Genomic DNA, 62,710 nt, shown 5'->3' with positions numbered 1-62,710 from the left:
TTAGGAGATCAACTAGTGACTTTTGCTCTATCTGGTCTTATTGGCACATAAGGTAAGTTTTAACATAGGCCTTCACATCATCTTTCATCTTGAGCTAGTAGTATCGATCTTCGACAAGGGCTAAGGTGTGGTGCATACCTGGATGGCCTGTCCATCTCGAGTCGTGATACTTCTTCATGATTTTTTTTATAACTTACCGAATTGTGTGACAAAGAGTCAGTTACCTTTAATGTATAACAGATCACCTTCGAGCCAGAATCATCTAGTCTTCATTTATTTTGTGTACTCGATCAAAGTTTTGGCTGTGGGGTTTTGGGTCAACCCTTCTTTGATGCATGCCATCAAGGAACTTTCTGGCCTACTAATTATTGCTAGTTCTGTCTTACGGCTGAGTGCATCAACCACAACATTGGCCCTTCCTGGTTTATACTCAATGGTGAAATCAAACTCGGTTAGAAAGTCTTATCGACGTGTTTGTTTGAGAGTAAGCTTCTTCTGACTTTGGAAGTAGCTAGTTGTCATATTGTTGATCATAATCACAAACTTGCTTCCAACAAGTAATGCCTCCATGTGCGTAAGCAGTGCACCACAGCAGTTATCTCTTTTTCTTGAATCATATATCGACGTTCGATATTAGTGAGCTTTCGACTCTCAAAGGTAATGGGGTGCCAGTCCTACATTAACACATCACCAATAGCAAAGTTGGATGCATCAGTGTGTACCTTAAATGGCTTGGTGTAGTCGAGAAGAGCTAAGACTGGCTCTTCGGTGATAGCTTGCTTTAGGCGATCAAAAGTCTCTTGGCTCTCAAGACTCTATTCTTAAACTCGTTTCTTTTTTAACATCTCAATTAAAGGTGTTGTAATGGTTAAGTACCCCTTTATAAAGCATCAATAGTAGTTTGCCAAGCCAATGAATGATCGTAACTCTGTGATCTTGGTTGGTAGCTTCCACTCTTAAATAGCCCGAACCTTGTCACCGTTCATCTGGATCTAGTCATTGCCCATAATATGGCTTAAGAATGAGATCTTATGCTGGGCGAATAAACATTTCTCCTTCTTTATGTAGAATTCATTCTCCCTTAATACTTGAAACACTTACCACAGGTGCTCCACATGCTCTTCGAACGTTCAGCTATAGACAACAATATCATCAAGGTATACTACAATAAATTGATCTAAAAAAGATTATAGTACCTTGTTCATCATAGTGCAAAATGCTGTGGGCGTATTTGTAAGACCCAAAGGCATGACTAGGAACTCGTACACTCTATAGCAAGTCACATATGCTGTCTTCGGTTCATCATTTTAGGCTATTCTCACTTGGTAATATCCTGATTTTAGATTTAGCTTGGTGAACCATCGTGCTCTTTCTAGCTGGTCGAACAAGTCGACAATAAAGGGAATAAGATACTTGTTCTTCACCATGAGCTTGTTTAGTGCCTAGTAGTCAATGCACATCCGTAAGGATCCATCATGTTTTTGCTGAAACAAGACTGGTACACCATATGGAGCTTTAGAGGGCTCGATGAACCTCACATCTGAAGCTCCTTGAGTTGTCTTTTTAGTTCCTGAAGTTTTAGGGGTGACATCCTATATGGGGCTCGTGCTAGTGGCTTGGCATCGGGCACTGGCTCAATGTTATGGTCTACCTCCCTCTTGAGTGGTAGTTTTTTGGGCAATTCTGATGACATCTTTAAAGGATTCCAACACCTTTAGCACCTTTAAAAGGGTGTTATTATTTTAACTTTCAGACTTATCCTCTGTTAGTACTATTAAAAAGGTAGGCTCTTTCTTACACACGTCCTTGGTAAGTTGGATGGCAGATAGTGCCTTGATTTCGGTCATTTGCTCACGTTTTATCGGGATAATGCATTAGCATCATTGGTCCAAGATGCAAATACAATTGGTAAAGGGAACAAGAAGGGCATTGATACTATCAAAAAAATCCAAACTGATAACAAAGTCATAGTAATCAAGAGGGATTACCTTGATGGATTCTTTATTTTTCCATGCTCCAAGTTGTAATTCGATTCCTTGTGTCGTGCCTACAATTAGAACCTTTTTAGAGTTGACAGTCTTAATCTATCCAATTTTTTTTTGACCTTAAGCCTAAGTCTCTTAGCCACTCTTTTAAACATGAAAAGGTCTGACACACTTGTGTTTATTAGGGCGTTCAAGCGCTTGCCCACAACTAAGATCTCGACGAACATGAGCCCTTTTCTCTTTTACCCTTTCTTTGCTAAGGTAGAACTTAGCATGATTGAACCAAGCTTCATTCTTTTTTTTTCGAGTTGCTCCTTGTGCCCCGTGATAATGGCCACAAGCTTGGCTCTATTGGGATAGTCCCTAGATAGTGTGTGGACCATCACACAGAAAATAAGTTATGGGTTTATTCTCTGGCCACTTGGTCTTTTTCTTGTCCCACTCCTTGGTAGACTTTCATTTGTGTGTTGAAGGCTTGCCACCTCTACTATTGTCCTTGTCTCTCCCATCTTTACCCTTACCCTTGGGCTTGAAAGACTCAGACTTGTCTTCTTTCTTAAATTTCAATAAGGATTTAATGACAGTCATAGCTTGGATGAGATCTTGAACACCCATCTTCCTAAGCTCTTACTTGGCCCATGGCTTAAGCTCATCCAGGAATGTAAAAAGTACCTCATCTTCCTCAAGATTGGGAATTTGGATCATGAGTTTGAAGAATTCTCGAACATATTCTCATACCTCTCCCCATTGAGTGAGCCATCGTAGCTTGGCATGCACTTTTTTTGTGGCATACTGTGGGTAAAATTGTTACCTAAACTCCTTTTAGAACTCTTCCCATGTTCCAACAGTAGCACCCTTACGCTAGTCTTCTCGGACCTACGTCGCCACCATAAGAGAACGATATCCACAAGATACATAAAGACAGTGCTTACCTTAGCAATGTCCTCTTTAATGCCCATTGCACGAAAATATTACTCCATGCCTGATAAAAAATTATCTACGTTCTTTGTAGATCATGTTCCTTTGAACTTCTTTGGCTTGAGAACTTTCACCATCGTCTTGGGAGCTATTGCGAGTATGCCTCCTCCTATGACTAACTCGTATGCAGACAGCCTCTTCTTGAGCTGTTCTATTTCCTTCCTCATGGCCACCACCAAAGCCTACAGGGTGGAATTCTTATGGGTAAGGCTTTCGATATCTTTGGAAAGAGTTTACTTTAACTCTTTTGTGATCTCCCTTCTGGTCGAGACCAACTTTTCCATTTGGTCTTCATGCTTATCTCGTATTTTAGCTAAGGCCAACTCCACCTTGACCAACCGAGCATCAAAGGCCAACATCACATCATCTTTTTTACCCTTTCCAGTAATGCGAGTCTCACAAGTCTCTTGCCTCTCAGCATGCTGGTGACTTACTTATAAAGTAAATATTATCTTGAATTAAAAGTACACCAAACCTTGCTCTGATACCAACTGTCATGTGCTTTGGTCTTGAGCCTAGCAATCATGCGACCTTAGGCTAGAAACTTACGTTCAAGTATGCCTAAGGCAATCTTTAACAAAGTTGAATGAGTATACACATAAAGAAGGCACTTGGAAAAAGAATACAATATCTTTTATTACTGGAAACAGATGTGGCTTTATACAAATATGCTTGAGTATCTTGGGTGGCTTACAAGATTACTAATGCTCATATATATTCCTAAGGGGAGGGGGCACCCTTATTTATACATAAACCCACATAGCCTATGTATGACTCATATTTACATTCGAGAAGGTTCCAAGGCTTTTAGCCACATACTAGGTTGGTTGGGCAATCTCTGGAAGGGAACTAGTTCCAGGCATTCTGTGGTGCACTGGTTCTGAAAGGCTCATGGCTCTCTTGGTAGAGTGACCACACCCTAGGGCTCTCCTGAAGCTTCACCGTTTAGGCACACAGTATTTTCTACCCAGTTGCGCACTTGGCCTTTCTAGAAGGTTTCATGCCCATCTTTTTGGCCTGAGTGATGCTTATCTAGAGCCTTCTTATGTCTACTGCCTACACCACCATTCTGGAGCTCTCTAGAAGCTTTTGGCGCAAGGTCCTTAAGCTCAGCATTAGGTAATTTTGGTAGAGACTTGTTCCTACGGCCTGGTGTTTGGCCGAGGGTCTAGCCTCCTTGCACTAATGTTCAGGCCTTGGCTTTGTTTGAGCTCACACAGGGTGTGACACATTCGCAGGAGAAAAGGTTTGGTCTAATAGCTTGTGCTTCCACTTTGATGGAATTTTCGTAGGGCCAAGATTCCCTAGTGCCTGCTGCATATAGGGATTTGTCTTTCATTTAATACAGCATAAAAACATACATAAATATCCATTAATATTAATAAAAAATCATCTTGCAAAATTACTGCATTATTTTGAGCAATTGGATCATGTATTTTCAAAAGGTGCAAAACTATTCTGCAAATTTTAGTCATGTGATTGTGTCCAAACAGCATATTCCTCATCAACAGTATAATATCAACAAAAAGTACTCTAACATCAAAATCCTCCATGGTCATAATCTTCCCTATAACCATATTCCTCATTTTTTTCATCTCCATAGGAGCATAGATTAGCATTCTTAAGCTGCAATTTCTCACTATAATTGTCCTCATCAAAACCTTCCAAACTCGATGTTCCTTGGGTTGCTGTGTTTCAATTTGATTGCTGCAGTTCGAGTCTATACCACCCATCTTAGCCTTTTTAGTGACTTTCTCCTACAAGGAAATCAATCAAGTATGACTACAAAATTAAGGTGCAGAACTTTCTATATAATTTTGGATTATCTTAAAGAGATTATTGGTCTATAGTTTGATGCTTTACATTTTTACCATTCTTGTCTTTTTGGTATCAATGTAATTTTTGCTTTTAGGAAACTGTCATGGTCTTATGTAGTTATGTCTGTCATTTCCCAATCAAAAGTAAAATGATGGCATATTTAAAATGAAAAGAAGATGAAAATCCAGGTCTTTGTCTGACTAGCTAAGCAAACGTAAGGAGATGAAAAGCCAATGGTAGAAATTAATATGAATCTGATATGTTAATGCCAATCAATAAAGAAACATAAATGCAAATTCTGTTTCAGAGAAATATGTCATCAAATACCAAATCATTCCAACAAATACTTAAACAGACTAGGCACCAATAGATGAATACTTGACATTTTCACTATGAAGCATGTCAAAGAAGTAGGTGGTCGATTTCATGCTAAAGCATCGAAAACTTTGGAAACATAGTGAAAATGTCAAATAGTGTGACATTTGTTTGTATTGTTTTTGGTTTCATCATAATTACTATAAAAGCATCTGCTATATTTAGTACAATGAAACCAAAAACAATACAAACAAATGTCACACGATTTGATATTTTCACTATGTTTCTAAAGTTTTCGATGTTTAGCATGAAACCGACCACTTTCTTCTTTGACATGCTTCATACCACCTAGTATTTGTGTTAACAACCCATAGGTTCACAACATAGTTAAATTCCAAAAAGGTTTACTAACATGTTCTGGTGTGATAACATTTGCTGTACGTGTATATCAATATTTCTACTACTATTTTTTTCCTTCTTAATTTGGGAGTACATGTATGTGAACATTTCTACTACTATTTTTTCCTTCTCAATTAGGGGTTCTCTAGGTTGCATAAAGTTGAACGTCACAAAGCAGAATGATAGTAGAGATGTCAAATCAAACAAGTTGGTCGGTACAACTCATTTAAGCGAGAATCAATTTTTTTAACACATTTCAAAAAATTCAATAATTCAATTTTTTTAATTATAGACACTCGTTTTACGTTTTATTTATTTATTGATTTTTTTATGGATAAGTTAGTGAAAATTTAAGAAAATAAATAAATAAATAAAAGCAGAGTTTTAATCCTAGCAAAATGCTATGATTAAAACTTTAAATTTTGAAGCTGAGATCAATCTGGAAGGGTTTTTGAAAAACAAAGATAAATAGATCAGAAGATAAAGGATTTTTTTTTTTAAATCCTTGTGTAATCTAGTGAATGAAGGCCTATATAAACCCCAACAATCACATAACAAAATACAAAGAAAAATGGGAGAAAACATGAGAATAAGAATCAATACTTTTTTGGTAGAAGGTTCCTGGGGAATTTATGGCATTAATTTTTTTTTTTTGCAGATTTTTCTAAGTTTTTTTAAAATTTTTTTAAAATTTTCAGAATCTGATGAATTTTTTGACGAAAATTCAAGTTTTTCGACGAATTTTCTGACAACAAACCCAGTTTTCGATGATATAACCAAAAATCGATGATTTTTTTTACTACTAGAAATTACCTAGAGAGAATGAGCAAAAGTAGAGACAGAGAAAGGGAAGCATCTGAGGAAAAGAAATTGTTTATGCCTTTTATATTAGCTGAAAATGATGTTGTTTTGAGAAGCTAAAAGTGGATAAGATTTACGTGTCACCTAAAATCCGACCCGACCCATAGCGCATAAACCTTTCAACCCGTTTCATTCAACCCTTGTTGAGCTGCTGAGCCAAGCTTCAAACCGAGCCGTTTCAGCCTTCCTGTTTCTGTAGCCACACCCATTCCAACCAAGCCGAGCCGAGCCGTATCAAGCTTTTTTTTCTTTTTTTATCTATTTATTTATTGTTTATTAATTAAATTAAAATTATTTATTTATTTATTTGGGTAAGCATTCTTTAATTTTTCAATGATTCTCTTAAAATAAAAAATATTTTTGAGAAAAAATTGAAAGTATCAAATTTTCTTTAAAATAAAATTTTCATAAAAATTTAAAAAAATATTTTTGAGTAAAAGTTGAAAGTATCAATTTTTCTTGAAAATAAAATTTTGATAAAAATTTCAAAACATATTTTTTAGAAAAAGTTGAAAGTATCAATTTTCCTTGAAAATTAAAAAAAAAATGTCAAAAAACAGTTTTGAAAAAAACTTAAAAGTATCAATTTTCTTTGAAAATAAAATTTTGATAAAATTTTCAAAAAATATTTTTGAGGAAAAGTTAAAAGTATCAATTTTCTTTGAAAATAAAAATAAAAAAATTTCAAAAAAAATATTTTTGAGAAAAAGTTGAAAGTATTAATTTTTCGTGAAAATAAAAAAATAAAGATTTAAAAAAAAAACCATTTTTGAGAAAAAGTTGAAAGTATCAATTTTCCTTAAGAATAAAAAAATAAAGATTTCAAAAAAAGATTTTTAAAAAAAAGTGAAAATATCAATTTTTCTTCAAAATTAAAACCCTAAAATGCTTTAAGAAAAAGTTAAAAGTATCAATTTTTCTTGTATAAAAGCATGAATTTTTTATAAAACAACAAAAAAAAATCTATATCAAAAGTCGAATTCTTTTTTTTCTTGAAAAATTTTTAATGTTAAATAATCCGACGACGGAACCTCTGCAAGGAAAACAATAGTTTTTTTGCATAATCTTGAGGTGAGGAGATTTTTTTAATTTTCTATCAAAAGAATTGGAGTCAATTAAGAATAATTTCTAATAATTAATTATTTGGTAAAGTCTTTAAGGCTTAATGGATAATATGAAATCGAGCTGGTACCATCTTTTAATGGGCGTTGTGGGGTGCTATAACCTTCCTCACACGTAACAGTACTCTCGGACCTGGTTTTGGTTTCACAAACATTGAATCTACCTTTTAAAGATACCTAAGTTAAGCTTAAAATTTCTCTTTAAAAATGGATAGATTCAGTTGGGTGGTCAGTCGCACCAAAATAAAGTGGTGACTCCTCAAATCAATGTCTAGCGATAGGTCTACGGATATAGACGTTATAACAGTTTGACAACTCTGCTGTAGAAAACTAAGAGTCAGGCTAGCAAATAAATTCGTGTTATCCAGATGCCTAATAAAATTGAACTTTTTGTATAGATTTTTTTATTCATTCATTCTATTTATTTACTTTGTTAACTCTGTCATTCATATGTATGTGCATAATATAAGCTCTATACCCGAGCTCTGTCCCTCTAAGAGATAGTAAAGTACCTATGTTTTCGTGAGGTTTTAATACCTCTCAATGGCTAGCGAAATACTCTCACTCAAATTGAACATTTTTCGCTTGTAGCCTGTAATGGGTAAGGATTGGGGTGCCTTATTAGTTTATGATGGACAATGGTGTAAGAAGCAATTTGAAAACCTTTAGACTTTAACATTGAACCATATATAGTGGACCTCAGAAGTGCCTAACCTATAGATAAAGCTATCTTTTTCCTTTTAGAATTGACCAAAAGCATAGGATTCATTTCTCTTTTTTTTGTGATGCTTAATTTATTTAGTTATTTATTCATTTATTTCTCTTTATTCGATGTACTAACATCTTCTCTTATTCATGTTTGCATGATTCATACTCATATCATAAAGTTGATAAAGAATATTTGCCTGAAAAATGGTCTTCAACAACGAGTTTTTCATGGACTCCACAGAACGACTAGTTTGCTCTTCATCCATATTAATTTCGTGCGAGTAATCCAACGAAGTAAAAGTTCAGTCAGAAAAGATCCAACAAAAAGAAAGGGATTGTCTACCAATCGGCCATGCTTCTACCTTGTCTCAAGAAACATCTATCCTTCTTAAACAAAACAATCTAGAGGATTTAATTGATATATAAAAGAGGATAAGTCCATCAAGACAAGAGGAGTTTTGCCAAAGACATGGGCATATAGCACACCTTCTTACAGTAAATGTCAAGAATCAACTTAGAGCTACATTATAATTCTGGGATCATTCATACAAGTGTTTCATCTTTAATAAAATTGATATGGCACCAACCATCGAAGAATATTCAACTCTGTTAGGTCTGCACCTCAAGGCTCCTAATAAGATATATGTCAAGAAACACAAATCAAGATTTCGTAAGAATCTGGTTTATCTGATGGGGATAAACAAGAAGATTGTGGATTCTCATACAAAAAAGAAACAAGAATAAGTTTGCTTACCTTGAAAGTTTTTTCATGATTTCTTAGTACAACATGCTGACGAAGAGCGAGGGTTAGACGTGTTTGCCTTGGCCATATATAGAATGGTGATCTTTTCAAAGGTTTTGAGGTATATTGAAATAAAGTGGCTAACTTCTTCGAAAGCATGATCAATGGCTGCAACCTTTCAACAGTGATATTGGCAGATACTATTAGATCTTTGAGTTATTATCGTCAAAATGGAGGACGTTTTACAGGCTACATACAACTATTATATTTATGGATGAAAAACCATTTTGAGTGTAAAAGAAGTACATTCTCAAAGCTTTATTTTCTTAATCGAGCTCCAATTAAAGAATTTTGTGAAAGTGAATGGCCAGAACAAAAGTCTAAAAAAGAATGGATAGCTTTCTTACAAAAGCTGATAAGTATCAAAGTGAGATAGTTGGTCTCGTGGATGAATCGTGAACCCATGCTATATCAGTATGGAGATAACATTGTGGTCTTACTTTTAGGTATATGGGGAGTAACAAGTTATATGCCACTTTTAGTGACAAGACAGTTTGGGACTGAATAATTTATTCTCATGACACATAAGCTTTACTAGTCAAATTTTTCTTACAATGAGCCAAAAGCATTTCAAAGGATGAACGATGTGATTAAAGTATGAAAAAATCCTCACAGAGTGAGTCTTAGACCATTCACTGATAAGGTCACCCATGGATACTTAGACTGAAGAGTGAGACGAAGATAAGAAGTGGTATTCACTCTTAAAGGTTTCCAACAACCAATAAGAGAAAAGCTTAGAAAAATACCATCAGAAGTGGAGCTCGCGAAGAAAAAATTCGAGATCGAAAAAGATAGGCTAAAGCAAGAGATTCAGAAGCTTCAAGATGAGAAAGATTAATGGAAAGATAGAGCTGAAAAACATAAGGTCAAAGTTTGCAAGATTGTTAGGGAGCATGATACAGCTGTTAAATACCTAACGGAGCTACACCAAAAACATAAAAGGTTGTGTGTAAAGGTTAAAGCCAAGGATAAGTTATTGAAGTAAGAATATGTTGAATTAGAGCAAGAAAATATCCAAGTGTAAACAGAAAATAATATGCTGAACAGTTACATAAGTAAGTTACGACAAAGGTTGAATGAAAAAGAAGAATATATCGCTGCATTGGCCAAAGAGCATAGAGAATTATCATACCAACTATGGTGTGGTAAAAAGGAAAACTTGAGAAGACAGAGGTATATCGAGCATTTAACAACCTAAATTTGCAAAAAGGTATATAAGGCAAGAGAAATGGTCAAAGAAGCAGAAGCATTGAAGCAAATGGTGGCCCTAGTAGGGAAACATAAACAATGCCTACTGAATTTCATTGAGGAAGCAAGAGACCAGTATGAGTAGATCAAATGATTCTATAGTTATAACTCTATGATGATAAATTTTATGTAAACAAAGTTCTTTGGAATAAATGAAATCTTTTGGTTGAATATTGTCTTAAGGTAAATGTTCTTTGCATGCATGCATTTTCATTCATTGCATTCTCATTTATTACATTTAACAAAATAATCATTTTAGGTTTTCATGAAATAGTTATATAAACGTGTTAATTCTAAGATATAGTATTAAAGGTTCAAGGATAGGTTGACCATCGATGAATTCAAGCCAACCTACACGTCACCCATATAATACTCAATCATGAGCAAGATAAATGAAACAGGAACAAAACACCCATACGGATAAGATCGAGAAAGTTCAAGAAGAGATAAATGAAGAGTTGACAAAGTTGATGGAAATGTTGAAAAAATTGGATAAAGGTAAAATAGTAGAAGAAACCCCTAATTTGAATGAAAGATAAGATATTGTGGATCCTTTATACCCTCTTGGGTTCAGTCCAAACCAAGGTTAATCTTTTCAAGAGACATAGGCTTCACACATACCATTTTCTAAGGCATATGCTTACACATATCCTAAAGTACCATATCGTAGTTACACTAATCGTACCTTTAGGGTAAAGATAATAGACCCAGTTGAAGTCCCTGATTTTGATGACCTTAAGAAAAAAGAGGGGTTGAAAGAAAAAACCTCTAAGGTAATTGAATAGTCAAGCTCCCAACAAAAAATGAATATTTTAGAGGAAAGAGTTCGAGCCATTGAGGGTATAGATTATTTTGGCTCTATAGATGTAGCCTAATTATGTTTAGTTTTAGATGTGGTCATCCCACCAAAGTTTAAAGTCCATGAATTTGAAAAGTTTGAATGGCCATCCATGCTCATAATGAGAAATTATTGATGTACATCTTTCAGGATAGCCTTACAGGCTTCGCAGTAAAATGGTACATGCAATTGGATCGAGCCCATATCCGGTCTTGTAATGACTTGACAAAAGCATTTATAACCCAATATAGACACATTATGGACTTACCACATGGTCGACTCTCCTTACAAAGTATGGAGAAGAAAACCATAAAAAGTTTCAAGCAATATACTCAAAGATTGAGAGATATTGTTTCTCAAGTCCAACTACCTCTCACAGAAAAAGAGGTAACTGTGTTTTTTATCAGTTCTCTTAGGTCTCCCTATTATGAAAGATTAATAGGAAATGCTACAAAGAATTTTACCGACATGGTTATATTAGGCGAGATGATTGTAAATGCCATTAAGAACAGTAAATTAGATGGAAGAGAGACAATCAGTGCAAAAAAGAGTGGCCCATCTAAGAAAAAAAAAGGATAAACTCATGCTGTGAGTTATAAAGGTCAATAATTCAGAGGTTATGCTCTTTTTTATAACCCATATATGTATCTAGCCCAAATAGCCACTAGCCACTACCCATATCACATACCAGCAAGTTTATCAACTAACCCTTCAACCACAACCACCTGCACATATACACAATTCATTCACCATACCTCAAGCAAGATTTGCCCCTAAACAGAATACCCAGCCAAGTAATTCAAGAGGGCTATAAAATAACCAAGAGAAGGTCACATTTGACCCAATCCCCATGCCTTATGTAGACCTACTCTCACAACTAATAGAGAAAAATTTAGTAGCTTGTGTCTCTGTAGATCCTGTGAAACCATCTTTCCCTAAATGATATGACCCAAATGCTCATTGTGATTATCACTATAGGGTTGTAAGCCATTCCATGAAGAACTGTATCTCTTTGAATCACAAGGTGCAAAACTTGATAAAAAAAAGTTTGATAAGCTTTGAAGAATAAGGGCACTTAATGTCAATGGTAAACCTCTACCAACCCATCTTAGGTTAACAATTAATGTCATACATAAGGATCAAACCAACAGGATCAAAAGAAGGGTAGATGAGATTAAGACCCCTTTAGATGAGGTGTTTAATGCCTTGTTGAGAGTAAAGATACTATATCCAGTGGACCCATATACTAACCGTAGATAGTACATCTGACCTAAAGGTGTAACTACCATAAGGGAGTTGTGAGGCATTCAATTGAAAACTATGATCATTTTTGCCAAATTCTGTAACAATTGATGGATTCATTCCAAATTAAATTTTACAAAGATGCAAAAAGCTCAAAAAATACAGAGGTATCCATTATCGAGCAGGTTTCAAAGCCTGTCCTAAAACCAGTGATAATATATTACAAGAGGCCAAAGCCAATAGAGAGTCAACCCATCTCTAAACTAGTTATAACTTTTAAGATCCCTAGTCTTTTCTCGTACCAAAATAATAAGGTAGTACCATAGAAATACAACTGTGAGGTTATAACAATAGGGTCAAATGAAAGAGATATATCAAGCAATTTTGATATGGCAAATATAACTGAAGTGGGTGGTATGACTATGAGTGAAAGGTGTTACTCTTCAAAAATGGTAGAGAAAGCTAGGAATGAGAAAACAAAAGTTGAAAAAGAAGAAAGGAATAAAAAAGATTCTGAGGCAGTGCCAAGTCAAGAGTACCAAAAACCCATTTTAAAAAAAAAAAACTTGTGAGTTCCTAAGGTTAATCAAGCATAGCGAGTATAGTGTTATGGAATAGTTGAACAAAATACCAGTTAGAATCTCATTTTTATCCCTATTACTGAATTCAGAGCCTCACCGTAATGATTTATTAAAGGTTTTAAATCAGGTGTACATATCCCATAATGTATCTGTGGAATACGTAGATAACCTTATGGGAAATCTAGTAGCCTCAAACTACATTACTTTCAATGATGATAAAATTCTTTCTGAAAGAAGAGAAAGCATTAAAGCTCTTCATATTATAGTCAGATGTAAGAGCCATACAATGGTGAAAGTTTTTATTGACAATGGCTCTGCGATTAATGTGATGCCTATGTCCACCCTGACTAGGTTTCTCATTGACATGTCTCACATAAGAACTAGCCATATGGTCGTTAGAGCTTTTAATTAAGCTAGACGAGAGGTGGTAGGTGACATTGAACTACAACTACAAATCGGGCCACGTAATTTCAACGTTAAGTTTCAAGTGATAGATATTTCACCATCGTATAGCTATTTGTTATGGAGGTCATGAATTCACATGACAGGTGCTATCACATCCTTGCTGCACCAGAAAATAAAGTTCATTGTCAAGGGGAAGTTGGTGAATGTATCATGAGAAAAAGATTTACTAGTGACCTAGTCAATAAATACCCCATATGTGAAAGCTATATATAAGGCTGTATAGTATTTTTATAGATCTTTTGAGTCGGTTAATGCAACTATATCGGTGAAAGAACTAAGCTATATACACCATAATTGTCAGCCACTACCAAGATGGTTGTTAAGCATACGATTGGAAAAAAATAGCATCTCGAAAGATTAAGAAAGAAACAACAAAGAATTCAGAAGCTACCAGCTGTGGTCAACAATCAAGAAAGATTTGGTTTGGGGTATAAGCCTACCAAGAAAGATAAGGAGAAGTTGATTAAAAGCAAAAAAGAGAAAAAGATGGCTAAGCTTAAAAGACAAGAGCTAGAGTAAAAAAAATGATTATTCCTTATCTTTATGACACTTTTCGATTAGGGGGATGTATCTATCCTGGAGATGATAACTGGGATATGGGGCTAGAAAAACCCTTTTTTGAACTTACCATTCAAATGGTAAATGAGAAGGCATTTGTTGGGCAGGATAAAGAGGTGTTGGTGTATCCAACCCTGTAAGGTTCAGAGTTAAAGAATTGGGAGATCATTGAGCTACCTGTTATCCTTGAATCTTTCCAAAAGTAATGTAGTGAATAAAATTTCTATACTTCTGCCTAAAAGTACTAGGATTATTTTATTTTATATAGGCCATTCATTCATTTCAATAAAAAGATTGATATGATGCATTTTCATTTTTTTTTTCATTCTTTAATTTTCATTTCATACATATTGCCGACATTTCTCTTTTCTTACTTACTCTCAGGTACCCTGATAATAAATATGAAGATAATCATGATAGTAACCCAGGGTTTAATTTTAAAAATCCAATATATACTGGTAAATTTGATCATGATGAGAACTCAAATGATGACACTTTACCTCCTGACTTAGTGAAATTGGTAGAACAAGAGAAGAAACCAATTGAACTTCACCAAAAAAAATATTGAATTAAAATGGGAGATGATATTAGAAGCAGTGACAATTGACAAATTCTTAATACCAACCACTTTAAATAAGTGTCCTAGTAACATCTTACATTTTAAAGCAGTGACATTTGCATTCAATCCCATACACATCAAATCATCCCAATTTCTCCCCATTCATACCATTAGCAAACACCACGATTCAGGCAAACATGTCATCATATTCAACTCCTAAAAAAAAAAAATTAAAATATACTTAGAACCTTACAAAAACAAAAGCCAACAATATCTTTTAAAATATGAGAAACCAAATAAAAGAAATAATTTTTGAAGTGAACACTCAAAAAGCATAACACAATTCTTGAAGTGATTTACCTGGTTCATCATTAATGCCACGAAAACCATGAAAATGAGTGGAATGGATTTGATCAAGTGAGTGAAATGGATGTTTACAACTTTCTGTACATGGTCACTAGTGTTAGTGGTGAAACCAATTCTGCTTGCCTAGGATAAGAAGTTGATGACCTAATGAAAGTGGGTGAAGCTAGTTTCTAAAAAATAACACTAGTTTGGACAAGCTCCACTTTACTACTTTATCCACTTCCACTAGGCATCAACTTCTTCTCTTAGACAAAGTAGTACCAGGCTTCAAGGAACCACCGACACTAGTGATCATGTGAAGAAGTTGTAGTCACCTACAATGAACAATTCTTGGGACATGGATTTGCATGAGTAAGGAAACTATGTTAAATTAGATACTCTTACATTTGTTCGGCAATTTTTTTGGAAAACTTCTTCAATGTACCAAAAATCTATTGCTAGAAGTTTTCAAAAGCTTTTAGAAAGGGATGTCTAGAAGCCTTTAAAACTTCTAGAAATGAATTGATAGTCGAAAGTTCTCAAAGGCTTTTGGACATCTATTTTCAGAAACCTTTAAAATCTTTCGATAATGGATTTCCAAAAATTCTTAAAATCTTTCGGATATAAATTTTCGAAAATATTTAAGAACTTTCGGAAATCCATTTTCGAAAGTTTCGAAACCCGAAACCTAAACATTTCAACATTAAAAAACATATGAAATAAACACCAAATCAAATGAAAAAGCAAAAAGAACAAACGATTTACCTTTGATTTTATACTTTTCAATTTCAAATGAATGAAATTTAACTTGATTTGGGGCTTCAAATCCTAGGTTTAGGATTTAGGTTTGGGGTGTGGGGGAAAGGAAAGTGTGAGGGAAAAGAGATGAAATGTTTGAGTTTTAGATAAATTTGTGTTTTGGGTGGGTTGAGTAAATAATGAGATGTTAAAAGCAAAGGATGTGAAGTAAAAGATAAGGTGCAAATAGTCTTCATTCTCATTTAAATATTAGCTTTTATATTAATGGATCATGTAAGTTCAATATTATTTTTTAATTTGTCGTACTGACACAACCTATAAATGTTAGAATATGATCCTGCATGGTACATAACTTATAATTCTCATGGGTTGTGCCGTATCGAATATAACACTACTTTTCATACTAAGTTGAATCAAACATAATCCATTAATATATTTTAAATTTTAATTATTTTTTAAAAAATTTTCATCTATTATTATTAAAAATAATATGCAAGAGATAAATAAACACATAATAAAATTTTAAAAAAAAAAACACATAATTTACGTAGTTTGGCAAAATATTTACACCTACAATGATAGATAATAAAATCTACTAAATAAAAATATTGAAATTATAATCCTAATATTTAAAAAAAACACACACACACACACATCATTTATCCAATGTCAAGTAATATACATATAAGTAACTAAGGCTTAAATAATTGGTCCATATATCATAAGTAAAATTCTAAAGGAAACTTTTGATTATTTGATATTAAATTTTCTTTATAAGAAAAAATTATTTTAAAAGCATATGATCTAACAATATTTCTTGAAATTGTTTTATAATTGGATGGTATATCATTACTAATTGAATCATTTAAACGTTCATCATTTATAAAAATAAATTATTGCTCAAATAGTACTATAAATTTAACTAATTGATTATGCTAATTATCTTATGATAAATAAAATGCACCTAAAAACCATAAGAATACTGACTAAATATAATTTGTACAAGATCATTAGAACCGACAGATACAACTTTGTGTTTTTTCTTATGCCATTTGCAAACAATCAATCCATCCTTTTATATTAAAACTAAAATCTTTATATAATATATATATATATATGTTATAAGTTTGAAGATTTTGATACCTTTTAAAAGAATGTTAATTTTTTTTCACATAAATTTAAATGAATAAAAATAATTTATGCATTGAACGGTTTGGAAACTAATTAAATATAATTTATCCATCAATAATTTTAAATATTTAATAAGTAAATTTATTTAATATAATTTTATTTTATAAATTATCAAAAAATAAATATAATTTTATTAAAATATAAAAACTAACATGAATACAATTAAAGGTCAACAAGTCTATTTTTAACAATTCTGAATCAACATGACACAACACATTATAAGTTTATATATCATGCTGTGTTAGCTCACGTATCATATATTGACATTAGATCATAATGGACCGTGCCACGTTTATTCATGAATTTAAAAACTTTTAACTCAACACGACACTCAAATATATTGTGTTTGACCTAATTTAATTATTTAATGGCGAATCATACCAAATACGACTTATATTGTATCATATCGTATCATAACTTGTCTAACTCATTTGACACTTTTAAATGACAGTGATAATGTGAATTTTCTTTTGCTTTAAAAAGTACTATTCCCTTATATTCATGGCATATACATTACATTCCAATGACCGCAAAGTCTTTGTGGTCTGAATTTCAAAATTTTGCCCAAGTATATTAATTACAAGATCATAACAATATATATGAACAGAAAGGATAGTTTCTAGAACTTCAAAGTAGGCAGCCGAAGAAACAGCATAAGAAAAGTACCAAAATTCTGTGTTCCAACATAATGACATGGTATAAGTAGCAGCATGGAACAAACAACTTTTACCTTCCTTCTCCAATAATGTCACTTAATTCAGTAACGTTTACTGGGGAGACAATTGGTTCTGTCCCTGAAACAGTCTTGCTCTTACTCTTGTTGATGTCGCTGCTATCTGATGCAATGGATGTTTGTGTTTCTTCACTCATTAAGGTGCTTGTTATATCCTTGAAATCTCAGTCAGTTAAATAACTTGGTTTTGATGTAACATTGCTCACTTCAATATCTCCAGCAAGCATAGCTACCACACGAGACATGGACGGCCGCATTGCTGGTGATGCCTGAGTGCATAAAAGTGCCACTCCTATCACTCGCGGAGCTTCATTTTCATCGAACTCTACTACAGTTGGATCCAACAGACTCAAGCTTTGGTTATTTTCATGCAGGTTCCATGCCTAGAGATATTGTAGAAAATAGAAATAAATAATCACGAGCAAGTCCTTCAAATTTTAACAGGTACTTGAACAAATAGTACATCAAAAAAGGGTTAAAGATTTCCTTTTCATTACCCATTCAAGAAGATAAATTCTTTTATTTTCTAAGGTATTGTCTGAGTTTGGTCTACCACTGAGAATCTCCAAAGCAACAACACCAAAGCTGATAACATCAGCTTTCTCAGTGAGATGCCCTCGCATTGCATACTCCGGTGCCAGGTAGCCACTTCAAGAGAATTAAACTACATGGTGAATAATGTTTATTGTGAAGATTACTGAATCTAGCTACTTGGGTACAGAAATCACATGCATGCCATTCAGGAAGGACTCCTGAACAAGAGGTCGAAAGGGCTTACATGGTTCCTGCAACCCGAGTGCTGATGTGCGTTTTGTTGTCATCATACAGCTTTGCCAATCCAAAATCAGATATCTTCGGGAACAGCTCCGCATCAAGCAAAATATTGCTTGCCTTGACATCTCTATGGACAATCCTTGGCCTAGACTCCTCGTGCAGATAAGCTAGCCCTCTTGCTGTTGACAAGCAGATATTGAAGCGGGTTGGCCAATCAAGATGTAAGTCATTATGTCCTGTTTATAGAGGAAGAAGTCTCATAAGCATGTTCATTAATCAGCAACTCTTGCTGTTGACAAGCAGATATTGAAGCGGGTTGGCCAATCAAGATGTAAGTCATTATGTCCTGTTTATAGAGGAAGAAGTCTCATAAGCATGTTCATTAATCAGCAAAGGAATAAATTGTACTGCATATATAATGCGTTCATGTCAAAAGATTGAACAAGAGAAAATAAATCTTGCACATGTTTATCATACCATTCAAATCCATTCTTTTACCTTTTGTTTGCAAAATAAAAGTTGTACAATTATAGTTAGATCCATTTTGATAATTTTGGTAACAGAGAAAGACTTTGGGTTCCAGATTCCAAAGAGTAGAAAGCATGAAAGGATTATAGAATGTTCTCATACCAAAGAGTGCCTGATCAAGGCTTTTGTTTTCAAGATACTCGTAAACAAGGAGGCGCCTATTTCCTTCAATGCAGCACCCGTATAGTTTGACAAGATTACGGTGTTGCACTGCTGATATGGTAGCTATCTCAGTAACAAATTCATTCTTCCCTTGGTGTGATGCTACTGAAAGTTGCTTCACAGCCACAACTCTCCCATCAGAAAGCGTACCCTAAAATGTAGTACTATAATTCAGTAACATTGTAATAAATCGTCCTATCCAAGTAATTTTCATCATCACATGCCAAGCTGTTACCATAGTTACACGCTAAAATAGTTTACCTTGAATACAGGTCCAAACCCCCCTTCTCCTAATTTGTTTGAAGAACTGAAGTCTTCTGTGGCGGCTTTCAACTCAGAATAACTAAATGTGTCTGGTCTGGGGCCAATACCAAGAAGCACTGCAGAGTCAAGTAAGGCAATTAGTAGGCTGTAAATTGTAGGGATGAAATGCAAAAAATATTATACTGAACAGAGATCTAAAGGTTAGAACAGCTGCATTGAACCTTGACCACAGCTTTTAAGGCCTTTGAAAAATTATGTTTGTCTATTGCAATAAACTAAACCATTCTCCATTACCGTCGCAAGAGTGTAGATGATTATTATACACATAGTATCCACCACCTCTAGGCCTAGCTGAAAAGTGAAAAGTGACTCAAATTTCGTCACAAAATCTTCAATGAGATGATTCATTTTTCTATGTCAAGATGCACCTAATTCTGATATACAATGTCTTATTACCATATAACTGTATAATATATATATATATATATATATATTATGATACACTGAGTCTCTTACCTTCCTCATCAGCATCTTCTTTTCTTCTCATAACAAAAATAATTGGAAATATGAGTATCAAAGCCACGACAATAACAGGAATTGAAATACCAACAATCAATCCTGTATGGTTCTTCTCTTTAGTAGTGCCCGGTGGTATCCCACTGACAGTTGGTATGAAATCTAAGCAATAATATAGCGGTATTAGAAACAGAAAATATATGATACTCACATGAAGCCTATATTGCATTAAGATTCATAAGTGTTGAGGTGTCTTACCTGAAACAACATTAATAGCTGAAATGGATGGACCATAATAACCTCGTTCAGGTGTACAGCAGGTACCCTTACTGGCCCAAAACAGGTGAATTTCAAGATGGTTTAGCAGTGAAATTCCTAGTTATTGCTCTCTCAGCACCACCTGCCTCCTTTGATGTATCAAAATCCCTTAATTGGCGGGTTCCCTGATGAAGTATTGATGAGATATTATAGCTGTAAAATTTCTAAATGTAAAATTAAGTGAACATAATTGTGACATAGAAATACCGCAAAAAGAAGGCATGAATTGTATGATCTGCAACTGAGAATGGTACGAATTTCTACATGAAACGAAATATTACCTGAATATAAACATCGAACACACGCCTCCCCAGACTCTTCCAAGACTGTGTGGTTCTGTCTGGGAAAGCTGTTTCTGCAAAGAACAACGTTATCCTATAAGGTCCATTCTCAAGGCCTAGGCCATAGTATCTGAGCGATCCAGGGGATAGCCTTGAAGTCTGATACAGCTCCGGAGTGTTGGTACTTCTCACTTGTGCCAAGCTGTTCTGCACATACTGTTGATTTTATCTGTCTGCAAACAAACCTACATTGCTAACTGCCCATTTCTGTGTACCGGTTACATTAAATGCTGCCGCCCCAAGAGTTCTGTTTTCAGCCTCATAAACTATTCCATTAGAAATCATCTGTGGGCCACCACACTTGATCGAGAAGTTTGCATCTGCCAATGTCAACAGAGTACTAAGCATTTGTCATGATTAATCTACATATAATTAAATATTAACTTATATGTTAGTGGATCGTGTAAATTTAGTATTATTTTTTTAGTTGTCGTACTAACACAACCTATAAAAGCATCAAACATAATACTACTTTTTGTATTGAGTTGGATCAAACACAATTTATTAATATTTTTTAAATTTTAATTACTTTTAATAAAAATTTCATCTATTGTTATTAAAAATAATATGCGATAGATAAATAAACACATAATAAAATAAAATAAAAACACATAATTTATGTGATTTAACAAAATGTTTACATCTACATGGATAAATAATAAAATCTACTAAATAAAAAAATATTGAAATTACAATTCTAATATTTAATAAAAAAATACGCACACATCATTTATCCAATGCCAAGTAATATACATATAAGTAATTAAGGTTTAAATAACTGGTCCATATATCATAAGTAAAATTCTAAAGGAAATTTTTGATAATTTAGATAATAAATTTTTTTTATAAGAAAAAATATATATTTTAAAAGTGTATGATCTAACGGTATTTTTTGAAATTGTTTTATAATTGGAAGGTATGTCCTTACTAATTGAATCATTTAAATTTTCATCATCTATAAAAACAAATGATTACTCAAATCGCATTATAAGTTTAACAAATTAATTGCATCAATTATCTTATGATAAATGAAATGCACCTAAAAACCATTAGGATACTGACTAAATATAATTTGTATGAGATCATTAGAATCGATAGATACAACTTCGTGTTTTTTCTTATAACTTTTGCAAACAATTAATCCCTCTTTTTATTTTAAAACTAAAATTTTATATATTTCTATATATATATATAATTTGTATGAGATTATTAGAATCGACAGACACAACTTTGTGTCTTTTCTTATGCATTTTGCAAACAATCAATCCCTCCTTTTATTTTAAAACTAAAATCTTTATATATACATATATATATATATATATATATTACAAGTTTGAAGATTTTGATAACTTTGAAAAGAATATTAATTTTTTTTCACATAAATTTAAATAAATAAAAATAATCTATGCATTAAATAGTTCGTAAACTAATTAAATATAATTTATCTATCAATAATTTTAAATATTTAATAAGTAAATTTATTTAATATAATTTTATTTTATAAATTATAAAAAATAAATATAATTTTATTAAAATATAAAAAATAACATGAATACAATAAAAGGTCAAAAAGTCTATAACAATTATAAATCAACATGACACAACACATTTAAATTTGTATATCATACTGTGCTAACCTACGTGTCACGTATTGACATTAACCTTTAGCATACCATGCTACGTCAATCTATAGATTTAAAAACTTTTAACTCAACACGACACCTAAATATATCGTGTTTTGCCCAATTTAATTATTTAATAGTGAATTGTACTAAACACAACTCATCCTATACCGAATTGTATCATGACCTACTTAACTCATTTAATAATTTTATATGATAGTGATAATGTGATTTTTTTTTGCTTTGAAAAGTAGCGTTCCCTTGTATTTATGCCATATACATTACATTCCAACGATCGCAACTCTTTGTGGGCTGAATTTCAAAATATTGCCTTAAGTATATTAATTACAAGATCATAACTACATATATGAACAGAAAGGATAGTTTCTAGAACTTCAAAGTAGGCAGCCGAAGAAACAGCATAAGAAAAGTACCAAAATTCTGTGTTCCAACATAATGACATGGTATAAGTAGCAGCATGGAACAAACAACTCTTACCTTCCTTCTCCAAAAATGTCACTTAATTCAGTAAGGTTTACTGGAGAGACAATTGGTTCTGTCCCTGAAACAGTCTTGTTCTTACTCTTGTTGATGTCGCTGCTATCGGATGCAATGGATGCTTGTGTTTCTTCACTCATTAAGGTGCTTGTTATATCCTTGAAATGCCAGTCAGTTAAATAACTTGGTTTTGATGTAACATTGCTCACTTCAATATCTCCAGCAAGCATAGCCACCACACGAGATGTGGATGGCCGCATTGCTGGTGATGCCTGAGTGCATAAAAGTGCCACTCCTATCACTCGCAGAGCTTCATTTTCATCTAACTCTACTAAAGTTGGATCCAACAGACTCAAGCTTTGGTTATTTTCATGCAGGTTCCATGCCTAGAGATATTGTAGAAAATAGAAATAAATAACCATGAGCAAGTCCTTCAAATTTTAACAGGTACTTGAACAAATAGTACTACAAAAAAGGGTTAAAGATTTCCTTTTCATTACCCATTCAAGAAGATAAATTCTGTCATTTTCTAAGGTTTTGTCTGAGTTTGGTCTACCACTGAGAATCTCCAAAGCAACAACACCAAAGCTGAAAACATCAGCTTTCTCAGTGAGATGCCCTGTCATTGCATACTCCGGTGCCAGGTAGCCACTTCAAGATAATTAAATTACATGGTGAATAATGTTTATTGTGAAGATTACCGAATCTAGCTACTTGGGTACAGAAATCACAGGCATGCCATTAAGGAAGGACTCCTGAAGAAGAGGTCGAAAGGGCTTACATGGTTCCTGCAACCCGAGTGCTGATGTGTGTTTTGTTGTCATCATACAACTTTGCCAATCCAAAATCAGATATCTTCGGGCACAGCTCCGCATCAAGCAAAATATTGCTTGCCTTGACATCTCTATGGACAATCCTTGGCCTTGACTCCTCGTGCAGATAAGCTAGCCCTCTTGCTGTTGACAAGCAGATATTGAAGCGGGTTGGCCAATCAAGATGCAAGTCATTATGTCCTGTTTATAGAGCAAGAAGTCACATAAGCATGTTCATTAATCATTAAAGGAATAAATTGTACTGCACATATACTGCATTCATGTCAAAAGATTGAACAAGAGAAAATAAATCTTGCACATGTTTATCATACCATTCAAATCCATTCTTTTACTTTTTGTTAGTAAAATAAAGTTGTACAATTATAGTTAGATCCATTTTGATAATTTTGGTAACAGAAAAAGACTTGGGTTCCAGATTCCAAAGAGTGGAAAGCATGAAAAGATTATAGAATGTTCTCGTACCAAAAAGTGCCTGATCAAGGCTTTTGTTTTCAAGATACTCGTAAACAAGGAGGCGCCTATTTCCTTCAATGCAGCACCCATGTAGTTTGACAAGATTACGGTGTTGCACTGCTGATATGGTAGCTATCTCAGTAACAAATTGATTCTTCCCTTGGTGTGATGCTACTGAAAGTTGCTTCACAGCCACAACTCTCCCATCAGAAAGCGTACCCTAAAATGTAGTACTATAATTCAGTAACATTGTAATAAATCATCCTCTCCCAGTAATTTTCATCATCACATGCCAAGCTGTTACCAGAGTTATACGCTAAAATAGTTTACCTTGTATACAGGCCCAAATCCCCCTTCTCCTAATTTATTTGAAGAACTGAAGTCTTCTGTGGCGGCTTTCAACTCAGAATAACTAAATGTGTTTGGTCTGGGGCCAATACCAAGAAGCACTGCAGAGTCAAGGAAGGCAATTAGTAGGCTGTAAGTTGTGGGGATGAAATGCAAAAAAAATTATACTGAACAGAGATCTGAAGGTGAGAACAGCTGCATTGAACCTTGACCACAGCCCTTAAGGCCTTTGAAAAATTATGTTTGTCTATTGCAATAAACTAAACCATTCTCCATTACCATCAAGAGAGTGTAGATGATTATTATACACATAGAATCCACTACCTCTAGGCCTAGCTGAAAAGTGAAAAGCGACTCAAATTTAGTCACAAAATCTTCAATGAGATGATTCATTTTTCATTATTATACACATAGTATCCACTACCTCTAGGCCTAGCTGAAAAGTGAAAAGTGACTCAAATTTCGTCACAAAATCTTCAAGGAGATGATTCATTTTTCTGTGTCAGATGCACCTTTTTCTGATATACAATGACTACTATTACTATATAACTGTAAAATATATATTATGATACGCTGAATCTCTTACCATCCTCATCAGCATCTTCTTTTCTTCTCATAACATAAATAATTGCAAATATGAGTATCAAAGCCACGAAAACAACAGGAACTGAAATACCAACAATCAATCCAGTATGGTTCTTCTCTTTTCTAGTGCCCGGTGGTATCCCACTGACAGTTGGTATGAAATCTAAGCAACAATACGGAGGTATTAGAAACAGAAAATATATGATGCACACATGAAGCATCTGTTACATTAAGATTCATAAGTGTTAAGGTGTCTTACCTGAAACAACATTAATAGCTGAAATGGATGGACCATAATAACCTAGTTCAGGTGTACAGCAGGTACCCTTACCGGCCCAAAACAGGTGAATTTCAAGATAGTTCTCCGTTACATTAGCAGTGAAATTCCTAGTTATTGCTCTCTCAGCACCACCGGCCTCCTTTGATATATCAAAATCCCTTAATTGGCGGGTTCCCTGATGAAGTATTGATGAGATATTGCAGCAGTAAGATTTCTAAATGTAAAATTAAGTGAACATAATTGTGACATAGAAATACTGCAAATAGAGGGCATGAATTGTATGATCTGCAACTGAGAATGGCACGAATTTCTACTTGAAACGAAATATTACCTGAATATAAACATCGAACACACGCCTCCCCAGACTCTTCCAAGACTGTGTGGTTCTGTCTGGGAAAGCTGTTTCTGCAAAGAACAACGTTATCCTATAAGGTCCATTCTCAAGGCCTAGGCCATAGTATCTAAGTGATCCAGGGGATAGCCTTGAAGTCTGATACAACTCCGGAGTGTTGGTACTTCTCACTTGTGCCAAGGTGTTCTGCACATACTGTTGATCTTGTCTATCTGCAAACAAACCTACATTGCTAACTGCCCATTTCTGTGTAGTGGTTACATTAAATGCTGCCGCCCCAAGAGTTCTGTTTTCAGCCTCATAAACTATTCCATTAGAAATCATCTGTTGGCCACCACACTTGATCGAGAAGTTTGCATCTGCCAATGTCAACAGAGTACTAAGCATTTGTCATGATTAATCTATATATAATTAAAACCTCAATAACAGATGCTGATTCCAAAGTTTTAGCCAAGCTTACATCGTGGAGAATTTCTATTGCATGGGAAGCTTCTTTGAAGGCATTCCAATCCTGGTAAAAGCCTGCGGAATTTCAAAACACTTTCTGGATTAGGAACTTTAAAAGAATCCATTGCATGGTAGAGATAATAGGGAACATTTGGTTTCATAGACGTACAAGGACTCTTTCCAGAAAGTTTTACACTTTTATTCTGAGGGAAAATGTATACGAGGAGTGTAAAACAAGGTGCTGGCAATGATAACTTACCCTGAGTTTGAGCTGTTAAATGTTAAGTTGTTGCCCACAAAATTCCTTCATAAAATACCATGAAACAATCTGTTATCAATGTCTTGAATAATATGTCCTGTGTCTCCTAAGACAATGTGCTAACAGATTAGATGTTGAATATTGGCATTGATTTCCAATTGATTCCTTTTTGCATTATGATATCAACTATAAGAAATTAAGCTCCATATGAGCATCAAAAAAGTCTTAAGCGTCAAAGCAAAGTGTTAAAATTAGAAAATAAAAGTAAAGGAAGCCATCATGATTTGAGATACATACAGTTGTAAGCCTAAGTTTACCCATGAGGGCAAGTTTCCTGATAGCAAATTGTACGATAAATCTCTGCACAGAGAAGTAAATTAGCAGAACGTAAGTAGGAAGTATGAACATATTACCAGAATCAGGAGAATTTAACTGCTTTTACAATTTCATGCAGGTTCACTAGATGGAAGATGCTGACTGATGGCTTCACAACTATAGTGAATATCAGATAGTGAACGTTTAAAAGTAACAGTACATGAAAATTTTTGCGTCATATGAGAATTCACAACATTACTTGTCAGAATAGTGCCCAACTGATTCAACGAATGAGTTAGTGTGATAGCATGACTTACATAGTCTGAAGAGTTTCACTCTTTTGGCTGGGAATTGAACCTGAAAGACTATTATTTCCAAGAAACCTGGCCATTTCAATAGCACGGAGGAGAATAATGTCAAGTGAAAAGCATCATAAGGCCAGACCCAAAAGTCCAACATAAAACTGTCATAACATGAGATTTTCAGCCATTGAAGGGGATGGTTTTCATTTTGTAGCTTACAAGTAGCTAAGAGAATTCATATTGAACAAAGCACTAGGTATTTGGCCTGTTAAGTTGTTGAAACTCAAATCCCTGGAAGAGAAAAGAAATTAAAAACATAAAGCAGAAGCAAATATCATAAATTACTGAAGCAGTTAATTTGTAAATAAAACTTACAGCTTTTGTAAAGATTGTAATTCTGTTATATAAGATGGCATAATACCAAAGAGTAAGACATTTCTTAGTACTCTACAGGAAATAAAAAGAAACAAAAAAAAAGGGAATGAGATAAGTCCGTTAGTCAATAAATTTAGACAAAAATATTCACTTTCTTTTCCACAGATGAGTACAAGAAGTCAAGAGTATGCTTAACTCACAAGTCAGTCAAGTTCTTTAGATTTCTTATAAAATCAAGAGAAGAGCTCCCATTGTAAATACCACCAATTCGCCTGCATGAATGTATAAAAGCATCAAATACAAGTACATATATACATACATGTATGAACATGCAGATAAAGCAAGGAACTCCTTCGGTGTGTGGGAGTATCAGGACAAACAATATATCTACTCACAAAGATGTCAATGAGGTTAAGTTTGCAAAACTGGACGGTATAGGCCCTTCAAAGGAGTTCCCTTCAAATCTCCTGTATTATTTTACAGATTAGTTCAACTGATGAAGAATCTAGGCAAAGCTATCCTTCTTGATGCTGATTCAGATAGAATTTATTTGAAAATTAACCAAGATGCTTCAATAACTTACAATAATGTAAGCTTTGTCCAGTTATTGCCAATAAAGTCAGGTATTTTGCCAGTGAAAGCATTGTCAGATGCCGCCCTAAAATTCACAAAAGCTCACTGTTAATATGATAAGGTAAGGCAATTTGCAGGTCAAGAAGACAGAAATGGCCATAAACATATAGAAGGATTGCAATCCCTAGGTCTTTCTTACACAATTTGCAGGTTTTCAAGGTTCGCAAAAGTTGAGGGAATCTCACCACCCAATCCACAACTTCTAATGTAACTGTCAAATTCATAAACCAATGTTGTTAAAATTTCATATAGTAAACCTGTAAACACATTCATGTTCCAGAGAACTTACAGTTGTTCTAGGTTGACTAAATTACCAAGCTCCGGAGGAAGTGTCCCAGAGAAACTATTAACACTAAAAGACCTGCATGACATAGATCCACAAAAAATATTATTTGCAAAAACATTAAAAAACCCATTTGGATTTATACCATACAATGTATATACCTACATAAGCATGCAAATCAAGCAATTTTAACATAGAATAGAAGGAATAGAAAAGACTCTTTCAAGAAATTTTGCAGCTAACCCTTTCGGGGAGTCTCACAGGAAAATCTAGTATAAATAAGGTGTATTAAAAAATATATTTGAGTGTTACCAAATTTTCTGTTGTAATGTGGTTCTCTTTATGTTTTGTTGTTTTGATTATACCTCAAAGATTTTAAATCATCATCATTGCAATTAGTAAAAATTTAATGAAGAGAAGAACAGATTTCGTCTAATTTAGATCCATATGATATTAAAGCAACAGCATAATAGTAGAGTATGTACAAGGCAACTGCAACTATAAGCAGCAGTATCCTTCCGATCAAAAGCTAGACTAACTGAACTAATTGACAAGACATCATCAACTAATTTATCCTTTCATGGGAATATGATAGCATTTAAGAGGAAATGTTTGCTTAAAAACAGAACTATTTGATGCTTTAGATGGTGAGAGAAGGACTCATTGAGAGTTTCTTCAAGTCTTACAGCAGATGTAGCTCCTTAAGATTTCCAAGCTGCATTGGAATGGGTCCAGTGAAATCATTGTGGGCAATTGACCTATACAAATGAAAATAAAAATAAATAAACAATCCAAAGAATAGTGTTTTTTAATAAATAATCCAAAAAATGTTATTGGAAACTTGTTGTTAGGGCCTGAAAACCATTAAAAAGCTAGATAGATTTTGAAAATTTTCAAAGAAATAATGTATACAAAAATTGAAATGCTTTTATAAGACCAGCTGTCAGTTCTCACAGTAAGGTTAGTCTAGACATATTTCCAATAAATGCGGGCAAAGGACCAGAGAAGAAGTTTCGATCAATCTTCCTGCATCACCAAACAATGAATGATTATAATCAGTTACTGTTAATGTAAAACTCTGTCATTATAATGAACATGATTAACCATTTTCCATGACTAAAAGACATAACCTTACTGATATGTAAATGTTATGATGAAAAATAATCTGTAATCATGTGGAAAATCTTAAAAATCAATGTAGGTTTATACAGATCAAACTTGAGAAAAAAAAGAGGGAAAAGAACATTCTTACAAGAACGTCAGAAAAGGCAAATCCAAAAGCTCCTCTGGTATCACTCCTCGTTTATCTAGTTCATATACCCGCCTGACAAAAGTGTATAAACATGTAAACTATTACTATAAATGATTTAGAAAAGGACTCAAAAAACTTCCACCAGTTCCCTGCTTCATTAAACCTCCCAAAAGGCTATTGATTCAATTCTAGTCATAATCTGGCAAGACTGTAGCGTGTAAGTGGCAGGATTACTTGCAACACAATGTGATTCAAAAGAATTCCACAACATGGGAAGCAAATCTCTCCACATCATCTGACAAACACTAATGAAATCTGTGCTGCCTATTAATATGAAAACCATAGCTCAAATTTTGCCTGAAAACTTATTTTCAACTTATTACCAGTCAATTCAATGAACTAGCTTTGGAATTGGACCTAATTGGCCTTATTTTAACTGTTACTATACTGTGATAATAATGGCTTAAAAATATGTAGAGTAAAACAAGAAAAGAAGAAGAGTGAGAGTGCAAGTATATACAGTCTAGTGATGTGGCAGAGAGTGTTATTGTTGAAAGAACAATCACAACTGATAGCTGGGTTATTATCAGGATCCTCAAAGACAGAGTCGCTTGGACTAAGAGCAAGTCCAGTGCATGGCTCTCCACTGATGTTCCATGAATCCTTTGCCTGTGTATCCCATTGTTGGAAGATTGTGTTCAATGCCCTCACTGGTTCGCATTAATAATAATTCCGAATAAAAAACATGTTAGGCGATTTATTACCAACAAAATAACCATGGCTAAGAATGTATAACCCATAAATATATAAAAATCAAAACTAAGACAAAAATGAAAACTATTCAACGTGAATGATTTAGTTTTTGACATCATGTGTCTTACATTTAATTATTATAATTTGATTTAATTTAAATTTTAAAATATTTTATATAATAAATTATATTTATCTTTTATATTTCTAATTGATTTACATTTTACATAAATGTGAATATATAAAAGATTAATTTTCTTTTCATATCTCAGCTTCAAAATATATAGAAGGTTACAACTTACAATTGATCTAGATTAATAGAAATTATCAAGCTAACAGTCAAATTTTTAAACTTTATACTTAAATTAATAATTAAAGTTCAATACTCAATTCACAATAAGCTTATTAATTACAAAGTAGAGACGGATTTTCATGTGTGGTTAACTTGTGAATCACAACAAGAACAAAAAAAAAAAAATTATGCTTTAACGTTTTTAGTAGGTGATATCAAGATTTCAACCCATAGGTAACCCATTAGCACTATTATTAATTAGACTAGAGAATTTTCAAAGATGAAAAATATTTCCATCGACATTAAGAACCAAGTAAAGTGATGGTTCATAAAGCAAAAGCTCAACGAACTCACATTTGATGATGAAAACGACACTTTTAAATTCTCAAGCTTGACTGAGGGAGACGTTAATCTATAAAATACTAATTAAAATCTTTTTTTTTTAATATAATGTTGAAACGCAATTGAATTATTAACTTTGGAAGATTATATTAACTGTCAACAACCTGTAATAAAATATTTGACAAAGAAATCAATGAGAGATAACTTAAGTATTGCCAAATGGATTAACTTCTTTGATGATATGTCAAAGAAGAAAGTGTCATCTAAATATTAGTTCTGAACAGATACTTTTAAGTTACGGATTCGAACAGATTTAGACCTTTATCCTCCTCGTATGAATTAGGCAGATAAAGGATTTGGTTAGATAAAAAATTAAAAAGAAGAAAAAAAAATCAATGGAAGCCTTCAAAATTTCAGCATGCTTACCCACTCCGATGAAAAATAGATATCAATCATTCAATCCCCAGATGAGATGATGTCATAGAAGAAGACTTAACTGGCCGATAGAATTAAATACTTATATATATATATATATATATTAAAAAATCAATTAATCTTTTTGCAGCACCATAGATGGGGGGGTCTGTTCTATATAATTTTTTTTTGGCCAAACTGTTCTACATAATTAAATAACTATGAGTTACCGAGTACTATTGCTTTTTCTTCTTTAATCAATATATAAGTGCATGACAGATTCCTTTCGAAAATAGCAATCTTTGAACCAGTTTTAAGTTGATGAACTTCAAATAAAAGCACGCCTACATTTATGGATTTGTCAGGATGAGAAAAAATGGATGATTGATATGGACAAACTGACAATTTCAATGTAAAGGTCTGAATGTTGCTTTGCATTCAAATAACAAACATATAATGATTCAGATAATGTTTTATAAGATGACTATTAAGTACTGTATAAAATGTTGACAGAAAGCCACCACTTCCAAAATAAAAACAGAACTTGTCTGTAACTTTTGTCGGAGAGCTAGGCAGAGAAGAGAGAGAGGGTTTTACAAAGATTAATCATCAAAAGACAACTGATTTCTACACTGACATGCTTGAAGATGCATGGCTTTGGACTTTGCAAAGAAAGAAATGTAAAGGGGGAGAGAGAGACAGACAGGCAGAAAGAATACCTTCAGAGGGGTCAGTGGTGGCATTCTGGGCATTGGATTTGCTGCACCAAAAGAAGACAACGAAGAAGAAGAAGCAGAGCAAGCATGTGGAAGAAGCCGGTGGCTTCAGCCTCAAAATCATCTTTTCTCTCTTCACAAACAGGATATTGGAATTGGATGACTGCTTCTCACTCAGCACATATATTAACATCTAATTGTACGGAGTCACCGCAGGAATGACTAGGACGCCTTTTGTCCAATACAAAGAAACAAAAAACTCTTATTTTATGGTAATTTATTATATTTTATCTATTGATTTTTGGCACGACTCTACGTACGTACCATTGTTATTTGTCCCTATGTTCCCAATTATACCTGGAAACTTGGCAACATGATGAAATACTACCACCATAGGCAAAAAAAAACTCAACTCTCTGCCGTGCCTGGCTTAGAGCTTTATCCAAGTTCAGTTTATCATTATTATAATTATTATTTAGATTTATATTTGATACTCTATATATATTTCAAAATTTTCTTCCATAAACAAATTTTTTTGATAGATTTCAAAATCTCATATTTGTGCCGAGTTTCAACTTCAAGAGCTAAGTCCTGAAATCACAAAAAATAATAATAATAATAACGCTCAAGTCAAATATCAGTACAAAAAATTAAAATAAAAAAAATTTAAAAATAGTATGAGAATGAAATAATAATACCTGAATATATTTATTTATAAACATAATATAAAAAATATGCGAGATATAAAGTGATGTAATTATGTTAATGTAACACTGAACATATTAAATCGATTTAATATATTAAATTAATTTAAAATTTTAAAATATTTTTAAATATCTACTAACAATCTTTAATAAAAAAATTTAATCAAAATACTCTTTAAATCTTAAAATATCCTTAACAATGATAAACAATTTTAAAATTTCAAGTGAATTTGTTGTAAGTGTTCATTTTTTTTCCTAAATTTATCGAATTTTTTAGAATTGATCAGAGTATATCAGATTCAAGCGAATGACAAATAAACCGAAAGTTGTACAGTTTGGCAATGAACTTGAAGACACTTGGTTGCATTCAATCCATCCTTCCCTTCAAGATTCTTCACTTCTTTAGGTGTGACAACATGGACATGTCCTCCCCACCCACTGAGACAGACACGATGTACTGATGAAAGGAGAGCTTGGGAAACCGTTTCAAACAATTCCTTATGTTTCATGTCCTTACATACACAGTAAACAATCCATGGGACTTCAAAACCACCTGAACCTTTAATCCAAGGCTAACCTTTTATAACTTTGAAAACTTGAACCCTTTCTGGACGGTCAGCAGACGGCGGCTGCACACAAAATTTATGTTTATTTAATTTTAAGGATTTAAAATTTATTTATTAATGAAGTGTAACTGAGGTGCAACCAAGGCGAGAATGAAATGAGGTCTCAATCTGCAAGGATAAAACCCCATTAAATGAAATGGGTCCGGTCGGGGAATATGACTGGCTACCTAAGCAGATGAGGATATGGAAGAGAACACAAGTTGCAACAGTATCCCACGAGCCACAGACACTATTTGGGTGGCTGGCCTTAGACTTGTCCACGACTCTTTTACTTGAAACTGAGGTCCAACCAAGGCGAGAATGAAATGAGGTCTCAATCTGCAAGGCTAAAACCCCATTAAATGAAATGGGTCCGGTCGGGGAATATGACTGGCTACCTAAGCAGATGAGGATATGGAAGAGAACACAAGTTGCAACAGTATCCCAAGAGCCACAAACAGTATTTGGGTGGCTGGCGTTAGACTTGTCCACGACTCTTTTACTTGAACTAACTTTTTTTTTTCTTTTTATTGTCTTTCTAGGCCAAACGATGGCATTAATTGGACAATTCAAACTCTGAACAGCGTTAACCTGCCACCAACGACCGTGTCGAACTCAAATTTTGACAAACTGCCTCCACGTGGCACCAATCGCCTTCTTCGGTTTTTTTTTTTTTTTTGACAAAATGGGAAATATACTTTTTTCACATTTTCCACCAAAACCACTTGAAAAAGGGTTCCCAAAGGGTAATGTTTTTTATTTTTTATTGAATTTCGTAGTTAAGGTTAGATGTGATTATTTCGTATACAACACAATAATATAATATAAAATAATATAAAAATATATATTTTAAAAAATATGTTTTATGTTTATTTGTATCGATATAAATTTTAATATGACATAATTTATATTTTATATATGTTGATACATTTAAATACATGACATGACATAAATAATATATTTAATTTAATCTTATCATATGAATATATATTTAACATATTTAAAATATTTTATATTTATTTTAATTTAATATAAATATTAAAGATTATTTTTATTTTTAATATTTTAATTATAATACTTTATTAGTTTTTAATATCATATAAAAATTATTTTGAACATTTAATTATGATACTCATTTAATAATATTATAAAATTATTTTTTTATATTAACAATATAAATACAATAAAAATATTAATATTAGTCTTATACATTATTATTTTATTTTTTAATCTTTAATAGTTTATCATTTTAAATTTAATACTTAAAATTAATATAGTTATGTAATATATATTAAAGTTTAAATATATATTAAATAGGTATTAAAAATTTTTAATATGTGAGTATTTTTTTATATTATTAATATACCAACTTTATTAAGTTATAAATTATACATAGTTTATAGTTATTTACTATTTTTGTTGTATTCTTATATATATTTATGTTAATTGTATATATTCATATATATTTGTGTTAGTCGTATCTATTCGTATATATTTGTATTATTTGTATTTATTTATGTCATATTTAAATAGATTAATTATATATGTATTAATCATATTATGTCACGTATAACGTATATAATCAATGTGTCATATTTATATTTAAAATTTAAATATATTTTATAATTTATGTTGTGTTTCTGTTTTAATAATTCGTTTTATTATAAGTATCAAACACAATTCAAAATACAACACAAAAATACAAATTATCAGATCTAGCCAACGTCCCGAGTGAAAGCAGACAATTTGGCAACTTTTATAAGGGAGAGCAGCTTTCTAGCAGCCCGGTTCAAAGAACACACTTTTAGAGTGGGGCAACAGATCAAGGACTTCATGCCAAATATGGCGCAAGCAATGGATCCGGGGTTGCTTGTTTTAATTTTCGGCTGCCACCGCAAGAAGAGCATTCCTTTCTTCGTAAATTGTTAATTCAGTTACAAAGTGGCTGATTCGTGCAAGCCTTTGAGATGAGCCGGTAAAACCAGAAAGGTAGACAAAGTTAGAATAGAGAGCACCAAGGCCAACTCGATACTCATATCATGGCAGGGGCAGGAGAGGAAACGTCACATCCGGACCATGAGATCATGGTCCTTCTAGTCACAAAGTTGAGCCGAAGGGGGAGGTTGACCAGGGTGGCCTGGTTTGACTCACTTCCAAATTATGAATATATGATTCCATTTCCATCCATCAAATACGCAGAACCAAAATAATTCATCGTCACATTCAAATTTTCCTGGACCACTATTTGAAATAGATCTGCAACTGCAACCCTAACACAGATTTTCCATCCTTGCATTGGACAACGTAATTTTCAAAATTAGTCAATTTTATTTTTAGAATTTTTTAGTGTTTGCTAATTACTTTAAATTTTGATTAATTTAAAATCGAATTTAATCAAATTTATAAGAGAAACAAATTCTTTTATCATTTATTTTTTTTTTTTATAAAATTTAAAATTAAAATTTTGTTTAAAAAAAATCGAATTAATCATTCGAATCACCAAGCATCGGTAATAATCATTTTTTTTTAAACTAGGATCCAATGATTATCATTGGATTGTCACAGCACATCGTGCTCACGTACCTGAGCACTAAAGAGTAAAAAAGTCAAAGCACATGCGTTTACGGGAGCCACGGGGTTTGGTCTAATAGCTCGTGCTTCCACTTTGATGTAATTTCCACAGGGGCAGGATTCCCTCGTGCCTGCTGGATATAGGGATTTGTCCTCCATTTAATAAAGCATAAAAACATACACAAATATCCGCTAATATTAATCAAAAATCATCTTGCAAAATTACTCCATTATTTTGAGCTATTGCATCATGTATTTTCAAAAGGTGCAAAACTATTCTTCAATAGCAGCCGACTATGCAAGTTTTAGTCACATGATTGTGTCCAAACAGCATATTCCTCATCAACAGTATAATATCAGCAAAAAGTGCTTTAGCATCAAAATCCTTCATGGTCATAATCTACCCTATAACCATATTCCTCCTCTTCCTCATCTCCATAGGAGCATAGATTAGCATTCTCAGGCTGTAATTCCGCACTATAATTGTCTTCGTCCAAACCTTCCAAACTCGATGTTCCTTGGGTTGCTGTGTTTCAATTTGATTGCTGCAGTTCGAGTCTATACCACCCATCTTAGCCTTTTCAGTGACTTCCTCCTACAAGGAAATCAATCAAGTATGACTAAAAAATTTAGGTGTAGAACTTTCTATATAATTTTGGATTATCTCAAAGAGATTGTTGGTCTATAGTTTGATGCTTTAGATTTCTACCACTTTTGTCTTTTTGTTTCTCAGTGTAATTTTGCTCTTAGGGAAACTGTCATGGTCTTATGTAGTTATGCCTGTCATTTCCAAATCAAATGTAAAATAAATGATGGCATATTTAAAATGAAAAGAAGATGAAAATCCAGGTCTTTGTCTGACTAGCTAAGCAAACGCAAGGAGATCAAAAGCCAATGGTCATTGACGGTGGAAATTAAAATGAATCTGATATGTTAATGCCAATCAATAAAGGAACTTAAAAGCAAATTCTGTTTCAGAGAAATATGTCATCAAACACCAAATCATTCCAACAAATACTTAAACAGGCCAGGCACAAATAGAAATGCAAGAGCCACTGCAAAAAAGCCATCTTAACCTATGCATTGTATTAGAATTGTCAAGTATTGATATACGTATTGTAAAGCTTCTCGTACTAAATATAGCAGATGCTTTTGTAGTAATTATGGTGAAACCAAAAACAATACAAACAAATATCACACTATTTGACATTTTCTTTGCACTATGTTTCCAAAGTTTCTCATGCTTTAGTATGAAACGTACCACCTACTTCTTTGACATGCTTCATACCACCTAGTATTTGTGTTAACAAACCATAGGTTCACAACATAGTTAAATTCCAAAAAGGTCTGGTGTGAGAACATTTGCATAAGTACATGTATGTGAATATTTCTACAACTATATTTTTCCTTTTTAATGAGGGGTTCTCTAGGCTGCGTAAAGTTGAATGTCACAAAGCAGAATGACAGTAGAGATTTCAAATTAAACGTGTTGGCCGATGCAACTCATTTAAGAGGAAATCAATTTTTTTTAATACATTTCAAAAAATTTAATTTTTTAATGAAATTATTTAAATATTTATTATTATTTTTTTTCATCTTTCACTTTTTATTTTCTTTTTTTTAACAAGTTTTATCGAAAATAAATTTTTAGAAGAATGTGAAAGTAATTAAACATATATATCCAAAATAGTTCAATAAATTTTGAAAATTCATTTTCAGTAAAAAAAACAAATTATTTATCAAAAACTTATTTTTGAAAGTGAACAAAAGTTATCAAAAATTTATTTCTAAAAAGTTTTTTAATATATCATAAATTTATTTTCAAAAAACAATACAATAATTCAAAAATGTATTTTTAAAAATAATTTTTTTTTTTAAATTATAATTTTGTTTGATTTTCAAAAGTAAAGCAATTATTGATTTTAACTTCTAGTAGCTATTCTCTCTGTTAGTCCATTTGGGCTCGATAAAATCAAATGGTTAGATAGTAGTAGAGAATTTTTTTTTATATATACACTTTTACCATTACTGATAGTGATTTTCTGATTGTTGGGAAATATTGCTTTTTGATTGTTATAACCATGTTATAGGTTTGTGCTCAGTGTGAAACTGAGGGACAAATTATCCAGAGCTAAATTATTTTCACTCAACCACCATGATTTTAAAAACCTGAGAAACATGAATTCTTTTATTAGTGAAATCAACTAAGTAAATTCCAAGACAAATAGCTCAGATTGAAAATGATATGCAGATCTATGTGCTTTCCTCTACGGAGTTATGACATTCAATATTCTTTAAAGATTTACATTACAATTATAAGGAGAAGAGGTTTTTTTCCAAAAGAATACATTAACACTTTTTTCTCAGGCCACTTAACTAGTTAAGGAAAGAAAAATAACTGAATGATTGAAAAAAAGAAAACCGTAAACCCCGACGAGAGTCCCTCCTATAGGGTGTATTACAGTAAGAAAAATGATCAAATCAGATCTTATGATCCATGGGGCTCCTGCTGTCTGAACTCATGTTTAAACTTTTGTTTATCAACACTTGCCACCACTGTTTAGCAAAAACACCACTTTAACCAACACACTAATTGCTGATGCCTCTTCCTCGTCCATAGCACAACCACACACCCATCATCATCCATAACCATAAGCCCTTCAAACCTCTCACTATTCCCTCCAAAACATAAACACCAAATCCCAAAAGTAAAACACAAATAACAGTCAACAAATAATCCATCTTATATTGATTAAAACCAACTCAATTCAACACCATGTATTGAAACAATATAATTGAAAAGCGATACAACAAATTAAGAATTTTCAGGGGATAATTGGAACCTCTAGGTGGTTGGGACGCAAAAAAAAAAAAGAGTCAGTAAATTAGTTTGCATAGGAAGATATATTCTATATTGAAACCATGTTACAAACTACTAAATGCATTTAGTAACCTCAGCTGAACACCTCCTCGTTTACCTCATCTTGTGAAATTGTTTCTCACCTGGAGTCCTGGACTCCTTTTCCTTCCCCGGAAAGACTTCAAACCCAGCAACAAATGCCTTCTTCTCAAATCTCAATATACAATATAAGAAGTCTAAAACCTCTTTTTTTTTTTTTTTAGAAAAGTTGGAAGCAGTGACAATTGACAAATTCTTAATATCAACCACTTTAAGTAAGTACCCTAGTAACATCCTACATTTTAAAGCAGTGACATTTGCATTCAATCGCATACACATCAAATCACCCTCATTTCCCCTCATTCATACCATTAGCCAACACTACGATTCAGGCATACATGTCATCATATTCAACTCCCCAAAAAAAATTCAAATATACATAGAACCTTACAAAAACAAAAGCCAACAAAATCTTTAAAAATATAAGAAACCAAATAAAAGAAACAATTCTTGAAGTGAACACTCGAAAAACATAACACAATTCTTGAAGTGATTTACCTGGTTCGTCATTAGCACCACGAAAAGCCCGAAAAAGAGTGGAATGGATGTTTACAATTTTCTGCACATGGTCACTAGTGTTAGTGGTGAAACCAATTCTGCTTGTCTGGGATAAGAAGTTGATGACCTAATGGAAGTGGGTGAAGCTAGTCTCCAGAAAATAACACTGGTTTGGACAAGCTCCATTTTACTACTTTATCCACTTCCACTAGGCATCAACTTCTTCTCTTAGACAAAGCGGTACCAGACTTTAAGGAACCACCAACACTAGTGACCATGTGAAGAAGTTGTGGTCACCTACAATGAACAATTCTTGGGACATGGATTTGCATGAGTAAGGAAACTATGTTAAATTAGATACCCTTACATTTGCTCGGCAGTTTTTATGAAAAACTACTTCAATGTACCAAAAATCTATTGCTGGAAGTTTATAAGGTTTTCCAAAAATGGATGTTCAAAAGCCTTTGAGAACTTCCAGAAATGAATTAGTTGCCGAAAGTTTTCAAAGGCTTCAAGACAACCAATTTCGAAAACCTTTAAAAACTTTCGACAATGGATTTTCGAAAATTTTTAAAATCTTTTAGATATAAATTTTTAAAAATATTTAAAAACTTTTAGAAATCTATTTTGAAAATCTCAAAACCCTAAACCAAAATATTTTAACGTTAAAAAAACATATGAAATAAACACCAAATCAAACAAAAAGGTAAAAAGAACAAACGATTTATATTTGATTTTATACTTTTTAATTTCAAATGAATGAAATTTGGCTTGATTTGGGACTTCAAATCTTAATAAACACCAAATCAAACAAAAAAGTAAAAAGAACAAATGATTTATCTTTGATTTTATACTTTTTAATTTCAAATGAATGAAATTTGGTTTAATTTAGGACTTCAAATCTTAGATTTAGGATTTAGATTTGGGGTACGAGGGAAAGAAGAATGTGAGGGAAAGGAGATGGGGTGTTTGAGTTTTAGATAAATTTGTGTTTTTGTACTAAATAAATAATGAGATGTTAAAAGTAAGGAATGTGTTGAGTAAAAGATAAGGTGCAAATAATTCTCATTCTCATTTAAATATTAGCTTATATGTTAGTGGATCGAGTAAGTTCAGTATTACTCTTTTAGTTGTCGTACTAATACAACTTATAAAAGTTAAGAGTATGATCCCACATGCCACATAACTTATAATTCTCATGGGTTGTGTCGTATCAAATATAATATTATTTTTCGTATTGAGTTGGATTAAACATAATCTATTAATGTTTTTTAAATTTTAATTATTTTTTAAAAAAATTTCATCTATTGTTATTAAAAATAATATGCAAGAGATAAATAAACACATAATAAAATAAAATAAAAACACATAATTTATGTGATTTCACAAAATGTCTACATCTACAGGGATAAAAAAATATTGAAATTACAATTCTAATATTTAATAAAAACACACATACACATCATCTATCTAATGCCAAGTAATATACATATAAGTAACTAAGGTTTAAACAATTGGTCCATATATCATAAGTAAAATTCTAAAGGAAACTTTTGATAATTTGAGAAAAAATTATTTTAAAAGCATTTGATCTAATGGTATTTTTTGAAATTGTTTTATAATTGGATGGTATATCATTATTAATTGAATCATTTAAACGTTAATCATCTATAAAAACAAATGATTGCTCAAACTACACTATAAATTTAAATAATTAATTATGTTAATTATTTTGTGATAAATAAAATATACTTAAAAACCATTAGAATACTGACTAAATATAATTTGTATGAGATCATTAGAATCAACAGATAAAACTTTGTGATTTTTCTTATGCCTTTTGCAAACAATTAATCCGTCCTTTTATTTTAAAACCAAAATCTTTATATATAATATATATATGTAATAAGTTTGAAGATTTTGATAACTTTTGAAGGAATGTTATTTTTTTTTCACATAAATTTAAATAACTAAAAATAATCGATGTATTGAATGGTTCGCAAACTAATTAAATATAATTTATCTATCAATAATTTTAAATATTTAATAAGTAAATTTATTTAATATAATTTTATTTTATAAATTATAAAAAAATAAATATAGTTTTATTAAAATATAAAAAATAACATGAATACAATTAAAAGTCAAAGTCAATTTATAACAATTACGAACCAACATGACACAATACATCTAAACTTATATATCATGTCGTGCTAGTCCACGTATCACGTGTGGATATTAGGCTTTAACGGACTGTGTCACACCTATCCATGAACTTAATAACTTTTAACTCAACATGACACTCAAATATATTGTGTTTGACTCAATTTAATTATTTAATAACCACTCGTATCAAACACGACTTATATTATATCGAATCGCATCATAATTTGTCTAATTCATTTGACATTTTTAAATGACAGTGATAATATGAATTTTTTTTTTTTTTTTGCTTTGAAAAGTAGTGTTCCCTTATATTTATGGCATATACATTACATTCCAACAACCGCAAGTCTTTGTGGTCTGAATTTCAAAATATTGCCAAAGTATATTAATTACAAGATCATAACTATATATATGAACAGAAAGGATAGTTTCTAGAACTTCAAAGTAGGCAGCCGAAGAAACAGCATAAGAAAAGTACCAAAATTGTGTTCCAACATAATGACATGGTATAAGTAGCAGTATGGAATAAACAACTCTTACCTTCCTTCTCCACTAATGTCACTTAATTCAGTAACGTTTACTGGGGAGACAATTGGTTCTGTCCCTGAAACAGTCTTGTTCTTACTCTTGTTGATGCCGCTGCTATCGGATACAATGGATGTTTGTGTTTCTTCACTCATGAAGGTGCTTGTTATATCCTTGAAATCCCAGTCTGTTAAATAACTTGGTTTTGATGTAACATTGCTCACTTCAATATCTCCAGCAAGCATAGCCACCACACGAGACATGGATGGCCGCATTGCTGGTGATGCCTGAGTGCATAAAAGTGCCACTCCTATCACTCGCAGAGCTTCATTTTCATCGAACTCTACTAAAGTTGGATCCAACAGACTCAAGCTTTGGTTATTTTCATGCAGGTTCCATGTCTAGAGATATTGTAGAAAATAGAAATAAATAACCATGAGCAAGTCCTTCAAATTTTAACAGGTACTTGAACAACTAGTACTACAAAAAAGGGTTAAAGATTTCCTTTTCATTACCCATTCAAGAAGATAAATTCTGTCATTTTCAAAGGTATTGTCTGAGTTTGGTCTACCACTGAGAACCTCCAAAGCAACAACACCAAAGCTGAAAACATCAGCTTTCTCAGTGAGATGCCCTCGCATTGCATACTCCGGTGCCAGGTAGCCACTTCAAGATAATTAAATTACATGGTGAATAATGTTTATTGTGAAGATTATTGAATCTAGCTACTTGGGTACAGAAATCACATGCATGACATTAAGGAAGGACTCCTGAACAAGAGGTCGAAAGGGCTTACATGGTTCCTGCAACCCGAGTGCTGATGTGAGTTTTGTTGTCATCATACAGCTTTGCCAATCCAAAATCAGATATCTTCGGGCACAGCTCTGCATCAAGCAAAATATTGCTTGCCTTGACATCTCTATGGACAATCCTTGGCCTAGACTCCTCATGCAGATAAGCTAGCCCTCTTGCTGTTGACAAGCAGATATTGAAGCGGGTTGGCCAATCAAGATGTAAGTCATTATGTCCTGTTTATAGAGCAAGAAGTCTCATAAGCATGTTCATTAATCAGCAAAGGAATAAATTGTACTACACATATACTGCATTCATGTCAAAAGATTGAAGAGAAAATAAATCTTGCACATGTTTATCATACCATTCAAATCCATTCTTTTACTTTTTGTTTGTAAAATAAAGTTGTACAATTATAGTTAGATCCATTTTGATAATTTTGGTAACAGAAAAAGACTTGGGTTCCAGATTCCAAAGAGTGGAAAGCATGAAAAGATTATAGAATGTTCTCGTACCAAAAAGTGCCTGATCAAGGCTTTTGTTTTCAAGATACTCGTAAACAAGGAGGCGCCTATTTCCTTCAATGCAGCACCCATGTAGTTTGACAAGATTACGGTGTTGCACTGCTGAAATGGTAGCTATCTCAGTAACAAATTGATTCTTCCCTTGGTGTGATGCTACTGAAAGTTGCTTCACAGCCACAACTCTCCCATCAGAAAGCGTACCCTAAAATGTAGTACTATAATTCAGTAACATTGTAATAAATCATCCTCTCCCAGTAATTTTCATCATCACATGCCAAGCTGTTACCATAGTTACACGCTAAAATAGTTTACCTTGTATACAGGCCCAAATCCCCCTTCTCCTAATTTATTTGAAGAACTGAAGTCTTCTGTGGCGACTTTCAACTCAGAATAACTAAATGTGTTTGGTCTGGGGCCAATACCAAGAAGCACTGCAGAGTCAAGGAAGGCAATTAGTAGGCTGTAAATTGTGGGGATGACATGCAAAAAAATTATACTGAACAGAGATCTGAAGGTTAGAACAGCTGCATTGAACTTTGACCACAGCCCTTAAGGCCTTTGAAAAATTATGTTTGTCTATTGCAATAAACTAAACCATTCTCCATGACCGTCAAGAGAGTGTAGATGATTATTATACACATAGTATCCACTACCTCTAGGCCTTGCTGAAAAGTGAAAAGCGACTCAAATTTCATCACAAAATCTTTGATGAGATGATTCATTTTTCATTATTATACACTTAGTATCCACTACCTCTAGGCCTAGCTGAAAAGTGAAAAGTGACTCAAATTTCGTCACAAAATCTTCAAGGAGATGATTCATTTTTCTATGTCAAGATGCATTTTTTTCTGATATACAATGACTACTATTACTATATAACTGTAAAATATATATTATGATACACTGAGTCTCTTACCTTCCTCATCAGCATCTTCTTTTCTTCTCATAACATAAATAATTGCAAATATGAGCATCAAAGCCACGAAAATAACAGGAACTGAAATACCAACAATCAATCCAGTATGGTTCTTCTCTTTACTAGTGCCCGGTGGTATCCCACTGACAGTTGGTATGAAATCTAAGCAACAATACACAGGTATTAGAAACAGAAAATATATGATGCGCACATGAAGCACCTATTACATTAAGATTCATAAGTGTTAAGGTGTCTTACCTGAAACAACATTAATAGCTGAAATGGATGGACCATAATAACCTTGTTCAGGTGTACAGCAGGTACCCTTACCGGCCCAAAACAGGTGAATTTCAAGATGGTTCTCCGTTACATTAGCAGTGAAATTCCTAGTTATTGCTCTCTCAGCACCACCTGCCTCCTTTGATATATCAAAATCCCTTAATTGGCGGGTTCCCTGATGAAGTATTGATGAGATATTATAGCAGTAAGATTTCTAAATGTAAAATTAAGTGAACATTAAAATTAAGTGAACATAATTGTGACATAGAAATACTGTAAATAGAGGGCATGAATTGTATGATCTGCAACTGAGAATGGTACGATTTTCTACTTGAAACGAAATATTACCTGAATATAAACATCGAACACTCGCCTCCCCAGACTCTTCCAAGACTGTGTGGTTCTGTCTGGGAAAGCTGTTTCTGCAAAGAACAAGGTTATCCTATAAGGTCCATTCTCAAGGCCTAGGCCATAGTATCTGATTGATCCAGGGGATAGCCTTGAAGTCTGATACAACTCCGGAGTGTTGGTACTTCTCACCTGTGCCAAGCTGTTCTGCACATACTGTTGATTTTGTCTGTCTGCAAACAAACCTACATTGCTAACTGCCCATTTCTGTGTAGTGGTTACATTAAATGCTGCCGCCCCAAGAGTTCTGTTTTCAGCCTCAAAAACTATTCCATTAGAAATCATCTGTGGGCCACCACACTTGATCGAGAAGTTTGCATCTGCCAATGTCAACAGAGTACTAAGCATTTGTCATGATTAATCTATATATAATTAAAACCTCAATAACAGATGCTGATTCCAAAGTTTTAGCCAAGCTTACATCGTGGAGAATTTCTATTGCATGGGAAGCTTCTTTGAAGGCATTCCAATCCTGGTAAAAGCCTGCGGAATTTCAAAACAATTTCTGGATTAGGAACTTTAAAAGAATGCATTGCATGGTAGAGATAATAGGGAACATTTGGTTTCATAGACGTACAAGGACTCTTTCCAGAAAGTTTTACACTTTTATTCTTAGGGAAAATGTATACGAGGAGTGTAAAACAAGGTGCTGGGAATGATAACTTACCCTGAGTTTGAGCTGTTAAATGTTAAGTTGTTGCCCACAAAATTCCTACATAAAATACCATGAAACAATCTATTATCAATGTCTTTAATAATATGTCTTGTGTCTCCTAAGACAATGTGCTAACAGATTAGATGTTGAATATTGGCATTGATTTCCAATTGATTCCTTTTTGCATTATGATATCAACTATAAGAAATTAAGCTCCATATGAGCACCAAAAAAGTCTTGAGCGTCAAAGCAAAGTGTTAAAATTAGAAAATAAAAGTAAAGGAAGCCATCATGGTTTGAGATACATACAGTTGTAAGCCTAAGTTTACCCATGAGGGCAAGTTTCCTGATAGCAAATTGTACGATAAATCTCTGCACAGAGAAGTAAATTAGCAGAACGTAAGTAGGAAGTATGAACATATTACCAGAATCAGGAGAATTTAACTGCTTTTACAATTTCATGCAGGTTCACTAGATGGAAGATGCTGACTGATGGCTTCACAACTATAGTGAATATCAGACAGTGAAAGTTGAAAAGTAACAGTACATGAAAATTTTTGCGTCATATGAGAATTCACAACATTACTAGTCAGAATAGTGCCCAACTGATTCAACGAATGAGTTAGTGTGATAGCATGACTTACATAGTCTGAAGAGTTTCACTCTTTTGGCTGGGAATTGAACCTGAAAGACTATTATTTCCAAGAAACCTGGCCATTTCAATAGCACGGAGGAGAATAATGTCAAGTGAAAAGCATCATAAGGCCAGACCCAAAAGTCCAACATAAAACTGTCATAACATGAGATTTTCAGCCATTGAAGGGGATGGTTTTCATTTTGTAGCTTACAAGTAGCTAAGAGAATTCATAATGAACAAAGCACTAGGTATTTGGCCTGTTAAGTTGTTGAAACTCAAATCCCTGGAAGAGAAAAGAAATTAAAAACATAAAGCAGAAGCAAATATCATAAATTACTGAAGCAGTTAATTTGTAAATAAAACTTACAGCTTTTGTAAAGATTGTAATTCTGTTATATAAGATGGCATAATACCAGTGAGTAACACATTTCTTAGTACTCTACAGGAAATAAGAAGAAACAAAAAAAAAGGGAATGAGATAAGTCCATTAGTCAATAAATTTAGACAAAAATATTCACTTTCTTTTCCACAGATGAGTACAAGAAGTCGAGAGTATGCTTAACTCACAAGTCAGTCAAGTTCTTTAGATTTCTTATAAAATCAAGAGAAGAGCTCCCATTGTAAATGCCACCAATTCGCCTGCATGAAAGTATAAAAGCATCAAATACAAGTACATATATACATACATGTATGAACATGCAGATAAAGCAAGAAAGTCCTTCGGTGTGTGGGAGTATCAGGACAAACAATATATCTACTCACAAAGATGTCAATGAGGTTAAGTTTGCAAAACTGGACGGTATAGGCCCTTCAAAGGAGTTCCCTTCAAATCTCCTGTATTATTTTACAGATTAGTCAAACTGATGAAGAATCTAGGCAAAGCTATCCTTCTTGATGCTGATTCAGATAGAATTTATTTGAAAATTAACCAAGATGCTTCAATAACTTACAATGATGTAAGCTTTGTCCAGTTATTGCCAATAAAGTCAGGTATTTTGCCAGTGAAAGCATTGTCAGATGCCCACCTAAAATTCACGAAAGCTCACCGTTAATATGATAAGGTAAGGCAATTTGCAGGTCAAGAAGACAGAAAAGGCCATAAACATATAGAAGGATTGCAATCCCTAGGTCTTTCTTACACAATTTGCAGGTTTTCAAGGTTCGCAAAAGTTGAGGGAATCTCACCACCCAATCCACAACTGTTAATGTAACTGTCAAATTCATAAACCAATGTTGTTAAAATTTCATATAGTAAACCTGTAAACACATTCATGTTCCAGAGAACTTACAGTTGTTCTAGGTTGACTAAATTACCAAGCTCCGGAGGGAGTGTCCCAGAGAAACTATTAACACCAAAAGACCTGCATGACATAGATCCACAAAAAATATTATTTGCAAAAACATTAAAAAACCCATTTGGATTTATACCATACAATGTATATACCTACATATGCATGCAAATCAAGCAATTTTAACATAGAATAGAAGGAATAGAAAAGACCCTTTCAAGAAATTTTGCAGCTAACCCTTTCGGGGAGTCTCACAGGAAAATCTAGTATAAATAAGGTGTATTAAAAAATATATTTGAGTGTTACCAAATTTTCTGTTGTAATGTGGTTCTCTTTATGTTTTGTTGTTTTGATTATACCTCAAAGATTTTAAATCATCATCATTGCAATTAGTAAAAATTTAATGAAGAGAAGAACAGATTTCGTCTAATTTAGATCCATATGATATTAAAGCAACAGCATAATAGTAGAATATGTACAAGGCAACTGCAACTATAAGCAGCAGTATCCTTCCGATCAAAAGCTAGACTAACTGAACTAATTGACAAGACATCATCAACTAATTTATCCTTTCATGGGAATATGATAGCATTTAAGAGGAAATGTTTGCTTAAAAACAGAATTATTTGATGATTTAGATGGTGAGAAAAGGACTCATTGAGAGTTTCTTCAAGTCTTACAGCATATATAGCTCCTTAAGATTTCCAAGCTCCATTGGAATGGGTCCAGTGAAATCATTGTGGGCAATTGACCTATACAAATGAAAATAAAAATAAATAAACAATCCAAAGAATAGTGTTTTTTAATAAATAATCCAAAAAATGTTATTGGAAACTTGTTGTTAAGGCCTGAAAACCATTAAAAAGCTAGATAGATTTTGAAAATTTTCAAAGAAATAATGTATACAAAAATTGAAATGCTTTTATAAGACCATCAGTCAGTTCTCACAGTAAGGTTAGTCTAGACATATTTCCCATAAATGCGGGCAAAGGACCAGAGAAGAAGTTTTGATCAATCTTCCTGCATCACCAAACAATGAATGATTATAATCAGTTACTGTTAATGTAAAACTCTGTCATTATAATGAACATGATTAACCATTTTCCATGACTAAAAGACATAACCTTACTGATATGTAAATGTTATGATGAAAAATAATCTGTAATCATGTGGAAAATCTTAAAAATCAATGTAGGTTTATACAGATCAAACTTGAGAAAGAAAAGAGGGAAAAGAACATTCTTACAAGAACGTCAGAAAAGGCAAATCCAAAAGCTCCTCTGGTATCACTCCTCGTCTATCTAGAGCATATACCCGCCTGACAAAAGTGTATAAACATGTAAACTATTACTATAATTGATTTAGAAAAGGACTCAAAAAACTTCCACCAGTTCCCTGCTTCATTAAACCTCCCAAAAGGCTATTGATTCAATTCTAGTCATAATCTGGCAAGACTGTAGCGTGTAAGTGGCAGGATTACCTGCAAAACAATGTGATTCAAAAGAATTCCACAACATGGGAAGCAAATCTCTCCACATCATCTGACAAACACTAATGAAATCTGTTCTGCCTATTACTAGTCAATTCAATGAACTAGCTTTGGAATTGGACCTAATTGGCCTTATTTTAACTGTTACTATACTGTGATAATAATGGCTTAAAAATATGTAGAGTAAAACAGGAAAAAAAGAAGAGTGAGAGTGCAAGTATATACAGTCTAGTGATGTGGCAGAGAGTGTTATTGTTGAAAGAACAATCACATCTGATAGCTGGGTTATTAGCAGGATCCTCAAAGACAGAGTCGCTTTGACTAAGAGCAAGTCCACTGCATGGCTCTCCACTGATGTTCCATGAATCCACTGCTTGTGTATCCCACTGTTGGAAGATTGTGTTCAATGCCCCCACTGGTTCGCATTAATAATAATTCCGAATAAAAAACATGTTAGGCGATTTATTACCAACAAAATAACCATGGCTAAGAATGCATAACCCATAAATATATAAAAATCAAAACTAAGACAAAAATGAAAAATATTCAACGTGAATGATTTAGTTTTTGACATCATGTGTCTTACATTTAATTATTATAATTTGATTTAATTTAAATTTTAAAATATTTTATATAATAAATTATATTTATTTTTTATATTTCTAATTGATTTACATTTTACATAAATGTGAATATATAAAAGATTAATTTTCTTTTCATATCTCAGCTTCAAAATATATAGAAGGTTACAACTTACAATTGATCTAGATTAATAGAAATTATCAAGCTAACAGTCAAATTTTTAAACTTTATACTTAAATTAATAATTAAAGTTCAATACTCAATTCACAATAAGTTTATTAGTTACAAAGTAGAGATGCGTTTTCATGTGTGGTTAACTTGTGAATCACAACAAGAACAAAAAAAAAAATTATGATTTAACGTTTTTAGTAGGTGATATCAAGATTTCAACCCATACGTAACCCATTAGCACTATTATTAATTAGACTAGAGAATTTTCAAAGATGAAAAATATTTCCATTGACATTAAGAACCAAGTAAAGTGATGGTTCATAAAGCAAAAGCTCAAAGAATTCACATTTGGTGATGAAAACGACACTTTTAAATTCTCAAGCTTGACTGAGGGAAACGTTAATCGATAAAATACTAATTAAAATCTTTTTTTTTTAATATAATGTTGAAACGCAATTGAATTATTAACTTTGGAAGATTATATTAACTGTCAACAACCTGTAATAAAATATTTGACAAAGAAATCAATGAGAGATAACTTAAGTATTGCCAAATGGATTAACTTCTTTGATGATATGTCAAAGAAGAAAGTGTCATCTAAGTATTAGTTCTGAACAGATACTTTTAAGTTACGGATTCGAACAGATTTAGACCTTTACCTCCTCGCATGAATTAGGTAGATAAAGGATTTGGTTAGATAAAAAATTAATAAGAAGAAAAAAAAATCAATGGAAGCCTTCAAAATTTCAGCATGCTTACCCACTCCGATGAAAAATAGATATCGATCATTCAATCCCCAGATGAGATGATGTCATAGAAGAAGACTTAACTGGCCGATAGAATTAAATACTTATATATATATATATATATATTAAAAAATCAATTAATCTTTTTGCACCACCTGAGATAGGGGGGTCTGTTCTATATAATTTTTTTTGGCCAAACTGTTCTACATAATTAAATAACTATGAGTTACTGAGTACTATTGCTTTTTCTTCTTTAATCAATATATAAGTGTATGACAGATTCCTTTCGAAAATAGTAATCTTTGAACCAGTTTTAAGTTGATGAACTTCAAATAAAAGCACGCCTACATCTATGGATTTGTCAGGATGAGAAAAAATGGATGATTGATATGGACAAACTGACAATTTCAATGTAAAGGTCTGAATGTTGCTTTGCATTCAAATAACAAACATATAATGATTCAGATAATGTTTTAAAAGATGACTATTAAGTACTGTATAAAATGTTGACAGAAAGCCACCACTTCCAAAATAAAAACAGAACTTGTCTGTAACTTTTGCCGGAGAGCTAGGCAGAGAAGAGAGAGAGGGTTTTACAAAGATTAATCATCAAAAGACAACTGATTTCTACACTGACATGCTTGAAGATGCATGGCTTTGTACTTTGCAAAGAAAGAAATGTAAAGGGGGAGAGAGAGACAGACAGACAGAAAGAATACCTTCAGAGGGGTCAGTGGTGGCATTCTGGGCATTGGATTTGCTGCACCAAAAGAAGACAACGAAGAAGAAGAAGCAGAGCAAGCATGTGGAAGAAGACGGTGGCTTCAGTCTCAAAATCATCTTTTCTCTCTTCACAAACAGGATATTGGAATTGGATGACTGCTTCTCACTCACCACATATATTGACATCTAATTGTACGGAGTCACCGCAGGAATGACTAGGACGCCTTTTGTCCAATACAAAGAAACAAAAAACTCTTATTTTATGATAATTTATTCTATTTTATCTATTGATTTTTGGCACGACTATACGTAACTACCATTGTTATTTGTCCCTACGTTCCCAATTATACATGGACAGTTGGCAACATGACGAAATACTACCACCATAGGCAAAAAATAACTCAACTCTGTGCCGTGCCTGGCTTGGAGCTTTATCCAAGTTCAGTTTATCATTATTATAATTATTATTTAGATTTATATTTGATACTCTATATATATTTCAAAATTTTCTTCCATGAAACAAATTTTTTTGATTGATTTCAAAATCTCATATTTGTGCCGAGTTTCAACTTCAAGAGATAAGTCTTGAAATCACAAAAAAAAAAAAATGACGCTCAAGTCAAATATTAGTACAAAAAATTGAAATAAAAAAAATTTAAAAATAATACGAGAATGAAATAATAATAACTGAATATATTTATTTATAGGCATAATATAAAAGGTATGTGAGATATAAAGTGATGTAGTTAAGTTAACGTAACATGTAACTTTAAATATATCAAATTGATTTAATAAATTAAATTAATTTAAAATTTTAAAATATTTTTGAATATCTACTAACAATTTTTAATAAAAAAATTTAATCAAAATATTCTTTAAATCCTAAAATATCCTTAACAATGATAAACAATTTTAAAATTTCAAGTGAATTTGTTGTGAGTGTTCATTTTTTTTCCTAAATTTATCGATTTTTTTAGAATTAATCAGAGTATATCAGATTCAAGCGAATGACAAATAAAGCGAAAGTTGTATAGTTTGGCAATGAACTTGAAGATACTTGGTTGCATTCAATCCATCCTTCCCTTCAAGATTCTTCACTTCTATAGGTGTGACAACATGGACATGTCCTCCCCACCCACTGAGACAGACACGATCTACTGATGAAAGGAGAGCTTGGGAAACCGTTTCAAACAACTCCTTAGGTTTCATGTCCTTACATACACAGTAAACAATCCATGGGACTTCAAAACCACCTGAACCTTTAGTCCAAGGCTAACCTTTTATAACTTTGAAAACTTGAACCCTTTCTGGATGGTCAGCAGACGGCGGCTGCACACAAAATTTATGTTTATTTAATTTTAAGGACTTTTACTATTTAAAATTTATTTATTAATGAAGTGTAACTGAGGTGCAACCAAGGCGAGAATGAAATGCGGTCTCAATCTGCAAGGCTAAAACCCCATCAAATGAAATGGGTCCGGTCAGGGGATATGACTGGCTACCTAAGCAGATGAGGATATGGAAGAGAACACAAGTTGCAACAGTGTGCCAGGAGCCACCAACACTATTTTGGTGGCTGGCCTTAGACTTGTCCACGACTCTTTTACTTTAACTAACTTTTTTTTTTCTTTTTTTCGTCTTTCTAGGCCAAACGATGGCATTAATTGGACAATTCAAACTCTGAACAGCGCCACCTACGACCGTGTCGAACTCAAATTTTGACAAACTGCCTCCACGTGGCACAATACGCCTTCTTCGGTTTTTTTTTTTTTTTGACAAAATGGGAAAGATCCTTTTTTCACATTTTCCATCAACAGGGTTCCCAGTGGGAAATGTTTTTGATTTTTTATTGAATTTCGTAGTTAAGGTTAGATGTGATTATTTCGTATACAACACACAATAATATAATATAAAATAATACCAAAATATATATATTTTAAAAAATATATTTTATGTTTATTTAAATCGATATGAATTTTAACATAACATAATTTATATTCTATATATGTTAATACGTTTAAATACATGATATGACATGAATAATATATTTAATTTAATCTTATAATATGAATATATATTTAACATATTTAAAATATTTTTATATTTTTTTAATTTAATATAAATATTAAAGATTATTTTTATTTTTAAAATTTTAATTATAATACTTTATTAATTTTTAATATCATATAAAAATTATTTTGAACATTTAATTATGCTACTCATTTAATAATATTATAAAATTATTTTTTTATATTAATAATATAAATACAATACAAATATTAATATTAGTCTTATACGTTATTATTTTATTCTTTAATCTTTAATAGTTTATCATTTTAAATTTAATACTTAAAATTAATATAGTTATGTAATATATATTAAAATTTAAATATATATTAAATACATATTAAATAGGTATTAAATTTTTTTAATATGTGAGTATTTTTTTTATATTATTAATATACCAACTTTATTAAGTTATAAATTATATATAGTTTATAGTTATTTACTATTTTTATTATATTTTTATATATATTTATGTTAATCGATATATTCGTGTATATTGATGTTAATCGTATCTATTTATATATATTTGTATTATTTGTATTTATTTATATTATATTTAAATAGATTAACTATACACGTATTAATCATATTATGTTACATATAATATATATAATCAATGTGTCATATTTATATTTAAAATTTAAATATATTTTATAATTTATGTTGTGTTTCTGTTTTAATAATTCGTTTTATTACAAGTATCAAACACAATTCAAAATACAACACAAAAATACAAATTATCAGATCTAGCCAAGGTCCCGAGTGAAAGCAGACAACTTGGCAACTTTTATAAGGTAGAGCAGTTTTCTAGCAGTCCGGTTGAAAGAACACACTTTTAGAGAGGGGCAACAGATGAAGGACTTCATGGCAAATATGGCGCAACCAATGGCCCTTGGGTTGCTTGGTTTAATTTTCGGCTGCCAGCGCAAGAAGAGCATTCCTTTCTTCGTAAATTGTTAATTCATTTACAAAGTGGCTGATTCGTGCAAGCCTTTGAGATGAGCCACTAAAACTAGGAAGGTAGACAAAGTTAGATTTGTGAGCACCAAGGCCAACTCGATACTCATGTCATGTCAGGGGCAGGCGAGGAAACGTCACATCTGAATCATGAGATCACGGTCCCTTCTGGTCACAAAGTTGAGCCGCTGGGTTAGTTTGCCCAGTTGGCCTGGTTTGACTCACTCCCAAAATATGAATATCTGATTCCATTTCCATCCATCAAATAGGCAAAACCTAAATAATTCATCTTCACATTCAAAGTTTCTTGGACCACCATTTGGAATAGATCTACAACCACAATCATAACACAGATTTTCCATCCTTTCATTGGACAACGTAATTTTCAGAAATAGTCATTTTTTTAAACTAGGATCCCATGATTATCACTGGATCATCACAGCACATCATGCTCACGCACCTGAGCACTAAAAAATAAAAAAGTCCAAGCACATGCGTTCACAGGAGCGCCGGGGCTTTGGTCTAATAGCTCGTGCTTTCACTTTGATGGGAATTTCCGCAGGGCCAGGATTCCCTAGTTACTGCAGCATTTACGGATTTATCCTCCATTTAAACATTTCTTTCTATTGACTTCTTGATATGTGGTTATTATAATTAATTAGCTAATATAAGAGAAATAAAAATGAGAACAAAATTTAGATGAAATTATTTAAGTGAAATTCATGAAATTTCGTGTTAAAATGATCCAATAAAAATTTAAATTAAATAAATTGACAGAGCTTAATTAAAAAATTAATAATATATAAAAGTACTGAAAACATCACTTATAATTCAAATTTAATTAATATTTTTTCAATTGTAAAATTTTCTGTAAGCAATTTTAGTAAAAATATTTATATAAAAAATATATAAAAAAATTTTAACTTTTAAAATTGTGCACACTTAATCTATATAAAAAAATCTCTTAATTTATCAATTAAAATTTTTTATTTTAACTTTTATTTAATCACTTTAATAAAAAATTTTTATAAATTTCACCCAAAAATTTTATTTAAGTATTTTCTTTAAAAACGATAATTATAAGTTTTAACATGACAAAAATGATTTATTTTATTCATGGAGACTAAATATTGGTTTCACAAAATACAACCAATGGCATAACTTTTAATCCAATAAAATATTAGTAGCATGCTTTGCCTTTTAAGTTCATATATTGATTTTTACAAAGTTTAAGAAAAAATTTTGATTTTAATATATTTAATATTAAATTTTTAAAAAAATTTTAAACTGAAAGTTTTATAATTTTTAATGTCAAAAAGTGAAAAAAAAAGTAAAAATAAATTTAAAATATAAAAAATATTATTTTTAGATATTTTAAAAAATAAAACATAATTTTTGGGATATAAAAAAATGAAATATAAAGAATATAATGCAATGATAATATGTACTTTCAACTTTTATTGGTAATTTTCAATTATTACAAATTAAATTTAAATCATTAAAATTAAAATTTTAATATTTTACAAAATTTGCTAGCGGTGGACTATATATTTCATTCTTATTATCTTTTCCTTTTTTTTTTTCTTCATGGTTTCAATCTCTTTACATAGAAATTAGGTATTTATTCTTGAGAGTCAATTTTGTGAACATGAATTGTTGGTTACTCAATGGAAAAGTCTCTCTTCTTTTTTAATTTTTTAAAGTCTGAAAATGCTCTCACATTGCTCATGATCTGCCCCTTGCTAATTGATTTGGACACCATTCTTGCATCCCATGTGGAAAATCACACTCAATTAATAGTTAGGAAAATAAACAAATAATAAGAAAAAAAAATGCGTCTTTCTTGGAAGTAAAAAGAGGCGGAAAGTAAGCAAAGCAAAATGACGAGTGATGATGAGAAAAATAGAACCGATATAGCTAATCCTGTTTTGAAATTTCCTGGAAATATATAAACCCTCATAATCCTCAACCAAAGACATGATTAGGATTAAAAGAAGAGATTAGCCATGAATCTCAAATGAGCAACAGATATAATAAAAAATGTAAAAAGCAAAACTTGTGACAATAGTTCCCAGTGTTTGATGAAGTGTCAATGAAGTGATTGAAAGTTCCAGCTAAAACCACTGCATAGATTCTTTAACCTAGGCTACAAATTTCGATGGAAGAAAAACCAAATGCATGGTCTAGTAGCACTCTGAGAAAGTGAAAAATGATAAAAGTATAGGTAAATGCAAGTTCTAACATCAATACAGACGAGAAAAATGCATGAACAAATAAAACTAGACAGATGGTGAATAAAAGCATGTGCAAGTTGTTACATGAATGTCAAAACAAATATGATATCACCACAAACAAGAAGTTGGCTCAATTGGCATCATTAATAGTTCACCTCATCGAAAAAGTCTTGAGTTCAAGTCCAGCCGGTGGCCTCTTGTTGGGGTCGTCTCAATGCATGACCTCTGGCCATTATTCTTACGCTGACGAGTACGGCATATGTTGGGCACATGTTGCTCTGACCTACGAACAACTTATTTACCTTGGATTTCTCTTAAAAAATATGACATCACCAGCAATTAAGCAATTCTAACATTGGACTCCATTGGTAGACATGAAGCATTAGCAGGTAGCACATACAACAACATTCTATTTTCCCCAATGACAATATGCAAGTGCAAAGATAGAGAGAACAGAGAACTTCCCCTTCTCATTCATTCCTCATTATATCTCTTCCGGTCCTTTCTTAATCTTAATCTTTATTTGTATATCTTGTGTTAAAGCGAGAATTACCTTTTAAAGGTTAGAAGGTTAGAAAGGGCATAGAAAAAATCACATTATAGTTCCGATAGACCCTCTTCTAGTAATCTACAATGCATTGAGTATTGAAATTAAAATTCAAGAAAAAAAACGAAAAAAAGAAAAAAATTTCGTGAGAAACGTACCTTGGCGTCGTCGATGTCAGATAGATCATCATCAGATTCAGAATGCGACTTACGTTTACACAACACTCCATTTTTGCCTACATTGGAAGACAGAGCTCCCCTGTCTTTCTCCACCTGAGAATTAATCAACCAACAATCAAAACTTAACAGTTTTTTTGACAAAAAAAAAAAAAACAAAACCAAAAATAACAGATAAGATTATCGCACCATGTTTTGACAGCGAAAGCAGCAACGCCGCCTCTGGGGTTTTTGGAGAAATAGGCGAGAGTTAACACTTAAGTATTGACATGTCCATTATAAAGACGGAAAATCTTTGGCTCTGTGATTTTTTTCTTTTTTTGAATCGTTGAATTCACGCTTCTTTTTTTGTTTATATAGTAGGGGCTTTTGGTTATTTAAAATTACGAAAATGACCTAAGACCGCAACACCGCCTCATGGATCGTGGGCTATTACAGGTTGATTTTGGGATGGTAATGTACTTGTAATTGGTGGTCCGGTAAGTAAAGCCCAATCAAATGGATGCTCATTGTAAACAAATTTTTTATAATCTTTTTATTTTTGGAAATACATATTTCGTGTTCAAATCAAAAGTTTCATTAATTTTTTTTTCAAATAAAAAAGTAATGATCTTTCAAAATTAATTATAATAGTAAATTAATATTCATGCAATATCATTTTTTTTTATTTAAAATCAAATTTTAAATTAATTAGTTCATGATTTCATATAATCATATGTATCTTTAAAAGGTATATTCATAAATTTAAAATTCAAATCTTAATTCTTATAATTTTTTTTATCTCAAATTGTCACTTCATTAAAAAAACATACAATTTTCTTTTTGATATGGCCTACTAAATTGTTCGAAGTACTCATTTTGGTTAATGAGTTATAAGTTTTTGGTTTTAAAATGTATTCAAAATTAAGTTTTTGTTTATTATTAACGTACTTGGACTTATGGCTTACTTGCCCGTAAGGACGGGAAAAAAATTAAAAAGAATTCAAAATTAATTCAAAATTTTAATATTTGATTTTATCGGAATTATTTTTTTATTCGATTTAAATTAAATTTAAATATTAAATATATATATTATGTTCATATAAGACTTTGATCGAAAAAATTAAAAATTAAAAAAAAATTAAACCAAGTTATATATTTTTATTAACTTTTATTTATATTTTAAATTTTTATAAAATAAATATAATTATTTTATATTTCAATCTATTTAAATATATTAAAAATTATATAAAAATAATATATAAAAATTTTAAAAAAAATTAAATTTCATGAATTAAAACTGATAGAATTCGGTTTGAATCAAATTAGTTTTAAAGAATGATTTGAATTTTGGTCAAATTTTATAAATTTATAATACTTTACATTATTCTAAAAAGACCGAATCAAATGTGATTAATTCGGAATCATTATCATCCCTACTTACATGTATCATATATATATATATATATATAATGGAAAAAATGGAAGGTGATTCAAAAATAAAATATTTTACCATTTATTTTATGGGTACCTTAGATAAATATTCTATTCTTTACGTCCTTGGTATAAATCAATTATTTATGTAATTTGTCTATGTCAATCAATGTATTTGTTAAAATTAATTTTCTCTAGATTTTTAGAGTTAATGTCTAAAAATTTTAGTAGTTCGTTATTTGTATTTAATGAATAAATTTTATAAATGAAATTAAAAAATTGACAAATATTCTCTTATATTATAATAAGCTTTTTAATATACCCATTAATGTGTTACTCTTGTTGGTTTTCTCATTTAGTAGTAGTAGTTTTGAACATTCTTTCTAGTCTCCAATACCATATGAAGAATTTTAAAGTATTACACAATTTTTATTGAAATGTCTAAAAGTTTTTATACAAAAAATTTAGATTTTATTTGACAAATGCTTTTACTTTTTGTTTCTTTTTTTTTTTAAACTTTAATTTATTTAAGTCAAGTACTTTCAATTAAAGAAAATGATCCTCTCAATTCATTATTTGATGTGAGAAATATATTTTCAATTAAATTTATAGTTAAATTTTAATAATTTTAAATTAAATATAAAAATAATTTAAATAAATATTTTTCATAAATTTAATTGAAAATGCATTTAGCATTTTTAGAGGAAATAATGAAAATTTTCACTGATTTTTAAATTAAAAAAATCATTTTCTTACAATTAAAGCTATGTTGTACTTGGTTGTTGTGTCCAATCCCTTTACTATTTGATCTTTTAATGTGAATTAATTTCTTCACGTACTAATACAGGAAATGGTATCTTCAAACTTTATGACTAATAAATTGGCATTAAATGCTTTAGGAAGTTTCATTGCACTATATATTTGCAACAAATTAAGCCTTCTATGTATTCCTAACCTCCCCAAAGTTTCAGATATTGTAGTCTTGGCTAAAAACTTTTCTTAAATAGTTATTAGGTCCTCTTTACCTTAAAGTTTTATTGATTTTTTTAAAAATATTTTCAAATTTTATTTAAGTTTAATTTCTTCTTTAAACTATTTACATGTTTGAGTTTGGCTTTCTTTCCCTTTCTTTACTAATTTTTTTTCTGATATATTTTTAATTTGCTTATATATAAATGACATTAACATAACTAGGTGAGAAATTAGTATTTAACTATTAAAAAAAGTTGAGAACAATATCTTAATTAGATAACTAAATGAGATTAAAAATTTGAATTCGAGTTCAAATAATCATAATCTTCGATCCAAAATTATTAAAAAGTATTGATGGGTTAATTTAATTGAAAGGAAAGCAACAATAAATACTAATAATTAATAAGACATAATGTAATATACTTTTGTGTAGAAAAAGACACGGCCACATAAGCATCAAAAGGACAAGCTGTATTCACGGAATTTGTACTGAAGCGACTACGGAAGAAAGGGACCGACGATCACGGAATCCACGTTCCCTCCTTCTCCTAATTGCATTTTTATTTATTTTTTGATGATTCTCAATTTCTCATCCATCAATCATCACAATTGCACATTTTTCTTGAGCCAAGCATTACATTTTTGTTATTAATTCAATATATAGTAATTACTCGATTTAGGGGCAAAAGACAAAACCACAAAGCACAAGGATGAGATCAATTGTAAGAAGTTTCAAAAAAAAAAAATCAATTGTAAGAAAAGTTCTAATTTATAATTAGCCTAATTTGTCAAATAATCATTGTTCTTTGTACATGTTCCTTGTTATGAATACCATTACCATAAATATGTACTGTTTGATAATTAAGCTTTATTTTTTTCTTCATTTAAGGTCATATACGTTATGATCTATGTCATGCATACGTTGATTTAAAAAAAAATTAATATATTGATAGTAAAAATTAAAAATAATATTTTATTATCATTTATAGAATTTAAAATTTTCATCGACAATGCATAAAAATCATTTTGTACAAGACAAATACTTAAAAAATTTTAGTATATATATTTAAGGGTTTTATCTTAAAAGCATTCGCATTGATTCCCAAATGCAAGTTTCAATAGTGTTTTAAAAATTTACTATTTAAGTTAGGTTTGGATTTCATTACATTGAATTCATCGCATCATTAATTAAATTTAAATATTAATTTCAGTTAAATTCATTTAATATAAATTTTTCATTGAATTTTTTTATCGCAAATAGTAATTTTTATTATTATTTTCAATTTTATTATAACCAATCTCAATGCGCATTTAATTCAAACCTTAATCAACAACTATATGTCATATCAAGCTGAGAAAATTATGGAAACATATAAAAATGAGAAATGATTCTCTTGTCAAATTAGATGATTGAACAAGTAAGAGTGTTAGTTTCATAAATCAGATCATGATAAAGATTCTATTAAAAAAAATATCATGGAGTCATTTTTCCTTTAAATAATAGAATTCTAGTTGGAATCACTCAAAACAATTACAAGAAAAAGATTCCAATCTTATCAGATTGAAAAAGCTAAGTTAAGCTGGCCCATTATGGATGGGCACTTAGGCATACGTTCATTTTCATTCAAACATGAAGAAAAAATGCAGCTCAAATTAAGTTTGTTTTTCAAAATTTCGGATAGATACAAGAACTTTCAACATAGTGTCTTTGAATTTTGAACCGAATGAAACTGAAAAAGAGGGTGGTTGAACTTGTAATAAATAAGACATAGACATGATGTTTTGCACTTAAAAACAGAATCATATACTATGATTAATTGTAACAAATCCCAACATCTTACGAAACCAATTGGGTTATCCTTTAAACCAATCAAAGTCTTTAAATAATACATTGAATGGATTAAGTTACATTTTGGCATGTAATATATATGCACCTAATCAAGATATTAATAGGATCAATAATTAATGCTTATGCTCTTAATTACATTCTTTTAGTGGCTAAATGCATAAAAACCTTCACATTCCCTTACCAAATATTAACTTGCAAACTTGGAATAAAAACATGAAACTTATTAAGAACCCCACATGCAATTAACCCTTTTTAAAAAAAAGTTATTAGCATTGTTATCAACCATTTGATTCAATAATTATTACATGATTCCTCTTTCATTTAATGTTCAAATCTTTTTTTTAATATATATATATATATTAATAAATTAAATATTACTTCTTAAAAATAATAGTACCATTGAAATGAACTAAGCCCCAAATTAATTACTAGTATATGGTTTCATTGACATGAGATCATGCATGTGGGATATGTGGCAATCCATCACTTTCTCTTAAAAATAACGCATAGAACAAACCTAAAAATATTGATTCGTTGCTCTTTCTTTTATGTACTTTTCAAGTACTGTTCTTTGTACCATAAGACTCTTTTATTGTTTATCTCTCTATTGAAAGCATTCTCTTTTTCGGTCTCAGCTTTCTTCTTCCTCCATTCATGCTAGTCCTTTTTTTTTAAGGGTTATGAAGAAACTGATGCGGAGACTGTCACCAGTTAGGGTGACTCACTCGACCCAATACTCAATGCTTCGATCTCAGCCTCCTGATCCGGCCACCAAGCAAAGATCGGACGTACCGCATGGGCATTTCCCGGTTTACGCGGGGATTAATCAGACGTCGACGCGGAGATTCATCGTCAGTGCAGAGATGCTCCGGCACCCGATCTTCGTGGAGTTGCTCAACAGATCAGCCCAAGAGTACGGATACGAGCAAAGGGGAGTGTTGAGGATCCCCATTAACGACGTTGTCTTCGAACGTGTTCTTGAATCTCTCAGGCGAGGCCAAGAACCTTCAAGTCTGGATGAACTGATCTAGTTATTGAAAAGAAGAATGTTTCTTTTTTTCACTTCTTTTCACCATTGTTCTTGTCGGAGAGATATCTTCTTGTCGTTTGTATATATTTATGATGTGATGAAAGCATAATAGGTTTTGTTGCTGTAAAATACCAGTTGTTTGAAAAAAAAACCCAGCAAAATGAAAGTTAGGACTTTGTATTTTTTTTTTAATTTTAATTATTATAAATAAAAATTGCTTTTATTAATTAATTAAACTTAAATAAACTTATTAATATTTATTTTTTATTTTTAAAAGCCTAATTACTTTTAATTTTATTTATTAAAGAGATATTATTGTATGATTAATTAATGAGGTATAATAATTTTTTTTTTAAGTTTTTATTTTATTATTTGAATTAAAAAAGATATTATACATAAATTATTTCGAATCTGTAATTTTCAAATGTTAACTTTAATAATGTATTAATTGATTCAAAAAATAATC

At 31.9% G+C, this 62,710-nt stretch overlaps 2 protein-coding genes, 1 long non-coding RNA gene and 2 pseudogenes across 6 annotated transcripts; 1 reads left to right on the top strand and 4 right to left on the bottom strand.

Moving 5' to 3' along the window:
* Positions 1-17,224: 17,224 nt before the first annotated feature.
* LOC149517645 (putative LRR receptor-like serine/threonine-protein kinase At1g56140) lies at positions 17,225-20,721 on the bottom strand (annotated as a pseudogene). Its single transcript, XR_016344079.1, has 8 exons — positions 20,350-20,721; positions 20,009-20,193; positions 19,751-19,912; positions 19,232-19,350; positions 18,911-19,121; positions 18,285-18,516; positions 18,004-18,154; positions 17,225-17,889 (listed from the first exon to the last, which is right to left on the bottom strand). The product of XR_016344079.1 is annotated as a putative LRR receptor-like serine/threonine-protein kinase At1g56140 (transcript).
* A 1,614-nt stretch (positions 20,722-22,335) lies between these two features.
* Positions 22,336-31,917, bottom strand: LOC111279054 (putative LRR receptor-like serine/threonine-protein kinase At1g56140). The gene is made up of 24 exons (XM_089764799.1): positions 31,764-31,917; positions 29,767-29,956; positions 29,247-29,318; positions 28,949-29,020; positions 28,681-28,752; positions 28,001-28,072; positions 27,851-27,922; positions 27,662-27,736; positions 27,474-27,545; positions 27,279-27,350; positions 27,079-27,150; positions 26,923-26,994; positions 26,719-26,784; positions 26,384-26,446; positions 26,087-26,131; positions 25,841-25,902; positions 25,360-25,739; positions 25,008-25,203; positions 24,750-24,911; positions 24,146-24,264; positions 23,825-24,035; positions 23,311-23,542; positions 23,030-23,180; positions 22,336-22,915 (listed from the first exon to the last, which is right to left on the bottom strand). The coding sequence occupies exons 1-24, from the start codon at positions 31,882-31,884 to the stop codon at positions 22,526-22,528; spliced, it is 3,111 nt and encodes a 1,036-aa protein (XP_089620925.1). The 5' UTR covers positions 31,885-31,917; the 3' UTR covers positions 22,336-22,525.
* A 9,589-nt stretch (positions 31,918-41,506) lies between these two features.
* On the bottom strand, positions 41,507-51,149 carry LOC111279053 (putative LRR receptor-like serine/threonine-protein kinase At1g56130). Of its 3 annotated transcripts, none has more exons than XM_089764797.1 (24): positions 50,996-51,149; positions 49,003-49,192; positions 48,535-48,768; positions 48,237-48,308; positions 47,969-48,040; positions 47,289-47,360; positions 47,139-47,210; positions 46,950-47,024; positions 46,762-46,833; positions 46,567-46,638; positions 46,367-46,438; positions 46,211-46,282; positions 46,007-46,072; positions 45,672-45,734; positions 45,375-45,419; positions 45,129-45,190; positions 44,648-45,027; positions 44,279-44,474; positions 44,021-44,182; positions 43,417-43,535; positions 43,096-43,306; positions 42,585-42,816; positions 42,304-42,454; positions 41,507-42,189 (listed from the first exon to the last, which is right to left on the bottom strand). In XM_089764797.1, exons 4-24 carry the CDS (start codon positions 48,263-48,265, stop codon positions 41,800-41,802), a joined length of 2,685 nt encoding a protein of 894 aa, XP_089620923.1. In that variant the 5' UTR covers positions 48,266-48,308; positions 48,535-48,768; positions 49,003-49,192; positions 50,996-51,149; the 3' UTR covers positions 41,507-41,799. The 3 variants fall into 3 exon arrangements, with proteins under 3 accessions (XP_089620923.1, XP_022721694.2, XP_089620924.1); XM_022865959.2 differs by having other exon boundaries at positions 48,535-48,606; XM_089764798.1 differs by lacking the exons at positions 49,003-49,192; positions 50,996-51,149 and adding an exon at positions 48,769-48,899 and having other exon boundaries at positions 48,535-48,606.
* Positions 51,150-56,426: 5,277 nt separating this feature from the next.
* On the bottom strand, positions 56,427-57,293 carry LOC149517644 (uncharacterized). Its single transcript, XR_016344078.1, has 3 exons — positions 57,170-57,293; positions 56,963-57,076; positions 56,427-56,540 (listed from the first exon to the last, which is right to left on the bottom strand). It is a non-coding gene; the product is annotated as an uncharacterized LOC149517644 (long non-coding RNA).
* A 4,407-nt stretch (positions 57,294-61,700) lies between these two features.
* On the top strand, positions 61,701-62,490 carry LOC111278749 (auxin-responsive protein SAUR71 pseudogene; annotated as a pseudogene).
* Positions 62,491-62,710: the final 220 nt, after the last annotated feature.

The sequence above is a fragment of the Durio zibethinus genome, chromosome 8 (assembly GCF_047325235.1).
Source record: "Durio zibethinus cultivar Kanyao isolate XHJ-2024 chromosome 8, ASM4732523v1, whole genome shotgun sequence".
Lineage (NCBI taxonomy): Eukaryota > Viridiplantae > Streptophyta > Magnoliopsida > Malvales > Malvaceae > Durio > Durio zibethinus.
The sequence above is the reverse complement of the archived record's forward strand: the minus strand, read 5'-3'. Positions and strand labels throughout refer to the sequence as shown.

Coding starts and splice junctions, on each gene's coding strand:
- LOC111279053 (XM_022865959.2), bottom strand. CDS start 51,116: ATGATTTTGAGACTGAAGCCACCGTCTTCTTCCACATGCTTGCTCTGC. Junction 49,193..50,995: donor CACCACTGACCCCTCTGAAG/GTATTCTTTCTG, acceptor AATGCGAACCAG/TGGGGGCATTGAACACAATC. Junction 47,211..47,288: donor TTAGTCAACCTAGAACAACT/GTAAGTTCTCTG, acceptor TGAATTTGACAG/TTACATTAACAGTTGTGGAT.
- LOC111279054 (XM_089764799.1), bottom strand. CDS start 31,884: ATGATTTTGAGGCTGAAGCCACCGGCTTCTTCCACATGCTTGCTCTGC. Junction 28,753..28,948: donor ATGTCTAGACTAACCTTACT/GTGAGAACTGAC, acceptor TCATTTGTATAG/GTCAATTGCCCACAATGATT. Junction 23,181..23,310: donor ACTCGGGTTGCAGGAACCAT/GTAAGCCCTTTC, acceptor ATTATCTTGAAG/TGGCTACCTGGCACCGGAGT.